The 72,089-nt window shown below is 36.5% G+C and overlaps 4 protein-coding genes and 1 non-coding gene across 11 annotated transcripts; 2 read left to right on the top strand and 3 right to left on the bottom strand.

The window, feature by feature from the left end:
* The first annotated feature begins 22,056 nt into the window (after positions 1–22,056).
* LOC132614168 (violaxanthin de-epoxidase, chloroplastic) lies at positions 22,057–26,860 on the top strand. Its single transcript, XM_060328548.1, has 2 exons — positions 22,057–22,403; positions 25,395–26,860. Exons 1-2 carry the CDS (start codon positions 22,092–22,094, stop codon positions 26,700–26,702), a joined length of 1,620 nt encoding a protein of 539 aa, XP_060184531.1. The 5' UTR covers positions 22,057–22,091; the 3' UTR covers positions 26,703–26,860.
* Positions 26,861–27,293: 433 nt separating this feature from the next.
* Positions 27,294–37,626, bottom strand: LOC132613545 (tRNA(His) guanylyltransferase 1-like). 6 transcript variants are annotated; one of them, XM_060327608.1, is made up of 14 exons: positions 37,446–37,626; positions 35,722–35,844; positions 35,295–35,426; positions 35,163–35,207; positions 33,942–34,111; positions 33,759–33,844; positions 33,063–33,170; positions 30,769–31,025; positions 30,000–30,131; positions 29,862–29,906; positions 29,196–29,365; positions 28,952–29,037; positions 28,086–28,190; positions 27,294–27,671 (listed from the first exon to the last, which is right to left on the bottom strand). In XM_060327608.1, exons 2-14 carry the CDS (start codon positions 35,823–35,825, stop codon positions 27,519–27,521), a joined length of 1,593 nt encoding a protein of 530 aa, XP_060183591.1. In that variant the 5' UTR covers positions 35,826–35,844; positions 37,446–37,626; the 3' UTR covers positions 27,294–27,518. The 6 variants fall into 6 exon arrangements, with proteins under 6 accessions (XP_060183591.1, XP_060183592.1, XP_060183593.1 ...); XM_060327609.1 differs by lacking the exon at positions 37,446–37,626 and adding an exon at positions 37,173–37,192; XM_060327610.1 differs by lacking the exon at positions 37,446–37,626 and adding an exon at positions 35,524–35,573 and having other exon boundaries at positions 35,722–36,052.
* Positions 37,627–41,137: 3,511 nt separating this feature from the next.
* Positions 41,138–44,438, bottom strand: LOC132614609 (glucan endo-1,3-beta-glucosidase 8-like). Its single transcript, XM_060329105.1, has 3 exons — positions 43,956–44,438; positions 42,498–43,288; positions 41,138–41,655 (listed from the first exon to the last, which is right to left on the bottom strand). The coding sequence occupies exons 1-3, from the start codon at positions 44,288–44,290 to the stop codon at positions 41,348–41,350; spliced, it is 1,434 nt and encodes a 477-aa protein (XP_060185088.1). The 5' UTR covers positions 44,291–44,438; the 3' UTR covers positions 41,138–41,347.
* A 10,738-nt stretch (positions 44,439–55,176) lies between these two features.
* Positions 55,177–55,282, bottom strand: LOC132616328 (small nucleolar RNA R71). The gene has a single exon (XR_009573117.1). It is a non-coding gene; the product is annotated as a small nucleolar RNA R71 (small nucleolar RNA).
* Positions 55,283–62,023: 6,741 nt separating this feature from the next.
* Positions 62,024–70,363, top strand: LOC132614309 (S-adenosylmethionine carrier 1, chloroplastic/mitochondrial). Of its 2 annotated transcripts, none has more exons than XM_060328724.1 (13): positions 62,024–62,189; positions 62,283–62,341; positions 64,255–64,362; positions 65,538–65,624; positions 66,040–66,112; positions 66,314–66,404; positions 67,333–67,386; positions 67,518–67,613; positions 67,800–67,889; positions 68,330–68,381; positions 69,229–69,290; positions 69,440–69,520; positions 69,966–70,363. In XM_060328724.1, the coding sequence occupies exons 2-13, from the start codon at positions 62,290–62,292 to the stop codon at positions 70,086–70,088; spliced, it is 969 nt and encodes a 322-aa protein (XP_060184707.1). In that variant the 5' UTR covers positions 62,024–62,189; positions 62,283–62,289; the 3' UTR covers positions 70,089–70,363. The 2 variants fall into 2 exon arrangements, with proteins under 2 accessions (XP_060184707.1, XP_060184705.1); XM_060328722.1 differs by having other exon boundaries at positions 62,025–62,189; positions 62,280–62,341.
* Positions 70,364–72,089: the final 1,726 nt, after the last annotated feature.

The raw sequence follows: 72,089 nt of genomic DNA, 5'->3' as shown, positions 1-72,089 counted from the left end.
AGCACTTTTATATCAACATCAACAAACATGCCCATATACATATACACAAGCCGACGAGGCTGACAAAATGATATACAAAATACGAGCCGACAAGGCTACAAGACATCTAATTGAACACAACTATCAACGAGCCTCTAGAAAGAGTGTGTAACATCAAACAGACGAGACAGGGCCCCGCCATGCCCATATATACACAAAAGAATAGTACCAACAGCTGCAGCTCCGAATCAAGTGGAGCTCCTCTAACCAATCTCTGAACAAGCAGCCTAAGGATCAAGTTTATCTCCCTGTCCACCTGCGGGCATGACGTAACGTCCACAAACAAAAGGACGTTAGTATGGATAATGTACTGAGTATGTAAGGCATAATCAATAACATAATAGGAGCATGAACGATAACATAAGAACGAAGAGTCATGGGATGATAGAGCCATCTATACCTCTAGCGGCGTTCATCATATTCACTTGCCTTTTTCAAATGGGAACCTTCCATTACATACATTTATATGCATATAGTAGTACCGTACCCGACCATAGAGGTTCAGTGTTTCACATACTCGACCATGACAACGCTCGGTGTTATACATACCTGGCCCTACCAAGGCTCAGTGTTATCCGTACCCAACTGCAGTGGTGCGCGCGCAATAGATATCATATCCGGCCATATAAGCTCGATGTCACAAAATAGTTATACATATACATATACCCATAGAAATACATAATTGTCTTCAACATCATCATCATCACTAAATCTTTCCATAGAGGGTCAAATATCGTAGAATGGGACCAGTGGTATCATGAGAGTATCAAGACTTATGAGCTTTAGCACTTCTAGAAATGGAGTCATCATGGAAGACGTTATGGATTTCACATACGGTTATACAACAATGGAATCATGCCTTAAGAAAGAAGGGTTAGCCTTACATACCTTTATGTCTTCTTAACTACTTAACGTTCACCTCCAAAGCCCGAGAAATCTACATTTAAGAGGTCATACCAAGGTTAGGCTTCAAAGACACCCTTAAGTTCAAACGAGTATAATTCGTAAGCTAGCACAAATTGGGCAGCATTTCCCCTATTTCATCTACTTCTACCAAATTCCAAAACAACTCCCAATCAATAATGACATTATCAACAATACCACAATCAAGAGGTTTCATTCAAGTTAAGCATCATCCAATCCCCAAAACTCCTTTTCATGATCATTCATAATAATGGCTACAACACAACATCATATATGAGTACATACAATACTTCCTCAACATCATCTATAACATCCACAACAAGATTATACTCCTAACATGCCAAGAATTACAATTCAAGTTAACCAATAGCTCATAATATCTCCAAGTTCATACTTGAACTCTATTTCCACCTTTCTTCCTTTACCCATATAGTATAGCAATCAAACAACCTTAACCATATGTAAAAGATGTGAAATCTTACCTTAATCACTCAAGAACAAGTCTTGGATCAACTTACTCCACTAAAGTGAAGCCTCCAACATCAACACCATAAGAGATCTTGAGTTCCACAAACCCTAGCAAGATTCTTAGCACTTGAACCTCTTAATTCTTTTAGATTTTCTTGGATTTTGGCTTGGATTAGTTTATAGACCTAAAGAGAGGTTTTGGAGAGCTCAAGGATCTGTTTTGGGGAAATACTGAGTCCAAATGATATGAAATGAAATATATAAAGCGTAACTTAAAATCCCGTCGGGCAAACCTCCGCCCACTTTGACGGACCGTCAAAATTCCTACGGTCTGTCAAAATGCTCCGTCAAACTGCCTAGCCAAACATGGCTCACTGTGACTGTTTTACCCTGGGAAAATACCATTTGACGGGCCACAAAAATTTCTGCGGTCCGTCAAACTGATCTGTCAAAATGTTCTGCCCGAGTAGTTTGTCTTAAAACACCTATAACTTTTTACTCTGTTGTCATATTGACGAACGGTTTGTTACGTTGGAAACTAGACTCAATGAACTTCAATTTGGATAGAGAAAGCACACCAAAACTCCTCATATTCTAGGAGATATACCTCTCTCAATTTGGACCAAAATCCTGTCCAAAATTTTGCCAAGTTTTCCCAAAGTTCCGACAAACTTAATTTCCTTAATTCGCTTGTTCTCAAATCCTTCCATAGCTTATTCTCTCCACACACACCCCCCCCCCCCCCCCCCGCCCCGCGTTAACCATAAGATAGGAACATGTAATCTCATATATCCTAGAAGATAACTCTAGTTTCCACGATTAGGACAACCAACACCTAATGAAATTCAATGTACAAAACTACGAGGTTTGACATCCTTCCCCCCTTAAGAACATTCGTCCTCGAATGTTGGGCTATTAGGGATTCTACAAAATTTTGCCAGAGTTTCCCCTGTGATATGCCACTACCATCCTGTCACAGCAACCCAAAATATATCGCCTCACAGGGCTACAACAACAGCAGCAACAATAATGGCGTCTCTGTCTGAGTCTCCTATGGAGGTGGAAATAAATGTGGATACCTGAACCTCATATTTTCCTCAGCTTCCCAAGTCATTTCCTCTCTATTGTTGTTTCTCCATAAGACTTTAACTGAAGCTACATCTTTGGTTTTGAGTCTCCAAACTTGTCTATCTAGAATAGCAATGGGAACTTCTTCATAAGATAATTTCTCGGTGACTTGGACATTATCTACCGATACAATTCTGGAAGGATCTCCAATGCACTTATGAAGCATCGATACATGAAAAATCGGATGGACTGACTCTAAATCCGAAGGTAGATCTAATTCATAAGCCACTTGGCCTACCTTGCGTACAATCTCATAAGGTCCAATGTACCGAGAAGTAAACTTGCCTTTTTTGCCAAATCTCATGCTATCCTTCATTGGCGACACCTTCAGGAATGCCCAATCTTTCACTTGAAACTCTAAGTCCCTTCGACGATTATCTTCATAGAATTTCTGACGACTCTGAGCTTTTAATAATCGATCATGTATAAGCTTGACCTTCTCTATAGCTTGCTGGACTAAGTCTAGCCCTATCAACTTAGTCTCCCCTAATTCAAACCACCCAATTGGCGATCTGCACTTGCGCTCATTAAAAGCCTCATACAGGGCCATTTGGATGCTAGAATGATAACTGTTGTTATAAGCAAATTCAATAAGCGGTAAGTGATCTTCCCAAGTACCTCCAAAATCCAACACACATGCCCGTAGCATATCCTCGAGAGTCTAGATGGTATACTCAGATTGCCCATCAGTCTATGGATGAAATGTTGTACCAAGACTCACCTGAGTCCCCAAACCTTCTTAAAAGATTCCCAGAAATTGGCTGTAAACTGTGTCCCTCTATCGGAAACAATAGATACTGGGACATCATGGAGTCGTACTATCTTCTTAACATAAATCTTTGCATAATCTTCAGTTGTGTATGTAATTCTGACTGGTAAGAAATGAGCTGACTTCGTGAGTCTATCCACAATTACCCATAGAGAATCATATTTGTGCTTAGAACGAGGTAAGCCTGTGATGAAATCCATATTTATTACTTCCCATTTCCAAGTCGGAATTTCCATAGCTTGCAACAATCCACCGGACTTTTGGTGTTCAATTTTCACTTGCTAACAATTAGGACATTGAGCCACGAACTCCGCTATGTCTTTCTTCATTCTATTCCACCAATACATAGATTTAAGATCATGGTACATTTTTGTTGCTCCGGGATAAACAGAATAGCGGGAACAATGGGCTTCTTTCAATATTTGATAGCATATTCCTACAACATCAGGAACACACAACCTGCCTCGAAATCGGAGAACTCCATCTCCAGAAATTTCAAAGGATGACTTCTTCTTCTGAGGAAGTGTATTTCTGTAATGAACTACTATAGGGTCCTCATACCGGCGCTCTTTCACCTCAACTACTAGTGACGAGACAGCTAAATTCTGAATGGTAGCTCCAACATTGCCTGAGTCCACTACCCGAACTCCTAGGCCAGCTAATTGTTGGAGCTCACGAGCTAACTCTCTTTTCTCTGGCTGAACATCACGTAGGCTACCCATAGATCTACGGCTAAGAGCATCAGCCATAACGTTCACCTTTCCGTGATGATATAGAATGTTAATATCATAATCTTTCAGTAGCTCCAACCATCGTCTTTGCCGTAAATTCAACTCCGTCCATTGAAAGTTAGCTAGTTTCTAAGTTAGCTTAGTTAGTGGCGCCTTACCTTAGTTAGTGGCGCCGAAATAGAAGAAAAATCTTCTACAAATCTTTTGTAGTAACCTGCTAAGCCCAGAAAACTATGAACCTCTGTAGGTGTTGTAGGCCTCGGCCAAGGCTTCACAGCCTCAATTTTTGGATATCTACCTGAATACCATCAGCTGAAATAACATGCCCCAAAAAGGTCACCAAATTCAACCAAAACTCGTATTTTGAAAATTTTGGAAATAGCTCTTGAGTTTGGAGAACTTTAAGGACAGTACGTAAATGGTCTGCATGTTCTGCCTTGAACCGAGTGTTATGCTCTATTTTTAACGGATTAAAACTAGTTCACCACTTATAGGCTATGTTTCCTCTGGTTTTGTAAATTTTCAGAATCGTCACCTAATTTTAGGAAATATTAGGAAACCATTCGTAAAAAATATAAACTCCATTTTTAGTCTTTGAAACATGTGAGATTCTAGGTAAGGGTTATATTTACCCCGAGGGGAAGGTATTAAGCATCCCTCAGAGTCTATCCGAAGACAGTCTTTAAACTTAGCTTAATTAGCACTAGAGGGAAATTATTTAATTATTTATTATTACCTATTTAAAGAATTGCACGAAAAAAACTACTCTTTCAAAACTATTTGTATAGGGGGGGGGGGGGGGGGGGGGGGTTTGAAGTAATTATAACTATGTGAGTAAATGCATATTTATAAAGGAAAGGAAGTAGTTAATACTAATGTATGCGTGAGAAAAATATGTATGACATTCCTTTTATATAAGAATAGTATGTATAATATAGAATAAGAAGATACATTTTTTTATAAGAAAAATAACGTATACATCTGATATGTATAGCATGGGTAACTAAAAATAGTTATTGATGACATGATAGTACTATATAGATGCATATAATGTAAAGATGACCAAGGGAATTAATGGAAATAAGGTAGTATACGTATGTTACGTGTTTAAAAAATAATAGTATGTGGGCATACTCATTGTAAAGGAAAGTAATTAACATGAGTTGTAAAATTATATATACTAGGGATGTATATTGTTTACAAAAAGATTACATGTGTATTTTTTGAAGATTAGATATAAATATGGTTATTGTATACAAGGACAGTATATATAATGTAGAGCATGAAAATAAATATTTTTTATGAGAAAATAATATATACATGGAATATGTTTATCATATGTAAAAATAGTATAAAGAGGTATACTTTTAGAAATAGCCATGGAAAATATAAAAATATGTATAAGTACCGTGATATATACACACACACATAGTGTAAAGATAATTGGATGATTTAGTAAAAAAAAAAAAAAAAGATAGTATATATATGTATATTAAAAAAATAGAGTATTTACCTCGTAGCTCTCGTAAAATAACTTGGGCCACTATACTTGAGCCCTAATATAAAGTTCTTAATTAAACTTGAAAAAAAAAAAATCTACTTCATGTCTGTAATACAATAGTTGAAAACTGATTTGGGCCCTTTCTCAAAAAATCATTTTCCCTTTGAGCCAATGTAACCTCTTTGAAACCACATTCAAACTCATTTTGAGAAAAACTTGGGATTACGCCCTTATACTTGCAGATGGGCTGAAAAATATTGTCATCCGCAACATAATTTGTAAAGAGGTTTCTACCATTTATACTAAAAAAATTAAAAGAAAAAAATCTTCTCATCCTGAAAGCACGCTAAAAGGAGATCATTTAAAAATGATTAATAAAACACCTTTTACTCTAAATCAAGGTTAGTATCTAAATAGCGAGGGAAATCAATGAGTGTTCACTATCACGTAACAGTCTGTTTACGCAAACCCAAACACAAATTAAGCAAAGCATAAATACAAATACCAAATTGGTACAATTGTTAGTCAAAACATATGTATAAAAAAAAAAAGATAAAAGTATGAAGAGAGGGAAAAGGACGTGGACGCGAACGAGGCTGCTAGACACAAGCGAATGACACTGTTGTTTCTCTATTTCCGAGCAGTCTTGGAGTTGTCATACAACTCCAGTATACTCCCACGTACATATGCAAAGAAAACAAAAGAAAGAAAAGGATTAGAAGCAATCTAAATTGTAAGGCAATCAAATTTCAAGATATTACGCATTGTTAACTTAAAAAGGATAGACTGTTTCAGTTATTATCTAGTGATAGAAAGGAAAAACTGAATACAAGAGATAAAATAGGAGCTGGAAGACAAGTTTATATTATTAAAATAAAAGGATGGAGCAGTAGTTATAATCTTTTAAGTCAAATGATCTCCAAGCTATACCAACTTCAGTCATGGAATTGGTTTCCATACTTAATATATTCGTAGAATGCCAAAGCTCAAACAGATACAATGCTCTAGACAGTTCACATGTTTGTAGTCGAGAGAAATTAGGAACCTAATCAAATAACAGTTTTTGACCATCCCAAACTATCAATCAGGCTAATGTGCAGGTAGTTATCTAGAACCATTTAGCTACGTCTAGAGTTTTAACAGATAATCCTAATGAATACCCCTAATCTAAAGAAAAAGGGACAACGCCACACATTATGTCAATTCCTTCATAGCAATATAAATAGATAAATCAAATTCATACTCATCTTATGCTTTATAAAAGATGCATACGATAGGAGTTAAACTAATTAGCACCCATTTTTCTAGTTGCTGACACACAAATGAATGATTAAGAACGTAACATATACATGCTTCAATAAATTAGTTCATCTCAATAGGGGATCTTGAGTTCACAAGTAAATCCACAACGCAATCATAGAATGTAAATCCACAAGGCGCCTTCACTACTTGGGAGGATTTAGCTAAAGAGATGTGTTACTAAGTTAAAAACCTTTCCAAAATCTTATAGTAGCGATTTTAAAACAAGCAGTAACGAGAAGACTAAATTCACAACAAACCTACTCAAAATTTTAACATGAACCAATTACCACATACCTAACACACAAGGAAGATTTTAAAACCAACTGAGGCTAGTGTTGTTCCTCAGCCGAGAACTAAAAGAAGGGATTTCGACAATCAAAAACTTAAGAGTAAAAAAATAAGATTTTTCACAGAATCCAAGTTTTTAACAAAAGGAATTTTATGAGGGGGAAGCTTGGGGAAAAATAAAAGGGATTTTTTCTGGTTCTTCAACCTGTCCTAAAACAGCCCATGGAGGCTGGTATTTAAAGCCAAAGTCTTGGGTGTTTCAACAGCTTGTTCATGAGGCTTTTGCCTTGGAATTTCGGATTAAAGGGAGGGAAAATTCTGAAATTTCAAAAAGTGACGGATTCTCACCTTTTCAGATGGATTTGAAAGCTACAAATTCGTTGGGACTCCGAATTCTTCATGGTTTTAATGCTTCAACGGACTGAAACGAGCCTTTACCCTATGGATTGTTGGAAGAACGGTCTAGAATCCCAAAGATGTTCGCGTGCTTTTTGATTTGGGGGCTGATTCGACTTTGGACGAGCTGTTCGAAGCTCTGTCACTTGAAGAAAAGGGGAGAAAGGGATAGCGGTTGATGGGAGGCGGCCTTTTGTTCGCTGGTCCTTCGGTGGAACCGGCGGTGATGGTGATTTTGGTTAGGGTTTCTTCAAGAGAAAGGAGATGAGTGAAAGGAGGGCTGAACAGAGAGGGAACATTTTGTTAGATTGGGAGGATTAGTTTAGTTGTAATGAAATTAGGGATTAGGCTTCTAGTTGGGTTGGGTTGGGTTCTGATTTGGGATGAAAAATGAATTGGGGACTTAGTTAGCTATTGTGGGCCGGGTTAGGCAGAAGTTGGACCTGGGCTGTTTGGGCTTGGAGTTGTGCAGATTTGAGAATTAGTTTGGCCCAATTCAATAGATGAATTTAATCATCCTAATTCGTTTTCATTTTGAACTAATTAAAATATGCTTTTTGTCCTAATTAATTCTCGAAAATGTGTACATAGGAAAATTATAATACAACTAATTTAATATACATATTTAGTTTAAAATTAGAGTAAAATATGATTAATACGGTAATAAGTAGGATTAAAGGAAAAATGTCAATGCCAATATTGATATACGAATATCAACATATATTTTTTCGAGTGATTTAATTATAAAATATATGATTTTTATTCATTTTTAATTATAAAATATTATGTTTTTGGTAATTTCTAAGAAACAATAAAAAATGTCCTTAACTTAAGAGAAATATATCTCGAAAAATAGTGTAATAATTAGCGAAAATATTCTAAACTCATTTTTGGGGAATTTTCACGACTGAGAAGCATAGTGAAATTAATTAAACGAGAAAGAATGGCCAAAATTGGGTGTCAACACCGAGAATATACCAGAATATCGTCAATGAATACAATCACAAACAAGTCTAGGAAAGGCCTGAATACATTGTTCATCTAATCCATAAATATTGTTGGTGCATTAGTTAGCCCAAACGACATTACCTGGAACTCGAAATGATCATATCTCATTCTGAAGGCCGTCTTAGGAATATCTTCCTCCCTGACTCTCACTTGATGATAGCCGGATCTCAAGTCTACCTTTGAAAACCATTTGGCACCCTGTAGTTGATCAAATAAGTCATCAATCCTTGGAAGCCGATATTTGTTCTTGATCGTCACCTTATTCAGTTGCCTATGGTCAATGCACATTCGCAAGGAGCCATATTTTTTCCTCACAAACAACACAGGTGCTCCCCATAGGGATGAACTAGGCCTAATAAAGCCTTTCTCAAGCAAGTCCCCCAATTGCTCTTTCAACTCTTTCAATTCTGCGGGAGCCATTCTATACAGAGGAATAGATATGGGCTTGGTATCTGGTAGAACATCAATAGCAAATAGGGAGGCTTGGAAATTCATCTGGGAATGTTACACCTCGGAAAATTTTTCGTTAATGCACAGTGAATAGACTAACGAAGGGCACGAGGTATATGATGTTTTAATAAGTAATAAATAACATTTGATGATTCTAAATGAGATTTCAAAGACACTCGAAGTAAGAGAAGAAAGTTTGCCAAGAAAGACAAGGTATACGTTATGTATCGGAAAGGATTTATGAGTAACGAATTAATGAAGATTTAATGATGCTTTGGAGAAGAGCTATAACATCCCTTAGATTGTTAATGAGGTGTTAAACAAGTGTCAGGAAGGTTCCATAAGGATTGGAGATCAAACGAGTCGACGAGAATGAGTTCGGAAGAACTGGGCATTATACGGCCCAACATATTGGCCGTATAAATTATACTGGCCGTATGTTTGGCCACATAATCAGCCCAGATGGCAAGCCTCACTAGACCAAATCTACGGCCAGCCATACGGTCAGTGAAACTTATACGGACCATATGTTGGTCCGTAGATTGGTGTTGGGACAGATTTTTAAAAATGATATAAGGACTCAATCCCATCCAATTTATTTCATTTCTCCTCTCCACACTTCAAGAACATTCTAGAGAGCTCTCCACTCTTCATCCACAAGAACTAAAGAGAGATTTGTGATCAACTTCATCAAACCAACAAAATCAAGTGTATGAAATTCATTGAAGTTCATCCAAGCCAAGAAATTCCAATGGAAGTGAACTAGGGTTTTGGATCAAGAGAAGTATTTCACCCAAGGCTTATTCCTACACTATCTAAGGTAAGTTTTATGGTATTTCTAGTATTGAGAAGTTGAAACACTTAGATTGTAGAAGGATATAGAAAATGGGTCACAAAGATGAGAATAATGAGATTTTGAGTAGTAGTTTGGAATAAATCATGAATATTGATATGTTGTGATTATAAGTATGTTATGAATGACACTTAGAACATGGGATAAGAATTATATGTGAGAGAACGTAATAGTGAACTATGACCATGATTATGGAGGAATTGAAGTGCAATTGTGAAATGTGGATAACGTAGATGAATGATGATTGTTGCTTATAATATTGTGAATGTTGTTATGGATGTTTGGGAGTTGATATGTGATACGAGGAAAGCTGTATAAACAAAGGAAATGCTGCCCAATTTTCTCTAGCTTTAGTAAGCACGTTCTTATAATCGTTTAGCTAATGTTAATATGAACTCCCTTGAAGGTAAAGACGTGAGTATTGAAGGAGAACGATCAAGCGGTAGAATAGCTAAAGGAAAAGGTATGTAAGGCTAGTCCCTTCTTTCTAAGGCATGACTCCTGTAGCATGAATCCTTCTAACCTTCCATGATTTTCCTACATATCGGAATTTATGAGTCTACGATTATAAAGAGCTCCATACCAGATAAAGAAAAGAGATACGTTACGAGCATGACAATATTGATGATGAATCTAAGTCTAGAAGTCCTAAAGCTCATGATATGACATTCCTACAAAGCTAATGATCCTTATATGATTCCTATGATATTCTTTCCCTACCTCTCCATGACTTTCTTACATTCTGGGAACTATGAGTCAACATTGATAAAGAGCTTCTTATGAGATAAAGATGAGAAATATGTCATGAATACGATAATAATGATGATAAGTTTAAGCCTAGGGATTCTAAAGCAAGATATGATGTCTATGAAGTTAATGATCCTATTTACGATCCCTTGGTGTTGTTCATGGTGTACACTCACCTTAAAATGTTAGTTCCTTCAAGGTGAGATATGATGAATATGATCACTCCATAATGTAACCGGGGGTTCTCGACCTTATATCACCCCGATATTATTATAGATTGTCTATAAACTGTAATGCATGTCATATGACCAATGTTCCAAAAAATTACGAGTCTATGTTCATAGAGGATTTCATATGAGATAAAGGTAAGAGATATTCCATAGATACGATGATGGTAATGATGAGCCTAAGTTTAGAGATTATAAAGTCTATCACACGATATTTTTACGAAGTTCATGCTTCGAATATGATATGATTTTCGTAGATTGTCTTTAAATTCAAATGCATGCTCTATGAAAAGTTATGATAAGCTTATGAGATGTATGTGATGATAAAAGATTTCCATAGCGATGGCAATGATGATGATGAGATATACCGAGCCTTGTTATGGCCGGGTACGAAAGACATGTTTGTGATATTGTCGAGCCACTACGTGGCAGAATACGGATATTGTCGAGCCACTACGTGGCCGAATACGGATTATGTTTAATGTGTATGAGCATATATGGTACTATGATATTTATATATATATATATATGATACGACGATGTATGCGCTATGATGATACATGTACTATGATTATACTTGATATAGGCATGAAAGGTATCCACCCTTAAAAGTTACGCAGGTTATATCTTCATCTTATGTTTTATGATTTCTCTATTATGTTTATTTCATTCATGCCTTACATACTCAGTACAATATTCGTACTGACGTCCGTTTTCTTTGGACGCTGTGTTCATGCCCACAGGTAGACAGGAAGGCGACCCAGATTTATAGAAGCTGATAAGCAGACTTTTGAGAGCACTCCATTATTCCGGAGGTGCCATTGATTTACCATTTTGTGTACATATATGTTTTGGGCACGACGGGGTCCTGTCCCGTCCATATGTCTAGTACTCTAGTAAAGGCTCGTAGATACGTATGTGTGGGTAGTATGGTCTCACAATTTTCCCCCCGTGTATATGTATATATTTTTGATAGCCGAAGGGCTTATGTATATAAAAGTAATTATGTTTTAAATGAAAAATGGTTTTCCTACGATTATGAGCATAAGAAATACGACTGTACGCAGAATGAGTAATAGAACGAGAGGTGCTCGGTGGTTAGCCACAGGTACCCGTCATGGCCCTAGCCGGGTCGTGACAGGGAATACATACAGAAACTCGTTCACCACGGGGATAGACTGAAGAGTCGGCAATTCGGCTTCTATATCTTGAACCCGAACTAAATAATAAATTGTTACACCTCGGAAAATTTCCCGTTGGTACGCAAGTAAACGAACTAGTGATGTGTGCGAGGAGTGCGAGTGTATAATGTTTCATGAGCAATGTGCGTATATGGACGAGAATGATTAGAATGAAAAGTCGAGAAATGTGAAAAGTTGAAAGTTGGAAAAACTGCCCAGTGGTCGTAAAGTGCAAAATACGGACCGTATACGGTCCGTAAACTGGCAGTCGTAAATTGGCATGCAAAAACTTCAACTTTCTGCCAGTCGAGTAAATGGTTAAAAACGACCTGGTGGACGGACCGTAAAGTGATTTACGGCCCATAAACCATGGTCGTAAATCACCATGCATGCAGCCAAAGTTTCTGGTTCTGCTTAGGGTTAAAGACGACCACGAGGGACGGTCCGTAAACTGGAATACGGACCGTAAACCTCCATGGACGACCACTGTTCACCTCAGCACAGATTTTCAATTCATTAAATATGAGGACCAAGACTTGTTTTATTTCATTTCTACATTACACCACTTCTCTCTAAAACCTCTCTCTACATTTATTATACAAGTTTTCAAGGATATTTGAGGATCAACAACATAAAACAAGGTGAATCAAGAGTAAGAACATCATCAAAGATCATCTAGGTCAAGAAATCCAAATGGAGAAAAACTAGGGTTTTGCTCAAAGTGGAGTATTATTAACCAAAGCTTGTTCCTACAACTTCTAAGGTAAGATTCATGATTTTTACATGATGTTTAAGGTATTGAAGAGTTGAAATACATGGATTGTAGAAAATATGGTCAAGTAGGTCATGAATGATGAATAGTGACATTTTGAGGAATAGTTTGAATTGAATCATGAATGTTGTTGTGTTGTGATATGAGTGTATTATAAATGGTACTAATATCATGAACTAGACACTTAAGACGAATGGACGAAGTTGGATGTTATGACCATGAATATGGGTGAATTAGAGGCAAATTAAGGAATCTAGATAATGTGGATAATGTGAATGACTAATGGCCATTGTTATGATATTAATGAAGGTATAGACGCTAGCATTGGGAGGAAGCGTGCAAATGTAGAATAGTCCGACGAAAAGGCATGTAAGGATAACCCTTCTTTCATAAGGCATGGTTCCTTGGCCAAACTCTTAAATCCTCTATATGAGTATGTTGTATTCAAACGATTGACACTCCGAGCTCATAAGCTCACGATCCTCGATATGTGCTACGATTGTACTACGCACCCCATATGACGAGTAAGCATAAGATATAGACGTAGCGAAAATGATGATGATAGTGATGACGATGATAATAATAATGATGCTAAAGGTGCCTACGGGCTATTATACTTACATGTGCCTATGAAGGGCTATAATGACACCCCGAGCTTATAACGCCGGGTAGGATATATGTATATGAATATGTATAAAGTATGTATACGATTACGAAATGCGCGCACACCTCTGCAGATGGTACGGATAACCCTGAAGCCTTGGTAGGGCCAGGTATGAGTAACCTTGAGCCTTGGTTGCCAAGTATGTATGAAACACCGATCCTATGAGGTCGGGTAAGCTATGTAAAATGCTATGTATATGAAATGACTAAATATATAATATGAATATGAATGTGATAAGACTATGTATAAGGATACGAATAAGGACATGCATATGAATATGAGCACAAGTATGGTACGAGTACTATTATGGAATACGGATGATGACGTAGGTGTACAAATACGTATAAAAAATGGAAAGTCTTACGAAAGGCAGGTAAGCGCTATGACGATGATATTATTGTTCTCCCCCCCCCCCCCCCCCCCCCCCCCCCCCCCCCTCCTATGCTATTTCATATGTTGTTCATGATGCTTATTTATTGATGTTGCTCATGCTTTACATACTCAGTACATTCTTCGTACTGACGTCCTTTTGTTTGTGGACGCTGCGTCATGCCCGCAGGTGCACAGGGAGACAGACTTGATCCATAGCTTCATATTCGGAGATTACATAGAGAGCTCCATTTCCTTCGGAGCCATATCTTTTGGGTACTCATTCTTTTGTGTATATAATTATGGGCATAGCGGGGTCTTGTCCCGCTAATGTGATATGTTATACTCTTAGAGGCTCGTGGACATGTGTGTGTGGGGGTAGATGTGTTTGGCCTTGTCGGCCTATGTTTTGCATATCATTTTGTTGGCCTCGTCGGCCCATGTATATTGTTGTGGCACAGATGCCTATGATGATATAAATGTGTTGTTGTCCCAAATGGGACTAGTTGACGAATGAATGGAAATGCATGTATAATTATGTGGCTCACCTAGATATACGCATAAGAGTAAGCTAAGAGGGTGCCCGGGTAGGCTAGCACCGTGTGCTCGTCGCGGCCCCGAGTCGGGTCGTGACATAAATACAACTTTTAGCAATCATTTTCTTCGCCTTGAGATAGGAAATAAACTTGCCTCTCAGGGATGCAGTATTTCCTCTCCATTCCAAGACTGGTTCTCCCGAAAACTGGAAGCGAACCATTTTCGTTCTACAATCAACATTGGCATAACAAGAAGCCAACCAATCCATGCCTATAATAACATCAAAGTCCACCATTTTCAACTCATGTAAATCAACCATAGTACGATGATCACAAATCACAACTACACAATTTCTATATACTCGACTAGTTATTACCGGTTCACCAACGGGTGTCGATACCTCAAAAAGTTTGATTGACTCCGGCTTGACCCCAAATCGACCCGCAATATATAGAGTAACATATGACAATGTGGAGTCCGGATCTATCAATGCATATACATCAAGAGAAAATACCGATAATATACCTGTAACAATATCAGGGGAGGACTCAAGATCCTGTCGTCCTGCCAATGTATAAATACGGTGTTGAGGACCACTAGAACTGGGAGCTCCTCCTCTACCTCTATCATGGCTGACTGGCGTCTGTGAACCTTGCCCCAGAGGGCGTATAGATGATGAAGACCCGGCTGCCGACCCTGAAGGCTGGATCCTATCCCTACCACCAATCGAGGGGCAGTCACACATGATATGGCCTGGCCGACCGCATGCATAACAAACATCTAAGCCTAATCGACACTGGCCCCAATGTGACTTCCCGCACTGAGAAAATCGTGGAATGGGTGGCCTTGCCTGACCTAAGTTGCCTCTGTAATGAGAACCTGAAGCTCTAAAACTCTGACTCGGCCCGGAGTGAATAGATCTATCAAATTTCTGGCCGGTAAATCGTGGAGGCGTGCTAGTCATAGAATGGCCTGAATGCCTAGAAAACTGTTGTCTTTTCCCTCCTCGAAACTCACTAGTCGGACCCAAAGATCTAGCCCTCTTGTTATAACCTCTGTCAAGATCACGCTCACCTCTTTGCGGTTGTAAGCTTTCCTCCAAATTTTGGGCATAGGCTTGAATGCCAGAGATATCCATATTGTCCTGAAAGAACGCAGTCAAGCACTTATCCATCAAATGTGGCCCTAAGCCACTCACAAACCGGTGCACTCGATCACCCATATCTGCTACCATGGTTGGAGCATACCTAGCCAAAGAATGGAAGCGGAGACTATACTCTAAGGCACTCATACTTCCTTGCCTAAGATTCAAGAACTTGTCGGCTCTAGCCCGCCGAACCTCTGGGGGAAAGTAATGTCGAAGGAAAGCATCAACAAATTCTTGCCATACCGGGGGAGGTGCGCTGACTCCCCTAGAAGACAACCAAACCGTATACCAATGAACCGCAACATCCTGCAATCTATATGATGCTAACTCCACCGATTCAATAACTGAAGCATGCATTAACCGAAGTGTCCTCAACATTCCATCAATAAAGCTTTGAGGGTCCTCATCCGGTTTTGACTCGAAGAATTCCGGAGGATTCAAGTTAATAAAATCACGGGCTCTAGCACTCACAGCCCTATCACCATGACCCATACCTTGCCGCTGGGCCTGAGCGGTGAATAGCTGAGTCAGCAAATGAATGGCCTCTTTCATCTCTTGGCCCGAAACCTTTGGTGAAGGAGCTGGGGGTGCAGAAGCTGGGGCTGAGACTCCCTTATGCTTCTCAAAAATAGGCAACGAGTGAGAGAACTGAGACTAAACCTCGTTTTGGGACTCTCCTTCCTCTATATTCGTTGGCGGTGCTCTTTCAGCCCGCCTTTCTGTCACTGTCTTGCCCTTTTGGGTGTTGTAGCTTTCTTCTTTACAGGCATTTCTGAAATATATAGCACACGATTAAGGAAAGAGAAATCCTTATATCATAGCTCTATTGCACGATCTATGAAGAAAGAAGGTCATTCATTCCTAAAAATGCCCGCAGCCTCCTATTAATAAGTGTGGCGCGCAACACACCCATAGACAAGACTCTACTGGACACAGCTCGTAGACACACCCTAGGATGGAACTGCTCTGATACCACTTTTGTCACGACCCAACTGGAGGGCCATGACGGGCACCCGGAGCTAACCCACTGGGCACCGCTCATCATACTTTCACAATCATATCTAGGTGAGCCACATGGCCTGCTAACAATCTCTACGCATCAGTAATACCATTTTCATTGGGCTAAAGCACTTGTATATCAACATCAACAAACATGCCCATACATATATACAAGCCGACGAGGCTGACAAAATGATATACAAAATACAAGCCGAGAAGGCTACAAGACATCTAACTGTACACAACTGTCAACGAGCCTCTAGAAGGAGTGTGACACATCATATAGACGGGATAGGGCCCCGCCATGCCCATATATACACAAAAGAATTATACCAACAGCTGCAGCTCCGAATCAAGTGGAGCTTCTCTAAGCAGTCTCTGAACAAACAGCCTAAGGATCAAGTCTATCTCTCTGTCCACCTGCGGGCATGACGCAGCGTCCACAAACAAAAGGACTACGGATAATGTACTGAATATGTAAGGCATAATCAATAACCTAATAGGAGCATGAACGATAAAATAAGAAAAATGAGTCATGGGATGACAGAGCCATCTATACCTCTAGCGGCGTTCATCATATTCACTTGCCTTTTTCAAATGGGAACCTTCCATTACATACACTTATATACATATAGTAGTGCCGTACCCGACCATAGAGGTTCGGTGTTTCACATACCCGACCATGACAAGGCTCGGTGTTATATATACCTGGCCCTACCAAGGCTCGGTGTTATCCGTACCTAACTGCAATGGTGCGCGCGCAATAGGTATCATACCCTGCCATATAAGCTCGGTGTCACAAAGTAGTCATACATATACATATACCCATAGAAATACTTAATTGTCATCAACATCATCACTAAATCTTTCCTTAGAGGGTCAACTATTGTAGAATGGGACAAATGGTATCATGATAGTATCAAGACTTATGAGCTTTAGCACTTCTAGAAATGGAGTCATCATGGAAGACATTATGGATTTCACATACGGGTATACAACAATGGAATCATGCCTTAAGAAAGAAGGGTTAGCCTTACTTACCTTTATGTCTTCTTTACTACTTAACGTTCACTTCTAAAGCCTGAGAAATCTACATTTAAAAGGGTTCATACCAAGGTTAGGCTTCAAAGACACCCTTAAGTTCAAACGAGTATAATTAGTAAGCTAGCAAATATTGGGCAGCATTTCCCCTATTTCATCTACTTTTACCAAATTCCAAAACAACTCCCAATCAACAATGACATTATCAACAATACCACAATCAAGAGGTTTCATTCAAGTTAAGCATCATCCAATTCCCAATACTCCTTTTAATGATCGTTCATAACAATGGCTACAACACAACACCATATATGCATACATATAATACTTTCTCAACATCATCTATAGCATCCACAACAAGATTATACTCCTAACATGCCAAGAATTACAATTCAAGTTAACCTATAGCTCATAATATCTCCAAGTTCATACTTGAAGTCTATTTCCACTTTTCTTCCTTTACCCACGTGGTATAACAATCAAATAACCTTAACCATATGAAAATATGTGAAATCTTACCTTAATCACTCAAGAACAAGTCTTGGATCAACTTACTCGAATAAAGTGAAGCCTTCAACATCAACACCATAAGAGATCTTGAGTTCCACAAACCCTAGCAAGCTTATTAGCACTTGAACCTCTTAATTCATTTAGATTTTCTTGAATTTTGGCTTGGATTAGTTTATAGACCTAGAGAGAGGGTTTTGGAGAGCTCAAGGATCTGTTTTGGGGAAATAATGAGTCCAAATGATATGAAATAAAATATATAAAGCGTAACTTAAAATCCCGTCGAACAATCCTATGCCCACTTTGACAGACCGTCAAAATTCCTACGGTCCGTCAAAATGCTCCGTCAAACTGCCCAGCCAAACATGGCTCACTGTGACTGTTTTACGCTGGGAAAATACCATTTGACGGGCCGCAGAAATTTCTACGGTCCGTCAAACTGATCTGTCAAAATGTTCTGCCCAAGCAGTCTGTCTTAAAATGCCCATAACTTTTTACTCCGTTGTCACATTGACGAACGGTTTGTTGCGTTGGAAACTAGACTCAATGAACTTCAATTTGGATAGAGAAAACACACCAAAACTCCTCATATTCTAGGAGATATACCTCTCTCAATTTGGACCAAAATCCTGTCCAAAATTTTGTCAAGTTTTCCCAAAGTTCCGTCAAACTTAATCTCCTTAATTCGCTTGTTCTCAAATCCTTCCATAGCTTATTCTCTCCACAACCCCCCCCCCCCCCCCCCCCCCCCCCCCCCCCCCACCCCGCGATAACCATAAGATAGGAACATGTAATATCATATATCCTAGAAGATAACTCCGGTTTCCACGATTAGGACAACTAACACCTAACGAATTTCAACGTACAAAATTACGAGGTGTAACAGGGAGTACCTCTTTAGTAGTTTCTTGGCTATGTAAAACTCCGTTTATTTAAATAAGAGTAAAATTGGAAGAAAATCATAAATGTTTTCTTGATTATGTGAAACACCATTTATTTCAAAATAAAATAAAAAGGTAAAAACCAACGGAGGAATTAATTTACAATTTAAAATTTTAAAAACATATAAAAAAAAAATTGAGATAATTTCAGAGACCTCCCTTGAGGTTTCGGCCTATAACGCTCACCTCCTTTGTGATTCTAAATATTACGTAGACCTCCCTTCTTTCGTAATTAATGTAACAAAATTGAATTATAATTTAAAATAGACAAGTTTTCCCCTCATATTTTAATTCTATTTTTTCTTCTATTTTATTAATCCATAAGAAAACCATATAGCTATAATCTAATCTGAAAAGAAATTAAGCAAATTAGTTACCCATTATACTTTACATTATTTTTAAAATAGCAAAACTATTTTCTGACTTTCTATTATGTTCGTTCAATTTCTTCAAATAAACTTTTGAATCATACAAAATGAATAAAAATAAACAATATAAAATATAACATACAAAAAAGGCAGGGGGGGGGGGTGTGTGGAGCTTAAGCTCCAGCGATTTGAGTTCGGCATCGAAGAAGGCAAGCAGATTGAACACCAACGGCATCAATGGTAATTATTTTTTTCTTTAATGCTCTGTGAGCTAAGGTTTAAAAGGGCTTAACCCTTAATTGTTAATCAAAGAAAGAAAAAATAGGCAAGCATAAAGTGAGTTAAAAATAACTTCTTAATATCTTTCTTCTTCATTTGTTTATGTATGAATATGATTTAAACAAATTGAGTGACATATGTGACTTAAATATACGAACCCAATGAAGAAAATTAAAATAACTAAGCGAATTATGGTACACAAAGTTGAAGAAAAAATAGAATTAAAATATGAGGGCAAACTTGTCTATATAATATAGTTTTGTTACATTAAATACGCAAGAAGGGAGGTCTACGTAATATTTAGAACCACAAGGGAAGTGAGTGTTATAGGCCGAAACCTCCAGGGAGGTCTCTGAAATTATCTCAAAAAAATTGTCATCAAAGAAAAAAATCATAAAATATCACATAAATTAAGCTAGAGAGATTAATACTTTTCACTCACGAACTAAACATTACTATTATATATAAGAGACAAACAAAGGACTTTTGTAGTCCTCACAATATTTTCCAATAAAATGTCAAACTTTTCAATTAATTACTTTAGGTCTTGATCTTATTTTTTAAGGTCAATTTATTTCTTGATCTTATGGTCTACTTTTGAAAAGTTGTCGAACCTCCTACCGTATTTTTTTTGTTTCCTATCCTGTGTTCGTCATCCGCATTGGAGCTCGATTAATCCGGATTCGTGTCGTTTCGGGCCTATTCGAGGGAAGCACTCCCATCAAGAATTTTCCCATACCCCAGGCTCCAACCCGAGACCCTTGGTTAAGGGAGGAACAGTCTCATCCGCTGCACTTTATTTTTCCTATTACTTTCTTCTATTGATCTTATCTATTAACCTAAAACATAATAATTTTGTTTGATTCTTGCTTCTTGTTGCTCTCTCGTTTTCTCATTTTTCATTTATTTCTTATTATAGATTTTTACTTGCAGACATTTCTTTTACTTTATATTTGTATTTTGAAATTTGAGAATTTCTGAAAATTCTTTTACTTACATGTAGGCATTTCTTTTGCTTTATGTTTATACTTTAATGGGCTCATATGTGTTTAAAAAGGTTTTCCTAAAATGATTTTCAGATAGTTTTAAAAATTATTAAATAATGTCATATAGTGTTGAAAATGGAAACAGTGTTATCAGTCAAAATCAGATTACCTTTAAAATATTTTGTTTAGGTAACTATAATTAATCTTTTAAACACATGATAAGTTTGAATCAAGGCGGAGTTAGAATGTTGGCTACGGGTATGGTTGGATTCGATAACGCTTTGGTTCAAATTCTGTCTTTGTCTTAAAAGTTCATCAAATATGTACATATTATTAATTTAGAACTAAATAACTTCAAAAATCATAATTGAGAACTCATAAACTTCAAATTCTGACTCTGCATCTGATTTGAAGTAAATAATTTCATCAAAATGAAAGTTAAAATATTAAAAGGAGTGAAATGAAAGTTTTGCTTTTATATATTGAAAATAAACTTATTTGAAATTTAATTATTACTAATATAAATTATATTTTTTGATTAAAATATTTATTTTTATATTTTGATAGGCCCCGACTTAGCACGGACCTCGTGAAACTAGTCAAACAATATCCAAACACATTTTGTAGAATTTTCTTTGGATGAGTCTAGGAACTTCCAAACAACTATACAATTCCTGAAAAGCTGAATATTTTTGAAAATATAATATAAACTATAAAAAGAATTGTCAACTTTAACTTTGAACTCCCAAAACAATAATTTATTTTAGGATAAACTTTTTTGAGCTAAACTAAAAGTAAAAATGGGATGGAGAAAGTACTCCCTCCAGTTTAAAGAGGGAGTAATATTTTTCACTCACCAACTAAGCATAAAAATATCCTATCCATTTACCAAACGCACTTCGAAGCCGATTAGATCAAGTATTTGAATACAATCGTCAAAAGCACATGACAACTTTATTTACTCATAAAATTTCACCTACATGACAGTTGACTCATTAATTTTGGAGATTTTAATGGTGATAGTTCAAACACAAACCCTTAATAAACTCGCAAAAAAAGATACTTCAGGTACATTTTTTAACCATTATCTCAATTTTCTTTTTTTTTTTTGGATAAATCCAGGTACTTCCAAAGAACGATACTCCCCCTGTCCCAATTTATTTGACACTTTTACTTTTCGAGAGTCAAACTTCTTAAATTTGATCATGTATTTAAACATAGAATCTTTAAATATTTCGAAATAAAATTTACATATTTGAAAATTAAGTAAAAATTGTTATAAGTCACCATAATTAATAATTTAAAATATTTAAAAGAAATGTGAACAAAAACTATCAAAGAATAACTTTGATCTCGAAAAGCGAAAAGTGTCAAATAAATTGAAACGTAGGATTACAATTCCTGAACAGTAGAAACTATAAATACCCAACCCATTCACCACATTTTTTGTCAACCCAACATAACGAACCATGATAGTAGACGTAGCACCATCCTCTTCCACCAATTCTCCGGCAACTTTTCCGGTTAACCGGAGTTCCAATATCGCCGGACTTGTTCCAAATCCTTTTATTCAACACTGCAAGAAAATTAAAGGGTCCATATTTTCTTGCAGGAAAGTCAGAGCTATTACTACAGGTAGAAGAAGAATTGTAGGTGCTCATGTGGATATGAAGGAAGCAGAGAAAAAGAGAGGTGGTGAAGTGAGAATAGTGAGTATTGTTGGAGAAGCTAGTGTTAGTCCTCTTAAGTCTGCTCCTTGGCTTGATGTTATGCTTCACACTGTGAGTATTTTCCAACTCCAATTACTTTCTTAGACTCTAAATGTATGTATTACTACTTCTGTTCTAATTTATGTGAAGGTGTTTGATTAGAAAAAGGAATATTTTTGAAATTTATGGTCTAAAATCAGAGGCGGACCTAAATGGGTGGGTGGGAGTGCACTTCGGAAAAAATTATGTATATATATGTGTATATACCTTGATAAATTAGTATATTTTTAATTGTGCACTCTAATAAATGAAATTGTCTTTGGGGCACGGTGGTTGTAACGGTTGCTTCCTTTACATGTCACCCCAGATCGAACCCGAATATCACTTTTAATTATTTTCTTGAGCCTACTTATATAGGAAAACAATAAGCGTTAAATGAGCTCACCTAGATTTGAACCTGCACTGTCACCACATGTTGCACAGCTTTAGCCACTGAGCTATCTCTTTCATTCGCTTCACTGTATTAAATTTTCTTTATTATACATATTTGACCTATATACTTGTATTTTCGTCACTGCTATGCTATTAATGACTGGTCTGATACGGTATTATCCCTCAGTCATCATTAAATTTTTTGTTGGAGTTTATGTCAAGATAATGGTGCCCTCGCTGTCTTAAAATCCTGGGTCCACCTCTATCTAAAATATAACATATTCCCTCCATCTCAATTTATGTGATATAGTTTGACTAGTCAGGAGTTTAAGAAAGGAAGGAAACTCTTGAAACTTGTGGTCTAAAACAAGCTATAGACATTTGTGTGCATGTAAATCATCTGGTAAAAGGGAAATTTTAAGTTAAACTGTCTCTATATTATTTTTTTGGAACAGACTAAAAAGGAAAGTGTAAGGTTTTTTAAAATGAGGCAGCAAAAAGGGTTGAAGTGTTGATTGAAAAGAGTCGCTCTATGATTTTACACAAGCGTAGAAAGGCTTTAAATAGCCAACTTAAAACAGAAAATCTGCATAATTTAAAATTCAAAACCTAAAATATCTCAACTAAATCTTATCTAGTTAAATTTGAATTTAAACAAAGACTCTCCTAAAGCTAAACTACTTTTTCATCTGGTAAGTCAAGTCAGCAGTAACTGAAAGTAATTTTCAACAACATAAAATGGGACAGAGGTAGTAGAAACTTTTGTGGCCGTAAATGTTTCAGGGAGGAAAAATTGGAAAGTTTAAAGTTAATTATTACTCCTTGCGCCCCAATTTATGCGGCACTATTTGAGTAGGCACAAAGTTCAAAAAAAGAAAAAAGTAAGACCTTTGAAATTTGCGATCTAAAACAAAATTTAGATATTTGTGTGGCTATAAATTATTTCATTAAGGTTAAAAGGGGAATTTTAAAATTAGGTTGTTTTTAATTATAGAAAGTGATATTTTTTTGGACAGACTAGAAGGAAAGTGTGTCACATAAATTGAGAAGGGGGGAGTGCTAATATGGAAGGACGTCATTATTTTTAGAATGGACTAAAAAGGGATGAGTGCCACATAAATTGGGCACAGAAGGAAGGGATGAGTGTCACATAAATTGAGCACAGAAGGAGTAATACATAGTAGTGGCTATGTTTTGATATCCCATATAATTTAACTTAAAATATTCTTTGATCCCTGAATTCTGTTGAGTAATATTGTCTATACCACATTATGGCAACCTGGTTTCTGACAGTTAGAACAAGGGTATTTTTCACTTCTATTCTTTCCAATATTATTATTGGAATGTGAAGAGGAAGCTTTCACTTTTTTTTTTTTTTGGCAATAACTGTGAAATATTACCATAACAACCAAAAGAATACACCTAAAGAGCACCCCATTCTTTATCAGAGATGAGGCCTCAGGAAAACTCAGACTAATTACATAATCTCGATATCAAAACTGCACAATTCCTAGCTCTTCTGGAAGTTCTAAACAGACTAATCCTTTCCCTAATTTCTAACTGAATTTTCTGTAAAATAGTGTCTATCCACAGTATCACTTCTATACAATTTCCAATTCCTAGCTATCCACGATATATTAAAGCTCCCAAACCAGCCGTCATTATCTGCTTCCTTGCCTTATTCCAATGCTTTCTTTCCAGTTTCAGCAGTGTCCGTTTCAAGTCCTTTTGTTGCAAGCCAAGTCCAGACCATAAATTGAATTCATTCCAAAGAGCAATAGACCACACACATTGTACAAATAAATGATGAGCAGTCTCAAGAATATCAGAGTCACTTAGACAGCAAGCAGGCTCTTCACAATTGAACCCCATTCCCAACATTCTATCTTGGTTAAGAGTTTACCTTGTATATCCAACCAAAGAAAGACTCTGTGCTTAGGGATAATGATGGAATTCCAAATGAGTTCCGATATATTCCATACAGCTTTCACAATTTGAAGTAGGTTTTTTGCGTAAAAAAGAAACAAGAAACTAAACTAAGGGACAAAATATTTGTTCATATTACTAGTTGATAGACTGCTGAAGTTCTGTTTGGTGCTACATCATCCTGTAAATTTGATGATGAGCAATATCTGCTGCTGGTTCTGCTATTTAAAGGAACCGGAACTTATGAGAGTCTCAGTATAACTAGATAATCTGGCAAATGGAAACATTCTAGTTACCAGAGAAAAAGAAAGCGAAAAGCAATTATGTAGATGAAAAGGGAAGAAATATGTAATGTGCATCAATAGCTTTTATATTTTGTAAAAGGTGCATTTTTTCCTCAAAAAACTTTTATATTGTGGAAAAACTTGATGACCAATCACTAACGAAAATTGTCTGGCCTCGTATACTTTCTGTTAGAGACTTTTTTTAGTATGAAAGAGACTCCTGCTCATTGTAGTATTCCCCCAACGCTACTCTAACAACTCTCTCCCTTCTCTGTGTACGCCATTATGCAGATACATTAGTATACATTACAGTAGAAATAGCTTGTGAAGAAAATTGCTTCCCTTTACAGTTATGAGAATATACATATGCGGTTGTACTTTGTTGATGGTATTGTACTTTGTTTCCTTTTATAAATGCAAGGCAGAGAGACTGAAATGGGTTGATGAAGAGTTTGAAATGATTGTCTTTTCTGACGACTTTGTCAAATCTAAAGATGAAACTGACCACGTTAGGAATGAGCTTGATCGTGCTGATATTTTGGTGGTGGTTGCTGTCAGAAAAGAAGGAGCAGTCAACTGGATACAGACAAAAAGCCCCATTGTCCCAAACATCATATGCTTTGATTCCTCTTTGGCACTAAAAAACAAGCTAGGTGGAAGTTTTGTTGAAACTGATAAGAGGGGAGATATATTTAGCAGTTTACTTCCATTTTCTCAATCTAAGAAACTGAACGAATCATTGGAGATAGCCCGAACAGTGTCTGAGTCTTGGGAAAGGCATAATTCTGATGATATTCGGTTCTGCTTGTTAGTTATAATTAATGCTTATATTACCCCTGTTTCAACACTGAAGAACCTTAGAGCCAAAGGATTCTCCACGTTAAACTGTATGGTGACAAATTGCGGGCCTCAGATATTGAATTGTCTACTGGATCCTAACTGTAGGAAGGCACTTCAATGCTTGAACAACTGTAGCCCTGTAGATCAAGTATGCAATTATCGATGTATTGCTTCATATGAGAGCAAATACCTGGAAGAGTTCTCTCTCTGTGTACTGCAGAAGAATAACTGTCTTGAACTCGACGCGAAGATCCCTGAAAAACCTTGTGTGTCTCCAATGTCAGAGTTTCGAGGGGAGAAATTGTCTACTGAAATCGCTGAGGACCTTTTTGTGGGTTGGTTAGGGACATTGGAATGGAGTTGGCGCGTTGTAGCAGGGCAGAATCCAGCTTATGATCAATTTCCATGCCAGTACCAATTATTCTATCGGGGAAAAGCTAAAGGATCGTTTTGGTATGAACCAGTTTTCCAGGTAAGGACGCTTGAAGGGGACTTAGTCTGGAGAAGGCGGAAGTATAGAGTGAAAAGAGGAAAAGTTCCTGGAACATTTCATTTTAGTGTATTAGATAATGGAGTTGTTTCGAATGAGTTCTGGACAATTGTAGATGTTACTGATGATTTGAGCTGGGGTTTGTTCCACTATCATGGAGCTGCACGAGTGGCAGGGCAGTCATATACTGGGGCAGTTCTTGTCAGCCCAGATGGTCAATATCCAGCTGAGAGGGAAAAAGAAAGGTTGGTATCTGCATTGGATAAATGTGGTATCAAAGAGTGGGAGCTATTCGATGTTGATAATTGTTCATGTGAAAATGCACCATTGGGGCTTCCAGAGGGCTCAAGTCTGCATTCTAAAATTGAAGTCCATGGCCGGACACATTCTTCAGTCTAGCAGCCTGCAATTTTTGTTAAAGCTGGACTTGTGTTTCGTATAGTTTATTGATAGGTCGATCATGATGACTGAATATTGTTACAGTGTGTTGTAAAATTATATTCCTACTACAAAATTTAGTCTACTCGTGAAAGAAATGAACTTTTTGTTACAGAAAATTAGGAGAGTTTTTTTAGATTCATTTATCTCAAGGCCAAGTGCCATATGCATAAATTTGGGGGAGGTCTACCGTTCTGAAAACCGTTTTCTTGAGCTCGAGGGTCTATCAGGAATAGCCTCCTTACCCCACAAAGGTAGGGGTAATGTATTTCAACTCACCCTCCGATCTCACTTGTGAAACTACACTAGGTATGTTGTTGTTGTCGTTGTTGTTGTTGAGGGGAGGTCTATGCAATTATCCTTCAATTTACCACCTTTTCTTTTACTTTTCCTTCTTGTGATGAAGTACTTCAAAAGAATGGAAGGCTAATTTTCCAACTCCAAATAATGCCATATCACTTATCCCTGTTTTAAGAGTCCCCAACTGTATTTTAAGAAGATGAGAACAAGTATAGGTTTGACAAACTCATCAAGCCATTGTGGAGCTAAATATTGAATGTGATAAAACACAAAAATCTTGTTTACTAAATTTTTTGAATGAACTTGAGTGAACAGCAATATACAGGAGAGTTTTGTTAGACAAATCTTTAGAAGAAGAAAAAAGAAGTAAAGGGCAAATCAAAGGCAAATGGCTAATCTACATATTTGACAAATTTTGGAACTATCTTTCTAACCTAATGAAAAATGGTTAATAACTTAGGTAGCAACTCCTCAACTTCAAGACAATCGAAGCATTTTATTGCTATGGGGCCGTAAAATCGTTAGCAATGGTTGCTCCTCATCAAGTATTCTCGGATGTCCTTTCCAAAAACTCGTCTCGATTATGTTACAGTGTTCAACAACTACTCTGTCATTTCCTGTTGGTTCATCCTGGATTCAAAAGCAAAAAGTACTAGTAAAAAACAATGGTACTTATCGCGAAAGAATCTATGTACCAAGTGTAGCTTCTGAATGTGAAGAATACAGATGAGACCAGGAACAAATTTACAAATTTGAAATTGGAACATCTGCCGGATCTAAAAGAAAACATGCTTGAGACAGAGTTAATTATTACATTAACGACAAGAACCAAAAAACACTTTTTGAGGTAATATTATGTTGTTTACAATTGATGCCAGACCTAAATTTACAACAGAACATTTTGAGCAAACAGTTTATTATCCATATGGTGATAGAACCCTAAAACTAAAGGAGTTCAGGCTTGGTATACAATATCATCAAACACAACATAAAGTATTTTAAGCAAAACCAGCATCTTCAAGAGAGAGAGAGAGAGAGATTTACTCTGTCCAGGAAAACGGAGGACCCCATCCGAAATATAATTGGTAACGCATTGTAATCAATGCCAAACTTGGCAAGCAATTCATTTTTTTCTTGAGTTTGAGTACCCTGCAGAACAAAATGGTTAACATGGTCATTGGAACATCAAGATTAATCTCAATAGTGACACCTGCTTGTATCTGATCAGAACAGGATGAGAGATATGAACTAACAGGTCTACTTTATCAAGGTCAAATCAATGCTAATAGTGTAATTTGAGGTGCATAGTGGATTTCTACAGAATCAAATAATACAAGATTATACATTTAGGCTATTATGTGCCACAATCACCTAGATGAGAACTGTTGCCATTAGTGATTGAGGCTTCAATGTCGTTAGAGTTCACATAGTATGTCGGCCTCTACGTTTAACATGATCTCATCTTTGTGACAGTCTCAACTGCTATAACTAAGTATGTTTCCCAAGAGATATATGCCCGGGATAGTGCTCAAAATTAAGTGCTAGCTTGAGAGAACTAAGTGCTAGCTATGTGCTAGACTCAAAAAAGGATATTACCCAATTGTCATTTTAACGATTTATGACTTTGGAAATTTATAATATCATTTCTTCAACGTCAATATTGGGCATGTTGAAAAAAGGAAGCTTACAAGCTACTTCTGCAGGCTTGTAAGCTAGACAGATCTAGAGTGATGCAAGTGAAGCTTGTATTGGATGCTAAATTAATTTACTTTTTAATTAAACAATGATGTAAAAGAGATTAAAAGTAGGCAGAAAAATATACTTCCATAGAATCACACATTATAATAGATCATGCTACTTCATCTAAAACAAGAGACCTGCTTCATAAATTAAGGAATGAGATACCACACCTTCAGGGAGCTTTGTGCTTCAGTTCTGCTCTTTCCAGACTTAACAAGCAGCCAGAAACAAGTATTGTACTGATTGTTTATGTGACCTACAAGTCAAGGTATTAAATAAATTGTTAAAATTATACAATTCATTCTTTAGCTCGTCACCAAGAAGAATAGGTCATAAAAACCCAAATATATTTACATAACCTGATTTATTTGCTTGAAATTCTTTAAAATAACAAATAAAATATGGAATACTCACAATCAACTTGTCTCCAAGCCAAGTAATCTCGAAGAATCTCAGATGATGGATAGCAAACAGATCGGCCATCAAAATAAGGTGGTTCCTTAAACTCTTTCTCAGGGAAAAACTCTTTCCACTTCATCACATACATGGAAGAGAAAAGAGATACAATGGCAGAGACGATTTCACTGAAATGATGATCAGAAGAGCAAGTCAATATAACGACATTAAACACAACTGATTAAAAAAAAAAAAAAAAGTCAATATAACAACATTAGGTAAATTAGCTGTGGATGGCCCTCGTGCAGTTGTCAAATAGACTCATACCCTGAAACTTCAATCAATTTAACGAAAAAGCTTCGAGAAATCGTTGTATGTAAGAGATTTACTACAAACGCAAAATATTCCAGAAGTGCAGTTCCATCATTCAGACAAGCAAGCATTTGATAGAACACATTGTGACAACTCGCATTGTGCAAAAGAAAGGAATTTTCAAGATCTTTTGGCACGTTGTTCATAGATATTGCACTATGCTTTTGCAGGTTGGAAACTGCAGCTAAGTGGCATCAAAAGAATCTATGTGCTCCACGGATTCTAGAAACAGGAAGAAGAATTTGCTTCCGATGTTGAATTGGCTCCCTCCTAATATGTGGTTTTAGCTAAGAAAGGTGATGAAAGAGTTACCTTGACCGCCTCTGATACAATAGAGAATCTTTCTTCAAAACAAAGCTGAAAGAAAAATTAATCTCTTAAAATAATAGATAATAAGAAAAGGAAAAGGTTATGTTATAAGTGAATCAAAGATGTTAAATGAACTAATACCTGTATTCATCGCTCACCCCATATGCAAAGATGATATCCTTAAAAATCTCTAGCAAAGAAACCGCACAAGAGTTCATAAGTTTCAGTGCCTGCTCATCATTTGGCTTCTGAAAACCATTATCTTCACAAAACCTACAGTGGATCTCTTCAAGATCATGAAACCAGCAACACCAAACTAGATTTCACAAATTACGTGCTCAATATTTGACATGACTTTGTACTTGTGAAATTATATATAAAAATTATATATGTACACACACACTGAAACGTGTGTATATTATAACCATGATCTTGTGTCTGACATTTTCTATGGATTATTGGCAACAGCATAGAATGTCTTGAACAACTGCACTGTTGTTCCCAGGACATAATAGAAAATTAACTAGGCAAATGCTTGGAGTTTCTTCTTTAATCCGGAAGTAGAAATCTACAGACTTGATAAAGAAAATAGGCATATAAGAAAACCCAATTCCCACTGAAACATGATTATATTATCCAGAAAATGCATATTACCTACAAAATTTCATACTTGACTAAAATAAGAAACAAGAATAACGCCACATCATTTTGACATGATACGTGGGATTTGAAGCAAAAAGAATAATTCAATCTAAAGACCACCACAGACAGGAGAAAAGGTATCAACTGGGAAAGGAAAAAAGAAGAAGAGAAGGACAATAACAAATCAGCACTTCTCGGTAAGTCAAGCAAAAGGTCGTAAAAATTAGTAAAGAGAAGATCAATCGGTGGAAATAAAGGCACAAATTACCTGTGGAAATGACAGCCGTCTATCCGTACTACAACCCAAGTAGATAACATCAACCTGCTTTCAAATTGGAAAGATCTTAAATACTCTGGTTTAATCTTGTTAATCCCTTCTGCGAGCGAACCAAGTTCCTCAGTAAGGCATGAGTAGTTATTCCAGAACCTTTTTGTTGCTACATTTTCAGAGTGAATTATGACTGCTTTCTTCCTTGGTCTTTTAACAGGAGTGCCATTTTCAAGGTATTTCACAATATCGTCCACCTGTGTTAAGATGGATAATATAACTTGAAAAAGTGGATATGAAGTACCCACTTATAGTGATGAGCAAACTGCGGACTATGTCTACTCATCACAAAAAGAGTCCTTTAGGGCACATGCCATTGATATATCAAGATATAAGAGTTGCACATAACTGTTCCATGGAAAAGCACAACAATAAGATGACCTCACCAAGGCTCAGACTATGGAGTTCAATTACTACACCCTTTACCCTTTTTCGGGCGTACCACTCACCACTTAACTGCGCGAGTAGACTAATATTCATTATTTTTTGTGAAAGAACTTGCTTAAATTCTACAAAAAAAAAAAGGGAAAGGGGCCTGATTTACCCCTCTACTATTGGAAATAGTCCACATTTACCCCCTGTTATACTTTCGGCACAAATTTGCCCCTACCGTTACCTAAGTAGCAATATTTGCCCCTATTTTTAACACCAGTCCACCGTGGCAATTGTAATATTTTTTTTAAGGGAAAAGGGCCTGATTTACCCCTACACTATTGGAAATAGTCCACATTTACCCCCCGTTATACTTTCGGCACAAATTTACCCCCGTTATACTTGGTACGACTCTTACATATTATTGGCATATTTTAACCTAAAAAGTTTTAGCAAATTATAGGCCTAAAAAAATGAGCTCAACTTAACCAACTAAGTAAGCGGCAGCTAAATAATAGGGATGACTATTTTCTTATCCCTATATTTAACATAACTAAGCAAGGGGAGAGCTATATAATAGGGATGATTTTTTTTTTTTTATCCCTTCTTTAACTTGATATACATTATATGAATACAATAGGTGTATACAAATGATCAACAAACAGGTTTTATACACATTATGTGTATACCAAATCAAATTTCATATTTGATATACATCAAACACACATTATTAATTTTAAAAAAACACCACGTATCTAAAAATAAATAAATTAATATTTATGTATTGCATACATAGAATTTGAAACTTATGGAATATTTCGACACCAGTCTATGTATACAAATCAACATGTGTATAGCCACATTGACACAGTATGTTACTATAGTAAATGTATATAAATATTGTTAATAAAAAAACAAAAAACAAAAAAAAACAATTGTTAATTGAAATATTTTAGGAGATGAAATAAAAGAGGGGAAATTTGGTTGGACAGAAAATGAAATTCAAACTGTATGTGAAGCTATATTAATGGCATGATTTATGGGTTGTGGGGTACAAAGAAAATTAAAAATATAAGTTTGATTAAAAAAAACTATTGAATTCTCGTGAATTTGTGTTTGTGATAAGTTTACATTAGTTGGTAATTATTATTGGTAACGGTAGGGGCAAATTTGTGCCGAAAGTATAACGGGGGGTAAATGTGGACTATTTCCAATAGTAGAGGGGTAAATCAGGCCCTTTTCCCTTAAAAAAAATATTACAATTGCCACAGTGAACTGGTGTTAAAAATAGGGGCAAATATTGCTACTTAGGTAACGGTAGGGGCAAATTTGTGCCGAAAGTATAACGGGGGGTAAATGTGGACTATTTTCAATAGTAGAGGGGTAAATCAGGCCCTTTTCCCAAAAAAAAAAAAAAAGCTTCTCTAAAATTGTAGAGCTAGGCTTTGCTTTCTAATTTACTTTTTGCAAGAACGAAAGAGAAGAATTTAGAACAAAAAGAGAGAGAGTGTGAGCGGTCCTTAGGGGAAGTTTGTTATAAGGACAGACAAAAACAGAATTGTCTGCCCCCTTTCCCTCTCTCGTTAGAAAAAACATCAAAATCATTTAAAACCATTTCTTCTGCCTCAATTTTTTTATACTTCACGCATTCTTCATTTTTTTCCTAAAACCAATCTTCTAATACATCAACCACACACATCTATTGTTTTTAAAACAAACGGTGTTTTTCATATACAAATGCCATCTTTATCTATCTTTCAAATCTAAAAGAAAAAAGAAAAAAAAGGGGGATAGTGGCACATGCACCACATGCATATACAGATATATACTCTTCTAGGAGAAGGGGGAATGAAGGTAGCTACCTTTATCTTGATGGCACAAGATCCTTGACGAAAAATCTGCGGAAGGTGTTTGTAGTTGATACCAAACTGCTGAAAGAGTAATTCATTTTGCTCCTGCTTTTGTGTTCCCTACTTACATGTAACAACACTGTCAAGCCTTGAGTCTAGTGTTCTTTGAGTCCAACCATAATTTGAAAATGAACATTTAAATGCCCTTCAAAAGCAAGTAGATCTGAAACTTATAAAATGCAGTGGTGGGCCCAGCATCAACTCATGATTCCTAACCACTAAGTGATCTGCTAGTGGGCCAGTTAGAACCCAGTCAGAGCTTCTTCTTTTTTAGTTTATTCTACTTTTCTTCTTTATATGATTTTTAACATTATATTTATTTAATGGTCTTGGTCTTGGTCACTACCCAGTGTAATCCCACAATAGTGGGGTCTGGGGAGGGTAAGATGTACGCAGCCTTACCCCTACCTAGGTAGGGAGGCTGTTTCCGATTGACCCTCGGCAACCCTCCTCCTTTATCCGGGCTTGGGACCGGCAATGTGAGCGAGCTCACACAGGCGGAGTTATTATATTTATTTAATGTTAACTAAAATTTTAAATTGAAGAAGAAGAATATTAAAGGAAAAAATTGTAAAGAAGCATGTCACAACACATAATATTGACGAAACAATTCAAGTTTTACTCTCAAGCTTGAAACAAGTACACCACCTTAAGAATCTCTTTGGCCTCCTTTTCTGACTTTCCAGACAACACCAGCTTCCACAAACAAGTATTGTATTGATTGCTTGTATGACCTGTAAGAAGAACCAATATCCTTTAGCATCAGATTTTATCCGAACACTCAACTGCCCCAGTAATTATTAATTGGAAATACTCAACAGGAGAACTCACAATCTGTTTGTCTCCATAGAAGATATGCCTGAAGAACCTCCATTGATGCACAGCTGATAACTCGTGAATGGAATGATGGAGACGCACTTAACTCCTTTTGAGAAAAGAACTCTTTCCACTTGGTTACATATGTAGATGAGAAGAAAGACACGATAATGGATAGTATTTTGCTGCACATTGAAGTTTCTGGTCAGCTAAGAAAAATCATGAGTAGCTTCATCTCAAATGAGGAAACTAAGATTATTTTACATATCTCTCTTTTCTTTGTCTATTTAACTAAAACAAGAGGGACATTTTGTATCTTATAATCCATTTTACTTAACTCCACATAAGTCTCTCGAAAAGAAAAACATATTTCTGGTGGTCATCTTAGTGAGGAGACAAATGTGTGGACAGCCAAGGTGACCACGCCTTAAGATTCTCCTATTGCCTTCTTAAGGAAAGTTTGTGATCAATCCCTATTTTTCCCTAATACTGTTTACTATGCATTTCCTCAAGTAAGCTACCACAAGTGCCTTTAGCGATTTGGAGTTGATTTTCTTTCTCATTAACAAAATCTCAAAAATGAAAAGAAAAAAAAAAAAAAAAAAAAGAACAAGAAATACATAGCCTCTTAATATGAGTTGCGTACACATATCAAATAGATCAGTTAAAACATGCTAAAGAAGGGGAATCTAGAGACAGCGCAGACTGGTGTAGAAATGAGTGGTTAAGAGAAAGAGAGAAAGAGTTGATATATTATCCAAGAGGCATTGACAAACCAGAATGGAAAGGCTGGTGATATAACAACCCAATTACAGTCCCTCCGCGCCAGGTCAATGTATCAGCCAATTTTAAAATAAAGACAGGTTGTTGGTGTATTTTTCGGGAAACAACAAAAAAGCATGCTCAGACGATCCAAATCAAAGCAAATTGGGCATGAACAAGCAAATATATACATTATAGATAATAGAAATGATGATTCTAGTTGACACATACGAAGTCATTATGCAATCATTCAAAGAATGTTCAAGAAGCATAAGACCAGAAAAGTAAGCAAGTATAGTTTTATTGCTACTTAAACAAGAGCCAATGCAAGAGCAATGATTTTGTACTATACCAGCGATATATGAATACAAACAAGACAAAGTTCATTATTCAAAGTACTCGTCCTAAAGAGCCAAAAACAATTCTTGATACACACTGATAACAAATTCTTGAGCTATGAAATAGGTTACAAACCTTGCTCGCCTCTGGTAAAATGTGGTTTCCTTCTTCAAAACAAAACTGCATAAATCATTGCACCACATTGTCAAACTTTTCAAGGGAAATTGAAAAGGGCATAATTGTCTAATAGTCAGAAACGCATCATACCTGTACTCATCACTAAATCCATACGCAAATATAACATCAGAGAAGTTCTCTAATACCTTAATAGCACAAGCATTCATCAACTTCAAGGCTTTTTCATCATTCGGCTTCTCAAATCCATGCTTCTCTGAGAAACTAAACATATAGACTGCAAATTAGCAAATCAAATACCCCAAGAACCGAAAACCGCATACTTTTTCTCAAGCAGTAAGACTATATTAACAATATCTACCAACACCAATTGACAAGAACCAGCACTCTAATTCTGCTCCAGCTCTTGACCTGAACACAGACCTATACTTCAATAGAATTTTAACTGGAGATCTCTTGATTTCAACACATTTACCTTAATTACTAACTTAGGCTTCATTTGTAGAAAGATAAGAACACAACAAATAATGGCAAATAAAAACCACAGACATCGCATTACCTGCCAAAGTCGCGGCCATCAATTTGAACGACGACGATATTTGGGTACATTACTTCGTCTTCCACCTCAAAACACTTGACGTATTCATACTTGCTGTTCGCCATTCCCAAATGCAGCTACAATCTGATTGAAACAAAAGATTGTGTGAGGGTATAAATGTCACGAAAACCTATTTTTTCCCCTTGGAATTTCAAAAAAGCTATGTAGTGAACCTAGTTTGCAATAACTAATTGACCCATTCAGTGACCTCTCTTTCCAAAAGTTTCAAATTGTATATTTAGTTTACATGCTCGAGCCTAAATTCTATTTCGAATTTAAAATTATATTAACAAGTCCCTTAAAATCACACCTGGGAAAAAGAAGATTCCGGAGAGCATAAATAGGCGAAGGATTGTGTTTGAAGATCAATAAACAAAATGTTCTCCGCCATGGAAAAGACATAAGGAAGACTCAAACACCAAAATGGACTAGGGGAGGGAGAAGGAGCAAGACGAGGTTGTGGCTGATAGCAGCAGCAACAAGGTCTAGGAAAGAGATGGGGTTGACTAGGGTTGGGTGGATGTGAGAGATGACACGGCTAATAGGTGCATTGAGAGCGAGAGATTTCGGGTGAGAGACAAAGGCAAGTTCGATATTTGGAGACAATGAGGGCACCCCTAGATTTAAGGTGGAGTCACCATACAATGAAGGAAATAATTAGAAATCAAGTTGAAACTGAGCATCAAATGAGGGATAAACTACTGATTTCTAAAGAGCAACCACCATGACTATGTCGCCAACGAGATTAGACATGTAGACAAAATGGTCTTAAAATTCCCCTGTTGACCAAAGACATTAAATATTTGCTCTTGACCCCACTGGGTAGTTGTCGTTGTCGATGCATCAATTAAAAGCTATCAACCAAATGTCAAGGAAATTATGAAGGGGAAGGTGACACTGCTTCCTTGGAAGCAGGTTGGGCTCTCCAAACACTAATAAGATTACCAACAAGGATGAGGTTGGGGAGAAGAGAGGGGGCAAAGGAACTTCAGATATATTAGATCAACTCCAATTCCATTCAATTATAAAATAAAAAATTCTATCACAATGACAGTCAATTCAATTTAATCTTTAACAGTGATAGTCGATTCAATTTAGTTAATCACAATTATGATTCTCCAATTCAATTTAAAACTATCAAAATCAATATTCTAGGTCAATCATGATTGTTCAAAAAAAAAAAAAAAGGTATCATTTACAATCACACAAAGTTTTATCCATAATTCTCTATTGGAAAACCATGACCCTCTATCACCCACATACAAGCCAGTAGAAGCTCTACAAAGTCATCCAAAACCTACGATACCAGTTTACAATATTCAAAACCAGGTAGACGAACATGACTTCTTTAAAATCAAAACTGCAAAACAGTTGATTTGTTCATAGAGCAATAAAAGATAAATAGCAGCTACCGAACTAAGGACATGACCATCAGAGGCACAAACATGAGGAAAACACTTTCCCAGTGAATGTCGGGTAAGTGGCATTCTACATGGTTGTGTCCCCCCCCCCCCCCCCCCCACCACCACCCCCACCTCCCATAAGTTAAAAAGTTCTCATTCCCTTTGTTATAATACCAATATACATCCAAAAGTAAAACATAGTTTCAAGGAACTAATAATACCCAAGATAAAGGAAAAACTTTGAATTCAAAAAAAAAATTACAAAAAAAAAATTGCACGAACCTGACACTCCTTCGCCGGCAGAGTGCAAATTTTCGTTTTGGAGAGAATTAATATACTCTAGTACAAATTGAATAAAAGGTCGATGACCCTCTATTTTCTTTTTTTATTTTAATTATTATTTGCTTACTTGGCAAACTGAAGGATTAAACTGCGAATAATTAAGGAAAATTGATAGTAGGTTCAAAATGTTCTTTTAAGTATTACTATTGCTTAGGCCTGTTTTTGACCTTGAAGGGGTCGTTTGGCAACTGGTTGTTTGGTCAAGCTTTTTAAATTAATTTTTTGTGCCTAATGCCCTTCAAATGCACTGATCTTTAATTTTTACCCCTCAGATTGGTGATCTTTAATTTTTGTCCCTTTCGCCTAATACCATGAGATTTGGAGTTCGAATCCCGGCTCAGTGAGGTGTTTAGCCAAGCTTTTGACTCAAACTCTGCCTGATCAGGTAGAGTTTGAAACTTTACCCGAAGGTAGCAAAATTCTACCTTGCGAATCCAAACTCTACCTAGCAATTTCTTTTTTAAAAATTTTTGACTAAGCGAGGGTTCGAACCAGAAAACAAGTGGTTCTAGCGAAGGGCAAAAATTAAAGACTATCAATTTAATGGGCAAAATTAAAGACCACCCCAAAAAAAGGGCATTCCTGCAAATTGCCCTTCTAAAATCAGCTTATTTTGAAAAGTACTTTTTGTGAGAAGTCGACACTTTTGAGGAGCAATTAGCATTTGGCCAAGCTTTTAAAAAGTGTTTTTAAGTGTATTTTTCTCAAAAGTGCTTATGGCGAAAAACTATTTTTTTTAGCTTCTGAAAAACTGCTTCTACTACTCCCCAAAAGTACTTATTTTCTCCCAAAATCTTGATCAAACACCTCACTTTTTTTTTAAAAAAAATAAGCACTTTTTGAAAGAAAAAAAAAGTACTCTTGCAGAAAATAAGCTTGGCCATTTGGTAGCTAGTAAAGAGACACCTTATTAATGTATTAATTTATGCATACTTATACCACGTTTGGTAGCTAGTTAGAAAGTAAGTTATTCATGTATAAAATTAGTATGATGTTTGGTTTGCAATTAGAAACCCGCATAACTAATACATGTATAAGTTATGAGGGAATCTATGTATTAAATTATGCGGGGTAGAAGATAGAATTACTAATACATGAATAAAAAGTTGAAATGACAATATTACCCTCATCAATTCTCACTTAAATGCTTTCCTTTTCTAAACAAATATTTTTATATTATTTTTAATATAATATTTTATTATGATATTTTAATATTTTGTAAAAAAATATACATAATATTTTTATTTTAATTATAAACAAATATTTTAAAATTAAAAAGTTTATAATATTTATTATAACTTTTAATATAACAAACCAACATTCAAAGAAATAATTTATGCATAACTAAACCATGCATAAGTAAACCCTGCATAACTAATACCTTCATAACTAAAATCTGCATAACTAATACCTGCATTACTAATACCTACATTATCTACATAATCCTAACCAGCTACCAAACGACCTCTAAGTTTGTTAAAAGTGAACATCTTTTATCTCCTTAATATATTTATCCAATTCTGATTGTTAAATTCAATTGAACAATAAATATTTAATGGGAACCCACATTTGGAAGTATAAATTATGTAGTTTATCGTATTTTTGATCTATTTCAAGAGTCTTGTGCAACCTTTTGACGTGCAATTTCAATTATTTTTTGTGTTTTGGTTGTGTCTTGTGTAGCTTTTTATGTAGCCGCCTCTGAAATATTGATAAAAATTTCTAGAGTTTGTTAAAAAAAAAATCTATAATTTCAGTTAAATTTAACGATAGAGTTTGGTAAATAGTTGATTTGGAGACGGAAAGTGTGTCACTTTTGACGTACTTAAACGACCAAAACTGCTCAGGGTACTATAGTTATCAAATATAAGGGACCACTTTTGTCATTTTCTCACAAAAACTCGCTGCTCTCAACAAATGGCGTCCTTCCATATTAGCCATTTTCTTCTGCTTAAGAGACCTTGTTCGCCTCTATAGGCTTTTTTGCGTTCTACTCTTTTTGGATACTAATTGAATTTTACTTTGCTTAATATCTTCTTTTTCCTGAACTTTTTTTATTTTGGTTTACTTTGTTTGCTACGGGTATTTGAAGGAATCAGTTCTGAGCAATGCCTAATTTTTCCTTTTCAATACATCAAAGAGCCAGCTACATAGAAATAAAAATCTAAGGGTAGGATGTATTAGTGATGCCGAAATTAGTTATGCTGACATTATTTTTTTGTCGATTGTTTCGTTTGTTATATTAAATGAATAGGGTGTATTAAAATAGACATAATACTGAATGAATAGGGTATATTAGAATATTACTACTTAATATAAGTGCTAATGTGAGGCTTTTCTCGTCCTCACATTAGTATTTGTACAATAAGGCTCCTCCACGTGGTTGCTTTACCCCACATATTTTACTTTTGCTCTGTTTCATTTTCTGATAGCCATTCCACTTGGACTTTTGTAATTGGACCATATTGAATACTCACACTATATATCTTATCTTTTTAGTGGACATGTCCCTTTATAAGTACTGCCTCCGTTCGTTTTTACCTCATAGGCTCAAACTAAAAGCATTTTTTGCTACTTGCCTATTTTAGTTTTTTTTTTTTTTTTTAAATTGCCTTTATATTTAAGTAACTACATAGAGTATTAATAGTCAAGCTTAAATTTTCAAAGCATAACTAATAAGGGTAATTAGTATGTTTTACTCCTAAAAAAAATAATTATGCAACTTTGGAGTCACAGTTTCATTTCAATCAGAGCATATATTAGATTTTTCTAATTAGTACCTCGTATTATTTTCTTTAGGTGTGTTCGGTATAAAGGAAAACATTATTTAAAAATGATTTTTAGGAAATTAACTGCGTTCTTACTTATTTTCTTGTGTTCGGTAAGTAAGCAAAAAATATTATTCTAAATTTTTTTGGTATAATCTAGACAAGTACTATAGGAGATGGGGGTGTGATGGGTGGTGGGGATGGCGGCTACGGGGGATGGGGTACTGAAGATGAGGTGTATTGGAGGGAGGAGAAGACACAGGGAATGTCCTTTGTGGAACTTGATTTTCCTCATTTTTAAAGATCTTATTTTTATAGAGAAATGTTTTTCAAAAATTTTTACCAACCCAACAAGAAAATATTAAAAAATATTTTTCTCCAAATCAAACACACTCATTATTTTTTTTAAACCTCCAAAGTTTTGATTCTTTAGTGAATATCGAATATTGTGTCCCCTTGTATTTGTTAATTCTCCTTCAAAACTTCATTCCTCATAAATAATTTGTTCTTTAAAAATTATTCAATAATGACTAAGATTTTTAATCTCCAACAAGACATGATTAAAGTGCCCCTAAATTAATTATACAATAGAAAAATGTGATATAAGTTACATTTTTGTAATTAAATTTCTGTTTTTATATCATGAGCTAAGCTCGGGCCTCTTGCAACTAGTATGAATAATAATTATTAATGACTTAATGTCATGGTTCAACCAATTCGATGCAACTATGAATTAGTCAAATCAGTGGACCGGCCTTGAAGGTGTAAATCATAAGAGGTAACTGAAATTCCATGTACCTTTGTTCCAATCAGTATTGCAGTTGATATATACCGATGAAGTTAGGGGGAAAAAAAGGTTCAAACTTTCCAAGAATTTTAAGTTATGTACATTTATACCTTCCCATACAACAAAACTTCAGTGTCTTATAATAATTCATATACATACAAAAGGAGACACCTAAATTTCAACAAAGTAAATATTAGTAGTAGTACTTTCTCTTATATTTCAACCAAACAAATGGCTAATTATACATGACATTCAAAAGCAAACTTAATTTGTCAATTTTTTCTAGTCTAGAGAAGTGCCAAAAAGAGGAAGAAACCAACAAGAATGTTAAGAATTGCATCCAAACCAATTCTGACACCAGCACTCTCCAACCCAATAGGGAATAGACACGAATCAATAGAAGCATTTTTCTCCACAATTTGTGCCAATCCATCAAAAACACAAGATTCCACATCTTGACCGTTCATTTGGTAATACATGTTGAATGCATACGAAACATTTCCATCAGCATCCAATTTGTTGCATGATCCTCCATATGACATTGCTGTACAATCTGACCTAGAGCAAGCATACTGTACGCTCGAAGGAAGTTTACCTATACAACAATGACAACAACACCTTAATCTCGAGCAAATTAATTAGAAACGGTTTTATGTTAAATTAGCAAAATTAACCAATTATTTGTAATTTATACACCATAAAAGATTGTGGTGGCATGGTAAATTTCCTCCATCCTAGCCCAGAGGTCATGAATTCGAGCTCGGGAAGGCAGCTGGAACGAAGTCATCTTTGATAGATAGCGTTTTATCCCAAATGGAACTTTCGGCGTGAGTCCCAATTAATCAATCCTTGAAGCAGGTACTGGACACTCAATGGAAAACCAACAAAAAAAAAAAAAAAACAACCTATACCAAACTTACTCAGAATTAAACGGGTAATATTATGACCCGTTTGTTGACTTGACCCAACAGATTGAACTCAAAATGACCCCTCAAACTATTAGGTTAAAAACAGTCAAAATAGTATAACCAACGGGTTGAAATGCAACTGAAAACCCAATCATATAATATCAAAATTTGAAGTTTGAAAACTATCTGAGGTTAGAAGAACTGAAGCTAATAATTTAAGAAAAATACGTTAACTTCCACTTCTTTTTGTTTCGAAAAGCAAAATAAAATAGAAGAGATTGGGTCATGCTGGGCAGATTGAGTTATATTATTTAATCCATCTAGACCTAACACCATCTTCACCGAGCAAACTTTGAACAGGTTGGATCATGAACCATTTTGACCCACCCCAGTTTGACTCACTCCACACCCGTTTGCCCACATCTACCTATATGAATTATCCTTATTGTCCATGTTATTCCCTTTAAACATATCTAAGTCCAATATCACAAAAATAAATTAAAAAAAGTACTATAAGTTGGAAATTTACCTATATCTTCAGCATATTTGTTCAAAACGCACCATTTGTTCTCCAAGTACTTAATATTCTTTGCACCAACTGGCATTGTCTCGTGTCCTTGCCCTGATAAATCCATTGCAAACTTAGGCTGTCCATCATACTTAAATATACCCCAATGACGTTCAAAACTTCCTGGTGCAATACTCTTTTGGTTCTCATCTGTTAAACTAAAAAGATAATACTCAATATATCCAGGGTATAGTGGTGTTCCCTTTTTGGTAGCCATTTTCTTGAAAAATCCACTATAAAATTTTTTAGCCAATGTCACATTTGCATACAAATCTCCATCTGTTGGCCAACCAATTTCTCCAACAATTACTTTCACCCCTTGACAATTAGCTTTCTTCATTGACACTACTAACGTGTCCAAATTCGCATCGAACATGTTAGTGTATGATATTCCATTGTCACGTACAGGCTTCGATTGACCATCGAAAAATGCAAATTCTATAGGGAAATTTTTGTTTTCGTGTAGACTAAGGAAAGGATATATATTTACGAGGAACGGAGCATTATTGTCTTTGAAGAAACGGCAAATCTTCTGCATCAGGTCTCTGATGTCTGATCGAAAATTACCTTGTGATGGACCTGAATTACCGGACTCATAAACATCGGCGTTTTGTGGGATGGTAGCTTTAATTTTGTCACCAAGGCCAGCTGAATTAAGGGCCTTTTGTACATTTTGTAAAGCTGGGAATGTAGATTTCATGAATGAACCATTGTATGATTTCAAGAATGGTTCGTTTCCAACTGCTATGTACCTTCATGCAGTTGACATATTAGAGTCAGAGTCAGTCCAGGAAAAAAAAAATTAGTGACAATTGTTTTAGCAGGTTATCTATTACATTTTACGTGTTACTAAAGCATTTATTATAAACCGTTATCTTCAATTATTTTTAGGAGATCTGATAGCAGAGGTGGGGCCAGAAATTCTAATAAGGGGATTCAAAAAATATTACACTAGATTTTTCTTTCAAAAAATGTTGATATCATTTTATTAAACCCCTTCACTATCTCGCTACCTGTCCCTGATAGTGTAAAACTTCTTTGATACTTTTAAGGTCTATATGTTTAAATTCACAATAAGGTGGTACACTTTTGGTATTACGAAATCAATCACTCCCTAGATCCTTTTTATTTATCTCTTTAGCTAAAAAAAATTGGTCCAAACTAATTTTATCACTTTAGAAATCAAGAAATCATTTATTGTTTTTTCTCAAATCTAGCTTTGCGCCAATAAATGCATCCATACAATTTTGTAAAACGTCTTACCAATCTTCAGGAAAAAAAATTAGGAGAAGTAACGAATAATTTAGTCAGATAACCCTTATGATTGATGTTATTAAATTATTTTCTCAATGAAAATCATCATATTTTTACATACTATATCATTTGAAAATATTAAAGAGATAGAAAAAGGGCGCTTACTTTATATTAACACCTCCATTATACAAATGTGTGCTGACGTTATTTTTCACCCATTCCTTGGCAAAGTCATAATCATCTGCAAATTTTCCTAGTTGGTTATTTGGGATTCCAATCATGACCTCAATACCAGTACCAGCAAAGTATTTGACAGTCCAATGATCAGAATCAAACAGTTTGACCTTATCAATTTTGTTATCTTTGAGCATTTGTACAATTGTTGAAGGCTGCAAAGTTTGTGCAGCTTGTGTACCCCAATTGACACCCAGGCCATAGGCAAAATTACTAGTCGATAGCGCCAAGCAACATGCCCATATCAACATCTTAATATGAGCCATTGCTAGTGCTTATCACTAGCTTTTATATACGTGCGTTGATTATATTCAGTATGAATAATGCTTATAAGAAATGAATTAAAATGTGTATAGGCTCTTGAGAAAAATGATGAAATGTGAAGGGGGTTGTGGTTTTTGAAGAGAGAAATGTGAATGAATGAAGTTGATGCAATTTTATTCAAAATATGAATGCATGAGCTAATGTCAAGGAGAGAGGAAAACGGGCAAACACTACTTATTTCCTTTCTTTTTCTTTGGTTTTCCTACAAGTTTTGAAATTATGGAAGGTAGGAGTTTATGCTTTTGTTTGTTACCATTTAACTTGTGTTGACGATATATAATTTTTTACGCCATCAAGTTAAGGTTACCACTTATAATGATAAGTAAATATTTATATTAATGTAGCAAATCAACAACTATATTCTAATAAGTAGTTGTTAAAATACATTATAGTCGGAAAAGTTATTTACACCGTCAGATTCATTTATTACTTTGATCAAAGACCCGCTTTAATCTATATGCTAATGTCTATATATATATATATATATATATATATATATATATATATATATATATATATATATATATATATATATAATATTTGACAATTTCTAGTGGAGAACTTATTTTCAACTCTAGTGGAGAAATGAAGCTTACAAAAATTTATAAGTAACTCAATGGTTTGATTAATTGAATAGATGGATAGACGTACAATTTCCACACTTGTCTCCTGATTAATTTTGTTAGTACAAATAAAAAAAGATCAAACTTTTATTTATACAAAAAAGAAAGTGCTTTGGAAAATAAATAAAGTACAATTGCTTCTATTTTTTAATAAGTAAAGCAAAGTAACAAAAAAAATAAGAGATTTTAAGACTTTATCATGATATAAGAATTTATTTGTCTCATACTATGGTGGTACAAATATTTTGCATCCTCTCCTAAAAGAAGAGTTATCGTCAAGTTATGGTGATTTTGCAAAAAATGGATCATTAAATCCGTTATTTAAATTTTATTCTCATTTAATGAATTTGCGCAAAAATATGATCATTTAGAGCCGAGGGTCATAACTTTTTCATAAGTTAGGTAGAGCGGGTCATAATAATACAAATTGCTCATAAATTCTGACAGATGAGCAGAACTTGCTTGTATTATTCAAGTGTTCACAAGTTTGATAGACTGACAAGTCAAACTCATAAGCGGCCTCCTAAACTTATCCTCAGATTCCTCATGGCCACCTAAACTGACACTTGTTCCGAATTGACACCTAAACCACTCCGAATTTGAACCACTTTGGCACTTTTTCGATAATCAGCCGAAAGTATAAAATGTATGTAGTCTACTCGCGGTGACATGGCAAAGTTGACGAATTAAATAATGACATGTGGCATTTGAGTCAAAACAATTATTTAAAAATTAATTATAAGAATAACAAAAAGAAAAACTATTTAAAATCTATTTAACTAATTAAAAAATATTTTAATAATGAAAGAAAAATAAAAAACCTATTTTCTAGAACACCCACCCCACCCAAACCCCACTGTCTTCCGATAACTCCCCAACCGCAACAGCCCCGACTTCACCTTCCTTCCTCATTTCATTTCCCAACTATTAACCTTCATTCCCATCCAATTTCCCTCCTCCGTCTCATTTTTCATCGGTACAAGGAGCAAGAACGGAGTTTCACCGGAAAAAAATAGTGAATTCTCTCGATCTTGCCGGGAAAAATGGAGTTAGTCGGAAATTTATTTTAGGCCCCATATCTGATTTTCCTTTTCGTTGAAAATCTCTTCTTTTCTTTTTTCCAATCAATTTCTTTTGCTTAATCATGTGATTCATTATTGTTAGATTATATTTATAAAAGTACATGTCGGGATTGAACTTTGCCAGAAAAAATGGAATTTCGTTGCTACTAAGATTTTTGCGATGTGGAGAAGGTGAATGGCTGGAGATTGAGAAAGAAGGGGAAGGAGCTGTGGATGGTAGTGGCGTCAGTGCGGCGGTGGCGGAGTGGTGGTAGGGACATAACCAGAGAAGAGATTATTATTTTTTGGGCTAAATAATGCCCTTTCACGCGCTTGATGTGTGTGCATTAACACATTTTGCCACCTCAGCAAAAAGTGCCAAAGTAGTTCAAATTCGGAGCGGTTTAGGTGTCAAATTAGAACAAGCGTCAGTTTAGGTGGCCATGAAAAATATGAGGACAAGTTTAGGGGGTCGCTTATGACTTTAGCCTTTATTTTACTTATATTGTTCACAGGATATGACGAATGATAAAATATCTCAAGTTTTAATGGACTGTCAAGACTCAAGACTTTGAGCTATCTTTGTATTACCTATTAAATTGTTCATGAATTTATTTTTCTTTCAAATTTACCTTTATTTTCTTTGCTACAAATTTCGTTGTTTGAAAATGATTTGGACATTGGTATTCCAATATACATAAATCATGACTCTTAACATTGATGCTTCTGCTCAATTATGCAATTGATTTTTTGTCGTGTAATTATTTTTGTGATGTTGGAGTTGTTTATGTATATCGTTTATGTCATATTGAGTTGTATTATATTGCGTTTAAGTATATCTCTTAGTTGTTTTCTTAACATATGCACATGTTATGTGCAGTCAATGATCCTTATTGAGTATTTCTCGTACTCACCCTCTTTCTTTTTTGCACTTTGGATGCAGATTTAGATCTGAGCAGAGAGTAAGCTTTGAAAATCGTTTGTAATTTCAGTGGTGAGCTGACGACTAGTTCATAGTAGCTTAGAATTTCATTTCTATTTATTCTTGTCCAGACAGATTAAAAAACGTTGCTTCAATAATATGTTAGATCTCTTCATTGGTATATATGTTGGCAGAGATGTAAGTTATCTTTCCTAACATTATCCATCAATAAATATAGTCCATTACAATGTGTTACAGTCATTTATACGAAAAACATCAACCTTTACTGAATTTAGCGATGTCAAATTGGCAAGTTGGATCATTTGAACCATCAAACTGGTCAACCCAAAACAAGTTAAAACCCAATCCTCCTGATATATGAGACATTGTGGTTATCTACTCTTAGATGCTTATGACCAATTTTCGGGGATGTACTTGGATTACTTCCACACTATTTTAGATTATTTCAGATATTGTTATTTATATGATTTCCTTGTTTGGACTTTACTTTTGACTATTGAAATATATGTTCAAATGATTAGTGGGTTATTGATTTGCCCATTACCGTAATTGAAATTCAAAAATAAATCATATACTATACATAGTACATGGTTACACCTATATATTAGTCAGTTTTGTTCATTTTTTTTCTAATATCAAATTAAATTTTAAAAAATCAATGTTTTTCTTAAATTTAAAACCAAACAAATGTTATGGAACAGAAGAAACTAAAGAGAAAATTAAAGAGAGAATAGACTATAACTCTTTGTATTGATTCTTGAATTGTTTCTTTTATTGAAAAATTAAGGACTACATCTCTATTTATGGAGAAATAAAGAGAATTTAATAATAATAAAATTATTCTCCTTATAGATACCAAACTAAAGGAAACTAAATATTCTATAATTAATATAGTAACTAGACTTAGAAGAAACTAAATATTCTAGAATATTCATAGACAAAAGAAATGAAGTAAATATTGTTGGAAAATATGCACAGCGGAAGCATTCCAAAAATCTTACTGCTTACATGAACAATAGTGTCACGACCCAAACCGATGGGCCATGACTAGTGCCCGGGCTGGACACTCGTATACGAACCTGCTGGACATACTCAGACTGAAGCTAAGAACAATATGGAAATTTGTAAAAGCATGTTGTACACTCATAGTGCCATATATCAGAATGAACATGTCTCCTGAGGAGTCACGGCTAACCAAAACATAACAAAATATGCAAGCCGACACGGCTGCCACTATATACGGGAATATCCAAAACGAACTACGTCAATATAGTTGACCAAAACATATATACAACCCACACATGTCCACAGACCTCTAAGAGTATAACAGTGAAATATAGCGGTACAGGGCCCCGCCATACCCCTGAATATGCATAAGTCTATATCAAAAGGGTCTGTACCAAAATGACTCAAGCTCCAGAACAATGAAGCTCTCCAAGCAGCTGAGCAGAAGTCCTAAGCTGGCGGATCACCAAACTGAGTATCTGTACCTGCGGGCATGAAACGCAGCCCCCGAAGAAAGGGGGTCAGTACGGAAAATGTACTGAATATGTAAAGCATGAAGTACAGTAATGAAGATCATGACTGAGTGGAAAGATGACAGGAGATGAGTAAGATAATCAAGGGATACCAATGCATTTGTACCTTATGTTATAAGTCATGCATTTTATATACACCGTACCCGGCCCATTATGAGACTCGGTGAATGAAGTCATATACATATATACCGTACCCGGCACATTAGTAAGGGACTCGATGAAATATAAATATATACTGTACCCGGCCCTCTAGTGAGGGACTCGGTGAAATATAAATATATACCGTACCCAGCCCTCTAGTGAGGGACTCGGTGAAATATAAATATATACCGTACCCGGCCCTCTTGTGAGGGACTCGGTGAAATATAAATATATACTATACCCGGCCCTCTGTCTGCTAGTTCGCAGTCAACACAAATCAACCTTTGGGGGGAATAATAAAAAGAAAAACCTTAAAAAAAATGAAGAAAACTGCGTTAGTATAGTGCGAATGATTGCTGCTTAAAATAATGCGAACATTGAGCAAACAACGTTGAAAGAAACACATATTGCATAGCAAACAAAACACATATTGCATAGCAAACAAATCACATAGTAAAAAGGGAGATATAACAAACACAACGCGACCTATTATGCAAGGGATCTCTTTTGTACTAGAGGTAGGCCTAACGCGGATTTGAAGGATAAAATATGCAATTATATGTCATCCCAATGTGCTATTAATTAAAGACCCATACAATGTTTGAAAATTTTGGTACAAAGGAAATTATTACAACTTGACTTTCATAAGCTAATTAACAATGAGGAAGGTCCTTCGTCATCCTTGAGCCTCTGGGTTGCTTGGATATATTTGACCGATCTTTCGGCGATTTTGTATGACATAGCCAGAACTCCTCCCGTTTTGATGCCTTCTTTGATGCCAATTTCTTCTTGCTGGGCTAGAAGTGTATCTAATTCTTGCATGCTTTGCTTGTAACTAAATGCCTGCTGCTCGTATTGTACTGACTCATGGCTACCTGCGTTCACAAATGGTTAGTTCTACCTAAATAGCACATGGTACACATGTTTATCCTTCAAATCAATGCACATAACGTGATAATCGTCACTTGGGGTCATAGACCCACTCGGACATTTGGACGAGGTTGACTAATGGACTTAATACGCCTCGGATATTAAGCCTCCTAGGTTTGCGTGATGCATGTTCTTAAAGAGGGTTTTGGTTTAGCTCTATCTTGGGCTGACTAAGAGTTGGTTTCCTATGATGCAAGTTTCCCCCAAGTGGACAACTTGGGAGTGGAAAGTCCGTGGCTGTCGACTGCACCGCCGATCGACTAAATCCACAAGATCGATCCGACTAAAAAAAGGTGTTTTAGTAGTGCACGGCCGCGAACCGCGAACGTATACGAATGCCAAGCCTTTCATTAGTAACTCATGATCCGGTATGAAGACTCTTTTGTGAATACACAACCATGTACAAAATGAACCGTCATTTGGGATTCGAGAGAATAGATAGGATGAACTAACGCTTGAGGGACCAAAGACAACTGTCATGCCAAGTACTACTGAGAAGTAGAGTTCATTGGAGTTATGTGTGTTCGTCGTTTGTTCATTTTTATGTAATTCATGCCAAAGAAGGAAGAAGAGATAGCTTTACATACCTTGAAGCTTATCTATTCACCCAACTTCTACCTCTCGAACTCGCAAATCTACAATCAAGGGAATTCATACTATTGTTAGGCTCGTTATCAAGTGCTTATCTTAAGCCTTTAAATTAACTCTTTCTAGAACCTGCCGAAATTTCAGCAGCATCTCCCCTATTTATATCCCTAGCCCAAAATCACAATACCAACAACTAACAACAACAACCTCAATACTTTCATCAACAACGTTACCATCAATGTCCAAATACTCCATAAGACAACCTATATGATGTTTATCCGATTTTTCAACCAACTACTTCATTATACGACAATTTAATCGCTCTATTTCCATAAATAAACCTAAAGCAATATCAATAAGAAGATATTCTTACCTTGCTCTTACTAAAACAACAATATCTTCAATAGCTACTTTGAATCTAAGACAAAATCCACCGCCAAGCGATACTATAGTAACAACTATATGCTACCCGAGCCTCGATTAATGCTCCGCTACTCAAAAGCACTCCAATTCCTCACTTTTTATGACATAAATACCCCTATCTATGTGCTGAGTTTTTTAGGAAATAATTTGGGGCAAAATGAGGGTCTTGGCCCTTGTATAGGGTGTAGAAGTCGGTGGAAACCGACTTAATCATTGACCTTCGCGAACGCGGTGGTCTAGAATATTTATGGCCATCGCGAACGCAAGACCCTATTGCGAACGCGTAGGGCAATTCTACCCAGTTCGACCAGATTTTCGTTCTTCACCTGCTCGACCTCCAATCCTTCCGATACTTCTCATACATGATCTTAAACCCCCATAACCATAATATGGGTGCATATCACTCCGGATCGCGATTAAAACAACTAACACCTAATGAACCTCAACGTCCAAAACTACAAGGTGTAACATCCTTCCCCCCTTGAAACATTCATCCTCGAATGTTGTAGAATGTAAACCCACAACATCTCCGTTGGTTTCATAAAACGGTTTTCTTTCTCTTAGAATCCGATCGCCTTATCTTTATGCTATAAATTGATCAGTCTCTTCTCGTTCTTTCTTAACTCTTTCACTGGACTCATTTATGTGTTCCATCACCTCTTTGTTCTTATGTACTTAATCAGGTATTAACTAGTATCCCGCTCTCATTCTGTTTCCATTATCGTAGTCTTTCTTTGCCATACCATAACTACTCGTCGTTTTGCAAGTACTTCCTTTTTCTCACTCCTTGTTTCTAGATTAGTGGGCAGCTTCCCTTCTCAAATACAGTGCCTTTTTTGCGTTTACTCCTTCAGTGCCATCTCGACTATCCTTTTTTTGTACCCGTTGATCTTAGACATACACTGTATTGACTCCTTGTAGTCCATTAGTCAGGCTCTCTAATCCTTTACATCCTTGTCACAATCTCTCTTACCCTGACATTCCAAATGTTTATCCAACATTACTTTGTTGCTAGTAAGCATAATGGTTATGTTCCTTAAGCTATCGTCCCCAATTCCTTTCCAAGACCAGTTATAACAGTATCCAAAATACATATATACATAATGCTTCCTCACCATTTTTATTATTCTTTGATGCGTATCGCTTAGGACAATCTATAATCCAAGTTCAAACTAATTTCATAACTTACAACATCTTTGAGCTCCTACCAAAACTTTCCCTTTAGCTTCCTTCCCTCAAATCTCGTGATATGAATCCAAAAGCATAGGACTATGGAAATTCTTACTTCATCACAACTTTCTTGCAACGTAAGTATATTTATCCTCGATTTCCTTGTACCGGCGATTACTTCGTCAGTTGTTGTTCTTTGTTGGCTTTCCAGCGTAGTCTTCTTTTTATTTTAGTTGGGCATAACTTCACGTCGATGGTTCATATAATTCCATAGTATATGCTCTCATTTTCAGTACAATTAGCGATCTGTGAGATGTTTTCTAATATCCGGTGGTATGGGTCTCTTTCCATTCATAAGAACATCGTTCTTCCTTTCTTCGGAACTGCCAAACTGCCAATCATTATTCCTTTTGCTACAATTGTCATCCCCTCCAGTGCTAAAATTCGCCCTTGTTGTCATCCCAAGTGTCCTTTGGGTTCGTCATCCTTTCCAACATTCTCTGTGAAATTAGCTTGTAGACCTTTCTTATTCTCTTTATCACCCTTTAAGATATGTCGTTGCATACTTAGGTACGACAATTTTTCCCGATACGAGGGATTCAAACCACGGTCCAGAAATGTCGTAGCTCATGTCACCATGAAGCGTGCTCTTGAGCTGTTTTTCATACTTTCTTCCTATGCCTGCCTCATGGCATACTTCTTTTCAATCCGTTTCTACTTTCTCCTAAGACCTTCTTGATATGCCAATACGCCTCGAGCTTTGGCCTCGAGCTAATACATTTCTTCTTCTGGAGCTTGAGAACGTCATAATTCCTTTCAAGTCTAATATGCTCTTATCCCCCCCCCCCCCATACCCCCAAGTCAGAGGGGCATGATTGGCACCAGACCATAAGGCCAAGCGCCTAGCTGTAATATTTATCATACATTGCTCACAACACCTGGGTCGACAAGGCCTATATATACGGGACTAACGAGTAGAAATTATGTCAACCATCATCAACTTACGAAGCATGGACTACAACTATACAAATATGTAGACGAGTCGACGAGGACGCATAAGTCATAACAAGGCCCCCAATAGCTTTCGAGTATCCATCGTCTTCGATAATTATCTGCCGCCCTTCACGATCTTCTTAAAGCCGAAGTTCCTTCATCTTATAGTTTGACTTATCTATCTTCTTGCTAATTACGATCTTATACTCAATCGGAATACTTATAAGGGTCAGATCTAATTTCGATGCTTTCTTTCCCGTCTTTCATACCTCTGTCTTTTATGACTAATGATCTCCTGGACCGATGAATTAATGGGGATATCGGGATTCACTACGTCCTTTACAAAGTGTTCGATTATACCTTACTCTTATGTCCCTCGTCTTTCTTCCCGACTTTATTTATAACATTTCTAAAATTCTTCTTACCTTGAGTTCTCCTTCCATTTTTTTTGTCTATACCATATGATGTGCCGCGGATTTGTGGCACATTCGATGCCTTTTTACTATGAATTTTGGTTGTTTTCAAGTAAGTCTGGTTCTTGTTAATATGTTTTGTTGTGTTTTAGGAAAACAATGGCCCAAAAGCAAAAAGCAAAGAACAACAGAAAAAGTGGCCAGAAATGAGAATCGACGGTCCGTCGATCAGTCGACGAACCGTCCTTTGAATCATCGATAAGCCTGATTTTCCAGTGATGACAAAGTTGAAGACGACAAAGGACGGAGGCATCGACGAAGCGTCGAACTGATCGACGTTTCGTCGTTTGTGTCGTCAAGCAGGATCTCTCAACAGAGGAGAAAAAGGCGGAATACGCGACGGAGCGTCGAACTGGTCGACGGCACTGTCGAACGGTACACAGTGCTGAAGTTACAAAAGACAAAGAAATCGACGTATCATCGAACGATCGACGGTCCGTCGATCTTGCTATCGGGGGCAATTTTGTTAGTTTTTGCTGTGCGTTTTTGGAGCCTATTTAAAGAACATTTTAGTCATTTTAACCATTCAAAATTTATTGCAAGTGTATTAAACATTCTATTGGTGGGTGAGCATTCAATACTCCCCTTTTGGAGCTTAGTGAAGACAAGAAGATTCCATATTCCTTCAACTTTATTACACTTTGTAAGCTTTATGTTTCATTTATTGCTTACTACTTTTGAGACTATAATGGGTGAGTAGTTCCTTTAATCAAAGTTGTGGACCCAAATGATGGGTGCTATGTAATGGGTGTCTAACATTGTATATATATATAATGAGTTGTGATGTATTTTATTATTTCTAGTATTCATTGTTCTATAAGTGGTTGCAAACACTTGTCCATGCACAAACCCTAGTTTATTTGGAAAGATGAACTAGGGTGTGATTTGAAATAATATAACAGAGATTCGGGGCGCTAATCCTCGTTTAATGAACTCGCTTAGGAATAAGATGAGTTCTACTTGACATATTTAATCAACCTTATTTATAACTTTTCTGCATTTGGGAAAATCATGAAAATAAATACTTTCTAACTATTGGAAAATATTAGAAAGTGTATTAGAGATTAAGTGCATGCATAATCTCGACCCATTAGAAATATATCATATTGACACCCATAGCATAACATCTAATCATCGCGGGGACACAACTTTGGTTCTCAAAATCTAAACGAATTCCAAACACTTCAAAATAGCTGTTACAAACCAAATCTCCTTTTTAAAATATTCGGAATAGGATTAAAGCCTTTAAAGACTAGTATCGCATACAATTAGTACCCTTTTCTCTCCATATTCCCTGTGGGATTCAACCCCAACCTTGTTTGGGTTACTATATTTGACAATGTCCGCTTTACGCCATTAATAGGTGTAATTTGAGCGTATGAAATTTTGGCGCCGTTGCCGGGGAATACGGTTTAGAAATTACTGATTGTTGTGTACTCTTCTTTAAGACTTTTTCTATTCCATCACACCTCGTTTGCTGTTGTGGTGAACCAGGTGAACATGGCAGGAAGACCGAATCGGAATCAAGGAAACCAAGGTGGACTCCAAGTGAACCCACCTGCACTAGAAGAGGATGAGGACGAAAATATCTTTGCGGAATTCATCAATGAAGCTGATTATGCTTCTGTTGTGGTTCCTCCTAGAACTGGAAATGCTACTTTCAAAATTGATAGTTCTATCTATCAGCTGCTGAAACTTGAAGGTTATTTCCGAAATTCTTCGGAGGACTGTCCACTTCGACATTTGAAAAACTTCTTGCATGTGTGTTCTTAACAATCCCAAGGTGTTGTTTCTGTAGATGCACTTCGATTACGGGTCTTTAAATATTCCTTGGCTGGTCAAGCAAGGGAATGGTATGAAAAACTCCCCAGCAATTCTATACATACCTAGAACGAGTTAGACAATACATTTTTGAAGAAATGGTTCCCACCAAGCAAAAAGGCCGAGCTTCGGGATAAGATCTTTGAGTTCAAACAACTTCCGGGGGAACAATTATATTCAGCATGAGAGCGTTTCAAGTATTATCTAGCTCAATCTCCAACTCATGAATTTCCGGATGCTATTCTCACGGAGAAATTCTACAAGGGCTTAGATACAATGAATCAGATTACTGTCAATACTGCCGCAGGAGGATGCTTCATGGACAAGTCATTTATCGTTATCACCTATTTTCTTGATAAGCTTACCACCCACAATCAAGCTTGGCACTCGAGTGATAGTGAAGTCCTGTCATATGGTAGTCCCTCTGCTGCCGCGATGGCTAAAGAAAATCATGAGCGGGATCATGCTTTTGCTCAATTGCAAACCACTGTGGATTTGTTGTCAAAGAGGCTTACGGAGAAAGAAGCTAAAAGTGTGAATGTTGTTGAAAAGATGCCATCACATGATCCAGGAATGTACCAAGTCTCGGAAGAAGCTTATCTAGAGGGGCAGCCACAACGTGAGGATGCTAATTATATTAATCACTCTCAAGGGGGTCGTCCAAAGCAATGGAGACCCCAACAAGTGGTTGCAAACACTTGTCTATGCACAAACCCTAGTTTATTTGGAAAGATGAACTAGGGTGTGATTTTAAATAATATAACAGGGACTCGGGGAATCAATATTCCATACCCTTCCGTCCACTACTAGTCCTTTCACTCGCTTAGCTTATTTACCCGTAATTCATCGTAACTACGTGTTTGTATTGTAGCTGTGAGTCAAAGTTTTTCTAGTGTCCTGCTACTTCTTACTCTTGTCACGGAATTCTTCCAGTTTACACTCTCTCCATTCTTCGTTCATCGAGCCTTTACCCGTCTTTCTGACGCTACGACCGAGTTGTCTTCCATGCACGTTCCCTGTATATCATTATATTTCCTCTATGATCGAATCTCTACGGTCTTTACAGGAATTCTTGTTCCATGTCATTGATTTTCTGATCAGTTGTGTCGACTTATCACTCTCTTTCTTATCTCGATGATTGATCGATTTCCTACAGCCAAATCGTTAAAGTATCCTTCTTACTTCCGTGGTCAAAGATCTCCAGTTACTTTACTCCTAATTGCTCTCCTCCATTCCTCATGTTATAATATTGACCCTGAAGTTCATAGAATATCCTTTTAGAGCTGCAGATCCGTTTTATTTCTAAATCATCTTTTAGGGGAGCCTTCTCCCTTTCCAAGGTGATTATGTCTGTTTGACCGTGCCTTTATCTATTCGATTGCCTCTGAAGAGCTGGGAATCCTTAACGTTGTTGCCGAACCTGCTTATTCTTTCTCACTTCCCCTTCCTATTCGTGGTTACTTCCCTTCAATCCTATTTACCAACATTTATTCTTCTAATCATGCGCCTTCATCTTTGTCCGTGCTACCATACCCTATTCCTTTCACATGCCTACTCTCCAATTTTTTTGTCCAAATAGTCATTTGCCTCGACTGTCGTCCTAAGCTCTCTTGGAAGTTGTACTTGCCCCCATTACTTACTCCTTCCCTACTTTTCCTTGGTGTTAATATGTTAGAATGATCCATTTCTAACCCTTTAAAGACAAACACATTAGCTTGTCCTGTAGCACTTACCACTTGAACTTCCGTACCTTGTTCAGTCAATATACTTAACACATTACAACATCAACTATCGGACACACATACTGATCAGCATAACCACGCAAGAGGTTTCATATATGCGACTTCACTAACGCCTTACTCATAAGGTATTTCCAACACTATTTGAAATCGTCCTAATCCTGGAGCTGTGACACACCTTCCTTCCCTTCACCGACCTAGTCCACCTCATCCTTCGCGATCTTTTAGAATTTCCAACCGTTTCTCATGCTACAAATTCCCCTTAAGTTATTCAAGCTCCTCATACTTCTCCTACATTTATATCTGTGGGATTTCTTAGCGCATTTCTTAAACCCTCGGTGATACGTCCTTGGCAACACAGGCTTGATAGTTAATCTCCACTTGAACACCTACTCCTCTTTCCTTTTATACATAGGTCAATCAAGTGACCTTTATCACCTTCGTCTAACAGTGCGGGGTACCTTTACCGATAAGGGTCACATCTGTTTTGGTACATGATCCTTTACCGTACGACCAAAAATGAGTTGAAGTCCTAATGGATCCCAATAAAATTCTGTGATGCCTCTCCTTTTAGGTTAAGAGAAGCCCTAACTCTTCCGACTAAGTTAATGCTAATTTAACCTTTAGAATTCCCAATAATAACTGTCAGTCCGCATACATAACTACTTCCCATCCCAAATTTCCAGACTCTCAATGATGGCGAAAACATCTTAATCGTAGTTACCTCTAAATCTTAAGTTATTGGTCCCATTTAGAATTTCCACACATCACTATTAAGTATTACCTTGTAGTAATTACATACGCACATAGGAAGTTTCAATAAAAACGCATATACCTATAATCGACCTGTCCTGAGCTCGGTCTGGAGGGCTATAAAGTGAACTGTCCTCTCTATTATCCTCCCACCACCGACTAGTCTGGCCATCCTCATCTCTCTCATCTGAATACAAGAATCCGGATACTCGGGCAATTCCTGGTTCACTGACGGCCAAGGTAAAGGGCTGGAATAATCAGTAACACTCTCAGGCGTAGCTGGCCTGACATAGTGCTCTGCCATAGGAGCAGCTGGGGGGAGTCCGCTCTGGTACTGATACCACCTCTGGGATCTCCTCCTTCGGTGTCCCATACGAACCTTCAGTCGGGTCCGTGTCATAGCTGTCTGCTGGTGGATCCTCCTCTCTAGAAGTTAGAAATTCTGGCAGAACGTCACGGGGTCCTCAGAGGGATCAGTCTCAATTGAATAGCTAAGGCTCCTTATGCTCGGTCCCGGAGCCTGTGGTCCTGAATCTACTCTAGGGGTCTTCTTAGTACCCCCACTGTCTGAGGATGATCTCTTCATCTTTATCAATCTGTGCTTATCTACAGGAAAAGAGGGTCAAAAATAATCTTTCCTAGACTCTGGCTCTCTCGCACGATCTAAGATAGAAGGAAAGGTCAGTGACTGCTAAATGCCCTGCAGCCTCCTGTTTATAAGTGTGACCGGCTTCACACCCACAAACAGGACTCTACCGGACACGGTCTGTAGGCAATCCCTAGGACGAACGGCTCTGATACCATTTTTGTCGGCCATGACTAGTGCCCGAGCTGGACACTCGTATACGAACCTGCTGGACATAATCAGACTGAAGCTAAGGACAATATGGAAATTTGTAAAAGCATGTTATACACTCATAGTGCCATATATCAGAATGAACATGTCTCCTGAGGAGTCACAGCTAACCAAAACATAACAAAATATGCAAGCCGACACGGCTGCCACTATATACGGGAATATCCAAAACGAACTACGTCAATATAGTTGACCAAAACATATATACAACCCACACATGTCCACAGACCTCTAAGAGTATAACAGAGAAATATAGCGTTACAGGGCCCTGCCGTACCCCTGAATATGCATAAGTCTATATCAAAAGGGTCTGTACCAAAATGACTCAAGCTCCGGAGCAATGGAGCTCTCCAAGCAGCTGAGCAGAAGTCCTAAGCTGGCGGATCACCAAACTGAGTATCTGTACCTGCGGGCATGAAATGCAGCCCCCGAAGAAAGGGGGTCAGTACGGAAAATGTACTGAATATGTAAAGCATGAAGTACAGTAATGAAGATCATAACTGAGTGGAAAGATGACAGGAGATGAGTAAGATAATCAAGGGATACCAATGCATTTGTACCTTCTGTTATAAGTCATGCATATATATATACACTGTACCCGACCCTTTATGGGACTCGGTGAATGAAGTCATATACAAATATACCGTACCCGGCACATTAGTAAGGGACTCGATGGAATATAAATATATACCGTACCCGGCCCTCTAGTGAGGGAATCGGTGAATATAAATATATACCGTACCCGACCCTCTAGTGAGGGACTCGGTGAAGTGATGCAGTGAAAACGTATACGAATGCCAAGCCTTTCATTAGTAACTCATGATCCTATATGAAGACTCTTTTGTGAATACACAACTATGTACAGAATGAACCATTATTTAGGATTCGAGAGAATAGATAGGATGAACTAACACTTGGGGGACCAAAGACAACTATCATGCCAAGTACTACTGAGAACTAGAGTTCATTGGAGTCACACGTATTTGTCGTTTGTTCATTTTTATGTAATTCATGCCAAAGAAGGAAGAAGGGATAACTTTACATACCTTGAAGCTTATCTATTCTCCCAACTTCTACTTCTCGAACTCGCAAATCTACAATCAAGGGAATTCATACTATTGTTAGGCTCGTTATCAAGTGTTTATCTTAAGCCTTTAAATTAACTCTTTCTAGAACCTGCTGAAATTTCAGCAACATCTCCCCTGTTTATATCCCTAGCACAAAATCACAATACCAACAACTAACAATAACAACCACAATACTTTCATCAACAACGTTACCATCAATGTCCAAATACTCCATAAGACATCCCATATGATGTTTATCCGATTTTTCAACCAACTACTTTATTATACGACCATTTAATCGCTCTATTTCCGTAAATAAACCTAAATTAATATCAATAGGAAAAGATTCATACCTTGCTCTTACTAAAACAACAATATCTTCAATAGCTACTTTGAATCCAAGCCAAAATCCATCGCCAAACGATACTATAGTCACAACTATGTGCTACCCGAGCCTCGATTAATGCTCCGCTACTCAAAAGCACTCCAATTCCTTACTTTTTATGACATAAATACCCCTATCTATGTGCTAAGCTTTTTGGGAAATAATTTGGGGCAAAAATGAGTGTCTTGGGCCTTGTACAGGGTGTAGAAGTCGGTGGAAACCGACTTAATCATTGACCTTCACGAACGCGAGGGTCTCTCGTGAACGCGATGGTCTAGAATATTTATAGCCATCGTGAACGCGAGCCCCTATCGCGAATGCATAGGGCAATTCTGCCCAGTTCGACCAAATTTTCATTCTTCACCCGTTCGACCTCCAATCCTTCCGATACTTCTCATACATGATCTTAAACCCTCATAACCATAATATGGGTGCATATCACTCTGGATCACGATTAAAACAACTAACACCTAACGAACCGCAACGTCCAAAACTACAAGGTGTAACAAATAGACACACATACATTTATGCTAGACCATATAAACTTGCTGAAATTTAATTCGAGAAATACCTCTCGAAGTGTGAACAAATCTTCCAGCAGGCTGGACTCCAGTTTTGCAGTGATCCCAAGTTAATCGCTGAACTCTTTCAATACTTGGGTGGACAAGTATTGTGAGAAAACTTATTCTTCTTTTCTAGGTTATAAAGATACCTATATATAGGCACGCTTTTCCTTTTCCAAAACCTAGAAAAAAATGATTTTCTTTCCTTCTCCACCAAGAACTAATATTCTGAGTTCTAATTAAATATGGACACAGCAGGGACATCGAAATTTATTACTGAGGCTCCCTATTATGGAAATAATTCGAATTGAAATATTCTTACCATAATAAATTACAAATCGTTCCACTAGAAATTCGTAATTGTACTCCCCCATTTATATTTTGAAAATTCTTGTTAAACACTTATGTAATTCCCTATGTTAAGATTACATATACTAATCAATAAATTAAATTTGTCAATTTAATTTAAGGATTAGTTCCTTTAGAGCACTGCTTAACTTATTTCATGTGTCAGATTGATAAATCCACTTGCAAGATTTGACACAATGAAAACTTACAAGCTTCTCAAAAAGGCGTATCATCAATCTCTATACCTAGACATGGATTCCATAACCTAACTCATTATTTCACCAATATATATTATTATCATCCAATCTACCAAGCATATTGATCCATCTCAGGATCTCACCTTTTAATAAATCAAAAGTGACAACTAAATATATACATCTCATAATAGTTATATCATGATTGAGAATATAAGTACATTTAACAGTTTAGAGAATATGTTTTTACTAGTCAGTCTAAAACATCTATCTCTACTCATTTCTGTTCAATACATTCAAAATGCAATAACACGAGAAGTTAGAACTATACCATTCTCGTAATTAAGATAAATTACCTTTAATCTCGTGCTACAATCATACCGATGGCTTGTCCAACTTCCGTCTTAGATTGTGAACAAAACTTTTATACTTATAAGAACCGATGATTTAATCTTCTGTGTATAAGTTAAAACTCTATACACTAAATTATCTATTATATAAGTAAACGAACACATAAACGAATATATGATCTATTTAAATCTTTATTAAATTAAATAAATAATTGTTCTGTAATAAATACTATGTCTAAACACATGGTCAAAATATAATATATTCCGTGGTTAATAGTATATATCCTAACAATCTCCCACCTAGACTCTTAACCATGACAGTTGGAATATACTATGTCTAAAACATATGGTTAATCGTATATACCCTAACAAATATTTCTACCACTAATAATCATAAAGTGGAAGGAAAGTAAATTTTAACAACAAAAACAATTCTTTTCTTATTTTATTCTTTCACCGGTGTTTTGAATGTTTTAGGGTTTGATTAATTCAAAATAGCATAGGGAAGTTCTAGTTTAGAGGTAAATGCTACTTCTTATTACTCCCTCTATTTCAAAATAATTGGTATTTTTACCATTTCATTTTGTTTCAAAATAAATGGTGTTTAAGTAAGAAAGCATTAATAATATTCTTCCAATTTTACCCTTATAATTTAAATAAAAAAAGTTTTACATAACTATTTACATTGTTTTTAAGCTAGTAAAAATGAGTCACCAGTCCACTTGTCAAAGTTTGCTCGGGACATCAAGCTCCGACAATATTGATATTGTTCTCAGTAGCTGAAATAGTTGTACGTTGGTGAACTGTGACATGTAATAAATAGTAGCTTAAGAGATAGCAACGGCTTTTCAAGAAGCAGAAGCTATCACTTGCCAAGAACTGGTAATTTCCCTCAACCCCATTCAAACTTTCTTGAAAATCATATGATAAATGGTCTCAAATTTCTCTTGTATTTTTGTATTGGGTGAAAAGAAGGTTAAAAATGGGGCCTTTAGCATTAGCTTTGGATACAAAGAATTCTTTTGCAGTCTCAGGTAATTCCACAACTGCTCCACTTTTACTGATTGTTGTCAAGTTTGCTAATTTCTAACCTGTCTACTATCTTTTACCTTTTCTTTTTTTCCCCATTTTTGTTTGGGCTGGAAGTAATGATTGAGTGTAGTGTAATGGCAGAGTCTAATTGTTTGGACTAATGGAAGTGGCAATTTTTTTGGACATAATTGGTCAATATACCTTGTTTTATCCTTTTTAAACTGACATTCTACAATATAGAAATGTTAAATTTCGGGTTGTGAGCAGTGGCGGAGCCAGGATTGTAGTCTAGGGGGTTCAAATATATAATGAAGTAAAAATACAAAGAAGCCAAGGGGTTCAACATCTACTAAATATACATAAAAAATAATTTTAATAAATACAGTGTAATTTTTCAGCCGAGGGATGAACCCCCTGGAGACTACTTAGCTCCGCCACTGGTTGTGAGCTGTGGGGCGTGGATAATGAATTACAATTGATTATAGGTTTAATGCAATCAGTGGCGAAGCTAGGATTTTCACTAAGGGGATTCAAAATAAAAAGAAGTATAACATACAAAGAAGCCAAGGGGATTCAACACTTACTATATATACGTAAAATATAGTTTTGACTTGCATATATATAGTGTAATTTTACGATGAAGGGGGCTCGAATGAACCCCCTTGCGGTAGCCAAGCTCCGCCCATGAGTGTAATGCTAGAGTATTTGAATGATGTATGAGGCAATTATATCTTAGTGATTCGAGTTGTTGAACATTGAGATCTCAAGATTCAAATTAGGTCACTAAACACTCTCGGTTACTGGATTTAAAACTTATTGAAGTTAATATTGTTCGTACTAATGTGGCTTGAAGTTGAAAAACTGTTGATATTTTAAGCTGACAGTGTTGTCGTGATGTTGTTACATTAAGTGCACGTAATTTCAAATTACATACTCCCTCTGTTTCAATTTATGTGAACCTATTTCCTTTTTAGTCCGTGCCAAAATGAAATTACGTGCACGTTGGTAGGAGTAAGGTCTGCGTACACTCTATCCTCTCCAGACCCCACGTTGTGGGATTTCACTGGGTTGTTGTTGTTGTTGTTGCCAAAATGAATGACCTCTTTCCTAATTTGGAAACAAATTCACTTTATGAATGATTTACAGCCACACAAATATTCAAGACTTATTTTGAACCATAAGTTTCAAAAGTCTTCTCTCTTTCTTAAATGTCGTGCCCAGTCAAATGGGTTCACATAAATTGAAACGAAGGGAGTATATGATTGCTAATGTGTACAGCTACATGTTGGTTTTGAATAGTCAAATCTTAATAGTGAAATATTTCTATTAGTTACATCAAGGAAAAACCTTTCTTCAGGAAATACAATTAATCAAGCAAAATGTTTAGTGTAATGACAGGTCTAGCTTTTGGCTCAAGCATTAATGCTCAATAGACTGAACAGTGCTCCTCTTGGAAAAAAAAATAAGTTTCTTTTCATCAATTCCCAATAGATTCAACTTTCATGAAGTATGGTTTATTTTAATGATATGAAGATTGTTACTAAAAACAGGGTTATAAGAATAACCATGCATTAACCCTCAGGGGTTGGCCTGGTGGTAATTGGCTTGAGCCTTGGGGTTTGCTCCCTTTCAAGGTCTCAAGTTCGAAACCCACTGGGTGCAAACAATTTCTGAGGGCCATCGGACTGGGGTAAAACCCTGAATTACCCGTGGTGCACTTGCGGGAAACTCCTTGCCGAGGGCCTGTGCACCCCCGGGATTAGTCGGGGCTCAAAGAGACCCGGACACCCGGTGCTTAATCAAAAAAATAAAATAAAATAACCATGCATTAGCTCATATTAGGATGTAGATTCATATTGATTCTTTATCTTGTATGTTTCCAGTTCTTTCTTGAGGATGTGGTCTGATTTTGCAGATGCATCTGGTAGAAAAATGGATAACCTTCAGATGGTACCCAAAAAGTTCTTCGCATCAATCAACAATGGAGAAGAGAAACCATTTGATTTCCTAAGAATACTATTTGGTATGTCTGCTGAAATACTAGTACTAAGATGATGATAATGGTGCATACTTGTCATATATCCAGAAGTTTCCTCTCTATTTTTCTTTTAATTAACAACTACACGCATCTTGCCGGAAAGAGGGGAAAAAGGGAATGAAAAAGGCAAATAGAAAGACCATTTCTTTCACTATACAGTTGACAGATAGGAACTCTGTACATCAATCTGGTTTCCCAAGTTCCCCTTTCATTTGTGCAATTGATTCTTTTACCAAAAGTACTTCAACATTTGTAGGTCAGAAATGGAACAGTCGGACCAAACAAAAGATTGAACAGTAAATTGTTTAGTCAAAATGTTATTTCGACTACTCTTTGCTATACTGCTCGTATACCAGAGGTTTTCCTATCAGTAATAAGATTATTTACCTCATCTGCAAAGACAATGTTTAGTCGCTTGAAAGAACTGTTCTTGACTGTCATCTGAAAATTCATGTGATAAACCTGTCAAATGGCAGAATGGTTTTTCCTCTGGAGCAACTTGGTGCTCAATAGCTTATGATGCATCATAGAGCCTGTTTGGATGGGCTTAAAAAAAGCAGCTTATAAGCTGCTTTTTTTAAACTAAGCCACGGGCCAATAAGCTGGCCAGCCAAACACTCAAAAAAGTTGAAAACAGCTTATAAGCTGTTTTCAGCAACTTATAAGCTAATCCAAACGGGCTCATAATTGTTTTTTGACAAGTAAATGTATTTTATTAATAAAGGCTCAGTACCAAGCTAGTACTGAGACAGAGGACATCATACAAAGCTAGATTGGTATATCTGCCCCTCTGGGCTTAGTTCAAGTGGCAAAGGTTGAGGGACTTGTGACTTGAGTCACAGGTTCAAGCCCTGCGTCATGCAACTAAGCCTGTATTTAAGTGGAGAAGGGTAGAGGTGCGGGCCTATTATCCCAGAGTTTCGAAGGCTGCAGTTGGTCCTAAGGGTTAGCTCCAAATGGATTTCTCTGTCATACAAAAGAAAGGTATATGTTGCATCATAATTATTTCAGACTAGTTATACTCTTCGTGGGGGATAGGGTACAGAAAGTAACAACATAGAGTCCCAACTTCTGAAAAAAGAGATTTCTAGTAATCAAAACCATTATAGGACAAGAATCTTTTGTTTTGAGGTTTGGCACTTCTAACTATGTTTTTGCAGAGGGTGTCATAGCAGGAGGGACTGCCGGCGTTGTTGTTGAAACAGCTTTATATCCCATTGATACAATAAAGACACGACTGCAGGCAAGTTAATTGCTTATAACCGAAGTCTATATCAATTATGTGTGCCATACTACAATGCTAGAATCGGTATCTTTAGTAGCTTCACGAGTCACAACAGGCTTTCACGATTCTTGAGACTATTAGCTCCTTATGTTGACAGGCTGGAACAAAGAGAGAAGGAAAGGGTAGATAGATAATATAGACAGAGTACAACTTTTATTCATAGCCACATGCTATTGCATAGTCCTGTTGACATAGCATTTGCATATAGCTGAGCACTGCTTTTTATGGTTTGTCCTTGTTCATATTCAGGTTTACTGCCATTAAAATAGTCGAATGCAGAGCGTCAGGCCTCTTGTCATTTTAATTTACATTTTTTCAGTCTGTTGTTTCTCCCTGAGTATTCGAGTCATCAGTTTATAGCTTCCCCGTGCAGGCAGCTCGTGGTGGAGGACAAATAGCCTTGAAAGGGTTGTATTCCGGGCTTGCTGGAAATCTTGCTGGAGTTCTACCGTAAGTTATAGTAACAAAGTACTATGTAATAGTACAACTATGTATATCAGGTTCCATGACACCTGAACTAGTGTCAACCAGATGTAATTGAAATTATTTTTTGCAACCATAACTAGCTTTCATTTCCTGAGGTGAACAATCCTATTTTCTTGTACAGTTACTTACCTAAGGATATTCTATTGATCCTGTTCTCTCGTGCAGGGCTTCTGCTATTTTTGTTGGTGTATATGAACCGGCAAAGCAGAAGTTATTGAAGATGCTTCCTGAAAATCTTAGTGCTGTGGCCCATCTTGTGAGAATTTCTCCTCCCAATTTCATGATTGCATTTGGTCTTGTTTTCTATTTTCTTTTTTATCAAGGTGGTCTTATTTTCTAGTTTGTGATATGACATATACCATTTTGTTAATAGAACAGAAATCATTTTTACTGTTGAGAATATAATCAAGAAAATAAAAGTATACACTTTGTAACCGCTTAAGCTTCTAGATGAGATGGTTACACACTTCAACATGGTATTAGAGCAGGCAGTTGTCGTAGGTTCGAGACTCACTGCCACCCGTTATCAAAAAGAATTTTTACGTGCGTGGCCCATGAAAAAGAATCAGGCCCGCACATGAGGTGACGTCTCGAGAATATAATCAAGTAATAAGAGTGTTCTCTCTCTAACAGCTTAAGCTTTTAGATGAGATGGTCACACACTTCAAAAACTTTTGTAGAGACTGTTTGATGGCATATACTATTCTATAGTCATTTATTCCCCACGAAAAAAGAAAGAGGTACCACATGGAGAAGAATTTGAGGACTAAAAGGAACAAAATATCGGGGTACTAGATGATATGATACATTATGAAGCTCATCTAAATAGCTAGCGGAAATGTAGATGGAAATGAAATAGGAAGAGAAACATGACGCAAATCTTGCAGTTTATCAAGCACACAAAAATCCTGGTTACTGATAACATGATTCCTTATCACCTCATAAATTGTGATTTGTTCCTGTAAATTACACATGCATTTAACTCTATCTGGCATCTTCACGAAGTTGTTTTTCTCAGGTCACTGTTCTTCAAGTTACGCCTATACCTTCTTGTGGTATTTCAAATATAAGTTTTCAAATGAAAGTAGCTTTTATATCTCAGTATCTGACATCTGAAGCATGCATATTACTTTCAAAGTGTTTTGATTTCTGTTTCTTAATAAGAACTGCCAAATTTCATGCAGACTGCCGGTGCTTTAGGAGGCATTGCTGCTTCTTTCGTTCGTGTTCCAACAGAGGTTAATGAATTTTTTGAGATTTTCATTTCCTGGATGTCATGATTCTCCTTTTGTTATCATTCTTGATTTTGCCTGTTTAGGATACCACCTTTGTAAATCTATTGATTGCATTTGGTTTCTTGGCACTACAGGTGATTAAGCAGCGAATGCAAACTATGCAATTTGCTTCGGCTCCTGATGCTGTTCGGCTAATTGTTTCAAAAGAAGGTTTTAAAGGTCTTTATGCGGTATGTTAGTTTTTTAATGTCACATATCTTGGACACAGTTCCAGCAACATTTATCCATTGTGCTCACAATTTCATTACATTTTTTGGGTATTAATGGTTCAAACTTCTGCAAATGATAGCTGGGTGCAATTTTCACGTGATAGGTATAATATTGGTTTATTTTATCTTAATACGGGGATTTTGTAGGGATATGGGTCATTTATACTTCGAGATTTGCCATTTGACGCCATGCAGTTCTGTATCTATGAGCAGATGCGGATAGGTTATAAGCTGGCAGTAAGTATCCTGCTTTCCAAGATGTTGAGTGCAATTTTTCAATAATGTTATATGAAACTTAGCCCATTTCGCTGTTGGCCATTTATGTGTGATAGAGCTTCATTCGCGTGCAGTCTAAATTTTGATTCACAGCTAAAGAGAATAAGAAAAGATTTTGCATAAACTGGTGTATTCATACTTAAGCAGAAATTCTCTGAGCTCATTTCTTCTTGTCTTTCCTCCTTGCATGTTAGACTTTTTTCTGCAGTAGCATTGAAAGTTCATGGAATATGGTTTGAATTAATAAACATGAGGAACGTTAAATTTGCTTATTTTCTTTTCCACTTCCTGTCATGGATGGAGATGATCAGATGATTTACTGTTTGATTGAAAAAGGTATGGCACTAGTCTCTTAAAATACTAAGATTGATATCAAAGCTGCCTTATGTGGTTCTTACCAGGCAAAAAGGGAATTGAATGATCCAGAGAATGCAGTTATCGGTGCTTTTGCTGGTAATCCATCTTCATAGCGCTATTAGTCCATCAATTGGTAGTTCCCTGATATGGCATAGTCTTCATTTATAATATTTAAGTTGAAGATTCAGCTGCTTCCTAGAGGGTGTCACTTGATCTGTCATTTACGCCTGAATTATCGAAGAAATGTAGGCTTAAGTACAGATAAGTTTTACATTGCACAATTTCACAGGGTGTTTTCATTTTCCGTTTAAATCAACCGAGCACCCATTATTGACTGAATCACAAAATGACCCCTATGATTTTGATTATTCCTCCTTTGGGTTAATAAATTGGTGTGGGAATCGATAAAGCATGGCCAACTTCAAGAACCAAACAAACATTTGCCATCCATTCTTGTTTGAAGTTCTGAAAATTCAGGACCTATGGATTTTTAGAAAACTGCATTGCAGGGTTCTTAATCTTATTCGTGAAGAGTTGTAGAGTGAACCAGCAATTTGAAAATCCTTTGGGCCAATCTGGAACTCCTCAAAAGATCTGTCAGTTATAAATACCCCTACCAGCACTACTGCTGGAACACATTAATGTAATCTATTCATTTTACTGAAAAAAAATTGCCACTAATGGAACCTGTTAAAATAATGCATCAAAATGTTGTTTAAGTTATGAAGAAAAGACTGTAAAATATCCATGTCAGTGAATGTATATGCAACGTCGAGAGAAAATTTGGCATGATTATATGACTAAATAATTGCTGTCTAGGTGATGCAAATTACTGAAATTCCGAATGTTTAGCCTGTCGAGGATTATAACTTCTCATGTTGCTGCAGTAAATTTATGATTTTCCTGCTCTAAAGCTATCAGTGGTTTCCATTACTTCTTGCAGGTGCTCTAACTGGAGCTATAACTACCCCTCTTGATGTCATTAAGACAAGATTAATGACTCAGGTACTTGCTTCACATGGTACTCAAACTCTGTATCTCCTAGTCTCTTCATCCCATGCATCTATGGCTATTACAAAATGACACTTCCATAAATTGCAACACTGCTTTTTCATTTAATTTAGGTAATAAACTCTAGTCTTGTTCCTCTACAGGGTTCTGCCAACCAATACAAAGGCATCGTTGATTGTGTGAAGACTATTGTTGCAGAAGAAGGGCCTCCAGCACTTTTAAAGGTAGAGGGATCCCACGATTCCTTTTAGAACCCAAACCTTGGTTCATTTATCCTGGTGACTGCATCTTTTCTTGGTTTGTTTATTTTATCTCCTTTATGGAAAATCAAATGGATGATGAAAGAGCTTTGCTTCCCGCGCTCCCCCTTCCATTTTGGTGATGGGACCTTAATGTGGTTATAAGCTGACGCCATGCATTTTTTCCTCATTTTTTCCTGTATATAAATAAATATCATGTACTTTGTCCATCTTCTCTTAACATTATATTTTAGATGCATCATTATAAATATTCCATCAAATAGAAGCTGCTAAGGACCACTACAAATAACTTCCCACGTTTGTTTGTTTTGTGACATGAGATAAATACAAACGTGTACCTTTTGAATCTGAAACTTGTCAGTCGATGTCTGGCACATAATTGCTTACTCTCTGTTGTTTGGAATTATAGGGCATCGGGCCAAGAGTGCTTTGGATAGGCATTGGAGGATCAATATTCTTTGGTGTTCTTGAGAGAACAAAGCGATACCTTGCACAAAATCGTCCTGATAATGAAACCTCAAAGAAGGATTAGTTTCTATGCTTTTTTGCGACTAGCTGCATAGTATGAATATATTGAATTTAGTAGTCAGTATTGCCGCCATTTTCAGAAAGTTGACTATGACAGAAAGTAAGTATGCATAGAGGTAAATAGATATGCTGTCCTTGGAATTAACAGCTTTTGCTTTCTTCTCTTAGAAAGTCTGTGCCCAAGGGGATTTTGAAATGGAAGAGTTACATTATTTCTTCAAGTCATAGTGTGTTTAGTCTCATGCATATCAATGAAACAAGCCAATTATTCTTCTCTTATTTGGGTCAGAATCCGTTTTGTTTCTTACTTAGCACAACATTGGCTGCTCCTATTATTGTTCTTTCATTGTTTTCCGGTTTGAGGGATATTTGTTCCTTATTTTTCACTATTGTATCTTATGCTTTCTTTCATGCCACAAAGCATTTCTTGGTCTAAGATTCAGGCTGGCCGTTCAGTCTTTCATTTAGAACCCAATTGGACTGTATTGAGTATTCTTAGATAAGTGGAACATCTAAATATAGCCTGCGGGAGATGGCAATGAATTTCTCTTATTTGATTTTTCCTTTCAAGCTTTAGTGTGAAAGTGAACGGGAAGGGAAAATAAATTCCTTCTTTAGTTGCACTGTCCAACGAGCACCTCTTTTGTTATCCTGGTTCGTCGCCATTTTTGTGAAACTATTCCTCAAGCAAGGCAGCCGTATGTCATCAAAGGGTTTGTGAGAATAATGGAATGGTTAGTTTCATTGAGGAGCAAAGAAAAATCTTCCAAGCGGACAGAGACCTAAATTGTCATTAGATTCATTCGTAAGCTTTGCTTTGTTGCAATAACATGATCCTGAGAGTGCTGGAGAGGAGAAAGCAGTAAAAAACCGCACATCAAAAAAGCGTTGATGGGGTTGGACAACAATCATTGAAGTTAAGTATATCAGTTTGGTTGCCTGTTTATTTGATTATACCGTCAAACCTCTCTATAATGGCATTGTTTGTCCGAAAATTTCATGGCTGCTATAGTGAGGTGTTGTTATGTATGTATACTGTCATTTGATGTTTAAATATCATTTACATGTTCGTAAATTCCAATCTCTTAGCCATAATATAATGCTTGAATTGACAAGAATTTTGTCCAAATTTTTAACAAAAGGGAATTCAATAGCTTCCCTTGAAGGCTGTCTGAGAGCTTAACAATTGACTATTCTATCTCACGCCAAGTAACAATAGACTCTTAACATGGCTTTTTGTTTTTATAATAATATTATATTTCTTACAAAATATTAATTACACAATATTTGAGAATGACTGTTATAGAGAGATAATTTTACAAAGAGTGTACCGCTCTAATGAATGTCACTGTTGTTATAGGTAGAATGTTGTTATAGTGAACTAAAATATAACATAAAAAAGCGGTTCCAGAGAAAATCAGGGCGTTATCGTGAAATGTTGTTATAGCGAATGACAATTATAGAGAGCTTTGACCGTAACGGCTAATCTTGATTTTTTTTTCAGCCAACAAATCCGTTAATTTCCATGTTACGTGTCTGCACAAGATCAAGTGCCTCTTCTTGTTCATGGGCTCATCAAATTAGAGATTAACAATATAGTCTACCCACGTAAAGCCTATCAACTTTTGGTTTACAAAAGACTCGAGGACTCGTCAATATAAGTTCCACTACATTCGCCCATAATTTTAAGTCATTATGGTAATTCAGAAGATAATTTTAAGGTCATGGGACATTCGCAGACAAAAGAGACTACAAGCTACGAACTGTGGTAAGTTGCTAAGGACATTTTAAATAATTATATAGCATCAGAACCTTAAGAAATCACAAAATGTTGAGACTAGATTTGTAGGTGGCACTCAAAATGGAGAGCCCCTCTAAATGCAATGCGCACATGGTATTCTTTAATAAAAAACAAAAGAATAGTTCCCTTTGTGCTCACTGCCTGACTGCGTGAATTTTGACACCCATCAGTGCTGTCTTTTTATATTGTACACATAGTTTGGGT

Source organism: Lycium barbarum, chromosome 10, assembly GCF_019175385.1.
Source record: "Lycium barbarum isolate Lr01 chromosome 10, ASM1917538v2, whole genome shotgun sequence".
Lineage (NCBI taxonomy): Eukaryota > Viridiplantae > Streptophyta > Magnoliopsida > Solanales > Solanaceae > Lycium > Lycium barbarum.
This window is presented reverse-complemented; position numbering and strand designations above follow the sequence as displayed.

Excerpts from the sequence above, each read along its gene's own strand:
- LOC132614609 (XM_060329105.1), bottom strand. The coding sequence starts at position 44,290 with ATGGCTCATATTAAGATGTTGATATGGGCATGTTGCTTGGCGCTATCG. Across the intron at positions 43,289-43,955 it reads AATGGAGGTGTTAATATAAA|GTACATAGCAGTTGGAAACG; the intron begins GTAAGCGCCCTT and ends AACTGCATGAAG. Across the intron at positions 41,656-42,497 it reads CAAATATGCTGAAGATATAG|GTAAACTTCCTTCGAGCGTA; the intron begins GTAAATTTCCAA and ends ATTGTTGTATAG.
- LOC132614168 (XM_060328548.1), top strand. The coding sequence starts at position 22,092 with ATGATAGTAGACGTAGCACCATCCTCTTCCACCAATTCTCCGGCAACT. Across the intron at positions 22,404-25,394 it reads TTGATGTTATGCTTCACACT|GCAGAGAGACTGAAATGGGT; the intron begins GTGAGTATTTTC and ends TATAAATGCAAG.
- LOC132613545 (XM_060327608.1), bottom strand. The coding sequence starts at position 35,825 with ATGGCGAACAGCAAGTATGAATACGTCAAGTGTTTTGAGGTGGAAGAC. Across the intron at positions 31,026-33,062 it reads CTTGTGCCATCAAGATAAAG|GTGGACGATATTGTGAAATA; the intron begins GTAGCTACCTTC and ends ATCTTAACACAG. Across the intron at positions 30,132-30,768 it reads GACGGCTGTCATTTCCACAG|GTTTTGTGAAGATAATGGTT; the intron begins GTAATTTGTGCC and ends GATCCACTGTAG.
- LOC132614309 (XM_060328724.1), top strand. The coding sequence starts at position 62,290 with ATGGGGCCTTTAGCATTAGCTTTGGATACAAAGAATTCTTTTGCAGTC. Across the intron at positions 64,363-65,537 it reads TTTCCTAAGAATACTATTTG|AGGGTGTCATAGCAGGAGGG; the intron begins GTATGTCTGCTG and ends ATGTTTTTGCAG. Across the intron at positions 69,521-69,965 it reads GGCCTCCAGCACTTTTAAAG|GGCATCGGGCCAAGAGTGCT; the intron begins GTAGAGGGATCC and ends TTGGAATTATAG.